Source organism: Pituophis catenifer, unplaced genomic scaffold (genome assembly GCF_029215685.1).
Source record: "Pituophis catenifer annectens isolate HBS135680 unplaced genomic scaffold, rPitCat1.0.hap2 SCAF_2, whole genome shotgun sequence".
NCBI lineage: Eukaryota > Metazoa > Chordata > Lepidosauria > Squamata > Colubridae > Pituophis > Pituophis catenifer.
The window spans coordinates 39,302,449-39,374,537 of record NW_027256882.1 but is presented as its reverse complement, the minus strand read 5'-3'; the positions used below and the strand labels follow the sequence as shown (position 1 = coordinate 39,374,537).

At 41.6% G+C, this 72,089-nt stretch overlaps 2 protein-coding genes across 2 annotated transcripts in view; both read right to left on the bottom strand.

Moving 5' to 3' along the window:
* Positions 1-10,426, bottom strand: part of LOC139309384 (C-type lectin domain family 2 member D-like) — a 21,153-nt gene extending 10,727 nt beyond the window's left edge. Inside the window, exons 1-5 of the mRNA XM_070933447.1 lie at positions 10,316-10,426; positions 4,864-4,907; positions 1,132-1,185; positions 880-995; positions 74-163 (exon numbers count right to left, since the gene is read on the bottom strand). Coding sequence (XP_070789548.1) covers positions 74-163; positions 880-913 — 124 coding nt within the window. The 5' untranslated portion in view covers positions 914-995; positions 1,132-1,185; positions 4,864-4,907; positions 10,316-10,426. The remainder of the gene's footprint in view (positions 1-73; positions 164-879; positions 996-1,131; positions 1,186-4,863; positions 4,908-10,315) is intronic.
* Positions 10,427-48,949: 38,523 nt separating this feature from the next.
* On the bottom strand, positions 48,950-64,880 carry LOC139309383 (C-type lectin domain family 2 member D-like). Its single transcript, XM_070933446.1, has 7 exons — positions 64,830-64,880; positions 63,430-63,546; positions 61,976-62,071; positions 59,943-60,029; positions 57,543-57,733; positions 53,193-53,296; positions 48,950-49,406 (listed from the first exon to the last, which is right to left on the bottom strand). Exons 1-7 carry the CDS (start codon positions 64,858-64,860, stop codon positions 49,283-49,285), a joined length of 750 nt encoding a protein of 249 aa, XP_070789547.1. The 5' UTR covers positions 64,861-64,880; the 3' UTR covers positions 48,950-49,282.
* Positions 64,881-72,089: the final 7,209 nt, after the last annotated feature.

The window sequence follows — 72,089 nt, the reverse complement described above, 5'->3', positions numbered from 1 at the left end:
CCAGCTCCACCCACTTTGTTTCATTACTTCCCCTCCCCTCAAAGATTACAAAGGACGTCAGGCAGGTACCCACCTTTGCATTTACCATCATTTCTTGCCCTCTTTGCATCAGTCGTCCTTTCAGGAGTGAAAGGATCATAAATTCCAGAATCGTCTTCTATGTCTAAAGGAAAGCAGAAGACATCAAGTATGACAATACACAGAGACATGATCTACTCTCACTATTAGGAAGGTGCTGCCCCCAATTCCCAACCAGGGCTCCCTCTTTCATACTCATAACAATATAAAGAAATATTTTAAGTAGCTGAAACCCAGTGGTGGGTTGCCCCCGGTTCGGACCGGTTTGCAAGAATCAGTAGTAAAACTGACTGGAGGCCCCGCCCACCACCCCGAATGTCGTCATCAGAAATCTGCGCATGCGCAGAAGCAAGATGAGCATGTGAGCGAAGTGAACCGTTATGAACCGGTGGTAAAGGTAAGTAGAACCCACCCCTGGCTGAAACCTCACAAGATTCCCAAGTCTCGCACTGTTGAATGTTCACAGGCAGAACTCAAAATGTCTACGAAAAACCTCATGATAGTTGACCATCTTGCAAGATTTTGGGTGATTATATTAGGGGGTGGTGCCCATGCTACAGGACAAAACTGGGCCTACATCTCGGGTATTTCCATAGTCTTGGTGATGCATATTGTTTTTCTGCAAGCATGTAACTGATAAAACAGAATCCCAGAATTCTAAAGTTTAGAAAATTATCTGGAAGAGTCCTCTCAGATGCTCTTCCTGGTTGGTCAGAGTTAGAGTGTTTGCTCCCAGTACAGCTCTTATCAGAATTACCACAGATAATTGAAGACCAGCCTACCGGTAGCCAGTTCTCTTACCAGTTGTCCTTAATTTTCCCTTGGGTCCAGTCATCTTCCAAATGTTGCAGATCAAAACTTTTGTCAGTCCAAGTTTGCTTATTCAACTTACGCCTGCTTTATTTGTTGTGATTCCTCTGCTTAGAATAGAAACCACTAGTTTTAGTCATAGACTCAATTAAACGTTTTTCTCCAACTTCATTAGTACTCTAGAGTTTTTCTCCCACTTTCTGTTGTTCTCAATTAGATGAAAGAAAGATCTGACTACCTCACCTGTAATTTTTCCTCGTATTTTTTTCCTGGTGACAAAAAATATCAGGATTCAGACTGTATGGAAAGAAAAAAAATTGGTATTACTCATTCCTGCACAGGAGTATATCATTAATGTATTATTGTAGAGAAGATACTTTCTTAAACTAAACTTCTTCAATATCTCCCCTCCACTGAATCTTGAACACTGACAGGAACAGCCAGAGGTTATGAGACTTGAAGTTTGAAACCAAGATAGATACATTTTTGAAATGCCTTCAAGGATTGTTACTTGAAGAACTTCAATATTCAAATCAGGCATATTTTCCCAATGCCAATAAAAATTAGGAACAATTTTATCTTGTGCAAATGAAGTTTCCACTTACTTTTCCTCATCTAGTCCTTTGCAATGCAGAGACATGGACAGACTCTGGAGAGAACCAATGCTGAGCTTAATGGGAAGAAGTGTTCTGCTAAATATCACACTACGTTACAATTATTTCCACTTTTCCAACAGTTTCATAGAAACACTCTGTAATATGAAACATCAGCTTGGCAGGACCACCCTTAGAAGTCTCCGAACACCACTATCTCACCCCCAGAAATAGAACTGGAGCTACCATAGGAGTATCACTCAGACGGCATATAAAAAACTATTGTAATAGTATGTGGGAATGACCTTAAGTGATGGGGAAAGATGCTGCCTAGGGAATGATCAGATAAAAGAGAGAGGAGCCCACAGCTACTTAACAGCCAGAGAAAGAAAGTTAGGAAAGGTCCACCCTAAATTGATCAAGCTGTAAAAGGAGGCAGTGGGAGATTTGTACTTTCGGACTTGCAAGATTCTTGTTCATATAGCCCGAAAACAAAGTAATGTGCACATCTGGTTAGGTTTCCTATCTAGTTTACCTAGAAGGGCTGAGAGTTATTTGCTACCAGAGGGTCATTTATGTGTTTATCTTGGATTTATTTTATTCGGTTTAATTATAAAATTCATTATATTAATTATACCGTTTCTCCTATAATAAGACATCCCCTGATAAAAAGCCCAATTGGGCTTTTGAGCACATGGCAATAAGGCCAAGCACTTATTTCAGGGTTAAAAAATATATATAAGACAGGGTCTTATTTTTCGGGGAAACACAGTATCTTTTAGTTGCATGCTCCACCTTTTCTTCAAGAATTCATATACTGGGGACTTCCGATTTGAGGTCATGGCGAGACAGTTGGGGAAATAGCGGGCTCTGACGAGCCCCGCGGAAACCCCGACTGCCGAACCGCCGCCGATGGGTCTTCGGACCAGAACCATCCTGCAGGGACAGGAATGGAAGAGAGGCGCCTCGTACAACCAAGAGGAACAGGCAAGTTCCTCAGAGGTTGGAGGGAACTCTCTGCAAGTCGGCGGTGGGGGGCGGCAGCCATGGCGGCTGCCACGAAGCTGGAACAAACCGGGCAAGTGATGTGCAGGAGGAAAGTGGAAAAGAATGATGCCTTTTGAAGCCGGGTGAGTGACAACCAACCCAGGCTCGAAACAACATTTGGAATGATAGCTTTTTTTATTTGTAAGACCCCTAGCCTTAAAAAAATGGCTGAGGAGCTATGGGGCATAGAAGATTTTAAGATGAAATTTTTAAACGAAAAGAAAAAGACCCGACTGAAAATTGATATTTGAATAGACTAAATTGAAAAAATAAACATTGAGACTTAGTTCAAAATTGAACAACTTTAAACTTGAATTGAATTTTTAAAGAAAAGAAGATAAAGAAGAATTATCTTTAAAATATAGAAGGAGGAGAGAATTAAGCTGGAATGTTATATAATTGAAACAAAATGGTGATTTGCATGACTAAAGGAAATTGTGGATTGTAGAGGGACACCTTCTGGTTAAAAAGAAACATTGTAACTTGCTCCTTGTTTGGGAACATTGTGAATATTACAGATAACAACTGTGGGATTTTGGTGGTAGAGCTGTTTTTTGTCTGCAGGCGATTTGACTTTGGTGAGGGGAAAAAAGGGGGAAAGTATGATGGAACTCTTATAATTGGACTAATTGGTGCAGGAACAAAAGAAGTCAAATGGCACAGGAACAAAAGAAAATTGATATGATCTGCTTGAAATAGAAGTAAGAAAAAGAACTAAATTGATATATAGAGAATTAAATTGTGAACATTGAAATTGAAATGAAATATATGCTAACAGACAAGGAAATGAGGAACGATATACACACGGCTGGAAAAAAAAAGATAGAAACAATGTGATTAAAAATAAAGCAATGCATAGATGGACAGTAATAATAAAAAGGGGGTTTCTTTAGATGAATGAAAATGAATATGAATATAAGAAGAATTTGATATAATTCAAGGTTCAAGGTAGAATCAAGGTCCATTGAGCCTTGGTGGCACAGCAGACTAAAGTGCTGTTAAGTAGCACCAGCTGCCTGCAATTATTGTAAGTCCAAATCTCACCAGGCTCAAGGTTGACTCATCCTTCCATCCTTTCGAGGTAGGTAAAATGAGGACCCGGATTGTGAGGGCAATAAGCTGACTTTGTATAAAAAAAGAACACTGCTTAGGGGGGGCCAAAAACCCTACTAAGCAGGTATATACAAAAGTATGAAGACTATTGCTTAACGCATTGTAAGCCGTCCTGAGTCTCTGGAGAAGGGCGGCATATAAATCCAACCAATAAATAAATAAATATATAATATATAAAAAATTGAAATAAAGAAGAAAGTTAGAATATGAGAGGAATAGAATATATTAACAGAAATTTATTAATTTACACAAGGATGTGTTTGGAGTAAGAACTAAGCCTCAATGTTAAATTGTTATAAAGATGATAATGACAATGTGATTGAACATTAATAAGTAATGTATAGATGGATGGTAAAAAAAAAAGGGTGATTATGCTGGGATAAGCAGCAAACTAAGGTGATTATGCTGGGATAGACAGCAAAACATAGATGATTATACTGGATATAACAGTAAAAATAAAGACAATTATGCTGGGTTTGATAGCAAAATAAGATGATTATACTGGGTATAACAGTAAAAATAAAAATAATTATGCTGGGATTGACAGTAAAAATGATGATTATACTGGGCGTAACAGTAAAACTTAAGAAGATTATGCTGTGATTAACAGCCAAAAGAGGATGATTAAGATGAAGATTATATACTGGGATAAACCTTTAGAAATAAGGTTTATCCCAGTATAATAATTAATACTAACAATGAAATGATTATGTTGTGATTAAAAGGGTTAAGATGAGATAAATAGTAAAATGAAGATGATAAATGCTAATAGTTAAAATACTGTGTAAATACTTTGATGATTTATACTTTTAAGATATACCCATCCATATTAAAAGGAAAAGAAATTGAAATGATATTAAATTAAGGATTTTAAGATCAGTGTAATGGGTTTTAAGAATTTTTTCTTTTATCAGATAGAATTTATGGCAACAATGTTAGAGAATATTAAGTTGTGTTATTGGAAAACTAAGATTTGTGGTGAAATAATAGAAGGCAATTGATTTGTGTAAAATGATATATGTTAGATAATTTTTTTTTTTTTGCTTTTCTTTTAAAAAAAGATGGTAATTAGTGGGGATTTGGGAAAAGTTTTTGTTAAAGAGGAATTAGTAATTGTACCTACTTATGACCGGATCAATGACTCGTTCTGAAAAGATTTTTGTATGCTTATGTGTTTTAAAAAAATAAAAAAAATGTTAAAAAAAAAAAAGAATTCATATACCTGATATTCTCTTTCCAGTTTCCTCCTTCTGATGATCCTCTGAGCTGAAATGGAAATGAAAATTGTGGATGAACAAAGATTTGAATGTCAGTTCTACATCACACCAATCTTCTCCTGATTGTTTCATTAAGAACCATACTTTCTGGAAATTAATAAATCAGCACTATATATCCCAAAGAACAGAATATTCAATGGTAGAAAATCCACACAAACACAAAAGGGGAAGACCTGATTTGATGCCTAGACTAGAGGAATTCGGCTTGCGATTATTTTCCCCGTAATCTTTAACAATTCACCCATTCTGATTCCTCCCCATGTGAGTCAATAGGTAGGAAAACCAGCTGTGATGGGTAGCTTCTGACTTTTATGATCAAGGTACAACCATTAATAATAAAGGAACAAATTTTCAAAAAATGAGCCACAGACCAGCACCTGGTAGAGCAGCCATGAAGGCCTCTGGATACTTATAGAGCCTTCTCAGGACCTGAGGCCTTCACAGCTGTCTCTCTTAGCAACGGAGATTTGAGGCTTAATGGTGGACATAAGTCAAGGGGTACCCTTACCCTTCCCTTATGAGTGTGTCAGTCATCGGTAATCCAGCAGGCTTTTGCTCTCAAATTCTCAATCTGGTCCACAGTGATTGATGTTCACTGTTGGGAGGACGTATTGAGTAAAATGCGGCAAAACTCACTTAACAACACTCTTGCTTAGCAACCAAAATTTTGGGCTCAGTTGTGGTCATAAGTCAAGGACCATCTCTGTCTTTCTCTGCATGGCAGCCTTGTTCTAGTAAACGCCTTCCCCTTTCTGGAAATTTTCCTGTTAGAGGCACCAAAATAACCCAGATAATATACTGCTCAAAAAAATAAAGGGAACACAAGCAGAAGACATCCGAGATCTGAATGAATGAAATAGCCTTATTAAATACTTTGTTCTTTACATACAGAAGTTTATACACTGCTCAAACAACTAAAGGGAACACAAAACTACTGTATGTAACGAACAAAGTATTTAATAAGGCTATTTCATTCATTCAGATCTCGGATGTCTTCTGCTTGTGTTCCCTTTATTTTTTTGAGCAGTGTATAAGGTCCTACTTGAGCAGGGGGTTGGACTAGATGACCTCTGAGGTAACTTCCAGTGCTGGATTGCTGTGCTGTTTCAAAGCTTACATATTATGTATTTTTCTGTGTGTAAGATGCTACTTTTTTAAAAAAAATATTTACTTGGAAATGAAGGGGCATCTTATATACAGGAAGCAGAGAAAGCCACACATGCCATTAACTATTGTAGTTGTTTCCTGTATCACATTGCCACTCTACATTTCATCTCTATTGTTCCTGCATTTCCTGTCTTTGCACTTTCCTCTTTTAGTGTCTATTCTTATATTTTCAACTGTGGAGTTCAACAACATAATTAACAAATGTTTTAAGAACAATTTTTCCTCCATAGCCCAACAACACAAAGTGCTGGTGCTCTGCTTCTTCATGCCATTCACAGTGTGAAAGTTATCACAAGACTAGAAAACACACGTACACAAAATGCAATAAAGTGGTCCTCCTAATCATCGCATTACACCTGTCCTTAACAGCACTAGCAGCACCCCGCTTGCAAAATACAACCCCCAAACGCATCCTGAAGGAAATCAACAACTGGCAGATGACCTGAATGTGTTTTACTGTAGGTTTGAGAGGAATCTACTGCCATCTATCTCTACAATCCCCATCTCAGACATACCAACAACAACCAAACCTCCTACAACTGACTCCATCCCATTGGGCCCATCGCCTCTGGTGATCACAGAAAATGAGGTGCAAGGTCTATTTCACAGACAAAAGCCAAGAAAAGCTCCAGGCCCAGACAAGATAACTCCTTCTTGCTTAAAAGCTTGTGCTGACCAACTGGCCCCCATCTTCACCCACATCTTTAATAAATGACTAGAGATGTGCTATGTTCCTTCTTGCTTCAAACGCTGTACTATCTTCCCAGTGCCGAAGAAACCCTCCATCAAGGAACTGAATGACTTCAGACTAGTTGCTCTAACATCTGTAGTTATGAAAACCTTTGAAATGCAAGTTACGAAGCCACTGTTAGACCCCTTGCAATTTGCCTACCAAGCAAATAGATCGACAGATGATGCTGTTAATATGGCTCTACACAAATCCTACAACATCTTGAATCTCCAAAGACCTATGCAAAGATCCTCTTTGTAGACTTCAGCCTGGCATTCAATACCATCATTCCAGGTATCTTTCTAACTACACTAAATCAGCTAGCAGTACTTGACCATACTTGTAAGTGGATCATAAGCTTTGTAACAGAGGACACAGAAGGTGAAGTTAGGCAAAATCACATCAGATACCTGTACAATTAGCACAGCCTCCCCCCAGGGCTATGTGCTCTCTCCTCTTCTCTCCAATGACTGCATCTCAAAGGATCCCTCTGTTAAAGTACTGAAGTTTGCAGATAATACAACAGTGATTGGTATCATTCAAGACAATGACGAATCTGCATACAGACAGGAGGTTGAACAACTAGCTTTGTGGTGCGACCAGAACAATCTTGAATTAAACACACTCAAAACTGTAGAAATGGTGGTATATTTTAGGAGAAACTCTCCTATACTACCACCTCTTACAATACTAGACAACACAGTATCAACAGTAGAGACCTTCAAGTTTCTAGGTTTTATAATATCTCAAGACTTAAAAGGGACGCCTAACATCAAAAACATCATCAGAAAAGCACAACAAAGAATGTTTTTTCTGTGTCAACTCAGAAAGCTCAAACTGCCCAAGAAGCTGCTGATTCAGTTCTACAGAGGAATTATATCATCCTTTCTATTACCTATCTCCCCACTTATGACTACAACCTTATTGCTTATAACTTTACGATTTATATTGTTTCCTAGTATGATTTGATTGGTTATTTAGTATCCTATGACTATGTGTTGTATTTTATGACTCTTGATGAATGTATTTTTAATGTATTTGATGAATGTATTTTTATTGTTATTGTTATTATTATTTACACTGAGAGCATATGCACCAAAGACAAATTTCTTTTATGTCCAATCACACTTGGCCAATGAAGGGGAAAAAAAGAATTCTCTATATCCTATCCTAATCCCTATCCTAATCCCAATCCCATTCCTATCCTACATGAATTTTAGTTTCTCCACCGCAAAGTTGTTGTTGGAAAGCAATTAACCCTCAGACAGAGGCAGAAACGCTTCTAGACAACTCTCACTGGAATGTTTTTGAAAGTATCTCTGCAGACTTAGAACTCACAGATGCTGTGACATCATATGTCAGCTTCTGTGAAGACCTATGTGTACCGACCAGGAACTTGCGAATATCGAGTAACAATAAACCTTGGTTCACAGCTAAACTTAAGCAGCTACGTTGTTCCAAAGAGGAAGCCTACAGAAAAGGTGATAAAATGCTGTACAATCAGGCCAGAAATGTATTAACAAGGGAGATCAGAGCAGCAAAAAGAAGCTACTCTGAAAAACTAAAGAATCAGTTCTCAACAAATGAACCAGCAAACATGTGGAAAACTCTTAAAAATATCACCGGTTATGGCAAACCTCCTTCCCAGGCTGAAGGAAATCAACAACTGGCAGATGACCTGAATGTGTTTTACTGCAGGTTTGAAAGGAAATTACAGCCACCTATCTCTAAAACCCCCATCTCAGACACACCAACAACAGCCAAACCTCCTACAACTGACCCCATCCCATTGGGTTCACAACCCCATGTGATCACAGAAAAGGAAGTGCAAGACCTATTTCACAGACAAAAGCCGGGAAAAGCTCCAGGCCCAGACAAGATAACTCCATCTTGCTTAAAAGTCTGTGCTGACCAATTGGCCCCAATCTTCACCCGAATCTTCAATAAATCGCTAGAGATCTGCTATGTTCCTTCTTGCTTCAAACACTCTACTATCATCCCAACTCTGCGCCAACTCAGAAAGCTCAAACTGCCCAAGGAGCTGCTGATTCAGTTCTACAGAGGAATTATTGAGTCTGTCATCTGCACCTCTATAACTGTCTGGTTTGGTTCTGCAACCCAACAAGACAGACACAGACTTCAGAAGATAATTAGAACTGCAGAAAAAACAACTGCTACCAACCTGCCTTCCACTGAGGGCCTGTATACTGCACGAGTCAAAAAGAGGGATGTGAAAGTATTTACACACCCCTCACATCCTGGACATAAACTGTTTCAATTCCTACCCTCAAAACGATGCTATAGAGCACTGCATACCAGAACAACTAGACACAAGAACAGTTTTTTCCCAAACACCATCACTCTGCTAACCAAATAATTCCCTCAACACTGTCAAACTATTTACTAAGTCTGCACTACTATTATTCTTCTCATGCTTCCTATCACCCATCTCCTCCCACTAATGACTGTATGACTGTAACCTTGTTGCTGGTATCCTTAAGATTTATATTGACTGTTTCCTAATATGATTTGATTGCTTATTTGTACCCTATGACTATCATTAAGTGTTGTACCTTATGATTCTTGACAAATGTATTTTTTCTTTTATGTACACTGAGAGCTTATGCACCAAAGACAAATTCCTTGTGTATCCATTCACACTTGGCCAATAAAAAATTCTATTCTATTCTAGTCTAAAATGTTCGTCTTCTAGGCCACCGCCCCACGCAATCAAATCGCCGCGGGGCAAGAAGGGGTCCTGCGATTCTGTGATTCCGGAAGTTAAGAGCACTGTTTGGAAAATAAAGCCCCCAAACCTAGAAAAAGTTATTAAATCACCTCCGGTGATTTAAACCTCATGCTAAAGGACGGGCAGGCTTTTTTTTTTTTTTGCCGCTGCGAGTTAGCCCGCGAGGCCCAACTATTATCCAGACCGCCCTTCCCATCCTGTTAAACCTCAAGATCGGGGTTCTCCAATCTTGGCAACTTTTAAGACTTGTGGACTTCAACTCCCAGAATTCCTCAGCCAGCAAAGCTGGCTGAGGAATTCTGGGAGTTGAAGTCCACAAGTCTTAAAAGTTGCCAAGATTGGAGAAGACCCCTGCTCAAAATCTTCGGATTAAAAAGGTAACCCACCCCTCCTTTTCTACCAACTGCGCTTCGGCCAACACCTCTCCTGCCCACCCCAAAGACCGACCGCATGCACGATGGTTAACGCGGGTGGCAAGAAAATAATTGCTCGGTGAGGAACTTTGTAAAACTTCTTCGCCTCTCCCTTGTCCCTCCTCCCTCTCGATTTGCCCGTTAAAAAAACGCCCGGCCGCATAATGGAGCGCAGCATTAAAAACGCGGGGAACCACCACCACCACCACCACCACTCGCGGCCAGGCAGCCGCTCCCTCCGGCGCCAAGAGCGGGAGGGGCTTTCCGAGGACCGCGAGTGGAGCTTCCCCATTCCCGGCAAACCCAGAACCCCCCTTCCCCACCTGAGCGCCCAGTACCTGAGGGCTCCTTTTCTCTCCTCGCGTTTTGCGCCGTTGATCCTAAAGCAGGGATCTGAAATCTTCAACACCCAAAGAGCCGTATAGAACCGTTCCCCACGGAAAACAAGATGCCGGCACCTACAAGACATGGGTGGACTTGACCAACTTAACGTCACTCCTACACAATCACATACCACACACCCCCAGCTCCGCCTACCCAAGTTTTGTAGCGGGAAATGGGTGCCGCTCCATCCCTCCCGTTTCTGTTTTTCTCTCTTTTTCCTAGCTTTTTCTTTCTTTCTTTCTTTCTTTCTTTCTTTCTTTCTTTCTTTCTTTCTTTCTTTCTTTCTTTCTTTCTTTCTTTCTTTCTTTCTTTCTTTCTTTCTTTCTTTCTTTCTTTCCTTCTTTCCTTCCTTCCTTCCCTTCTTTCTTCCCTCAACACTGTCAAACTATTTACTAAATCTGCATTACTATTAATCTTCTCATCGTTCCCACCACCCATCTCCTTCCACTTATGACTGTATTATTGTAATTTTGTTACTTGTATCTGTAGGAGACTAGCACACACTCCTTCCCTGGAAGAGTTTCTGTGATTCTGCGATTCTGTGATTCCGGCACTTAAGAGCACTGCTTGGAAGATAAAGCCCCCAAACCTAGAAAAAGTAATTGCTGGGGGTGGGGGAGAAACCCTCCGGGGATTTAAACCTCATGTTAAAGGATGGGTAGGCTTTTTTTTTTTTTTTTTTTTTTTTGCCGCTGCGAGTTTGCCCGCGAGGCCCAACTACTATCCAGACAGCCCTTCCAATCCTGTTAAACCTCAAGATCGGGGGTCTCCAATCCTGGCAACTTCAATTCTGGGAGTTGAAGTCCATAAGTCTTAAAAGTTGCCAAGATTGGAGAACCCCTGCTCAAAATCTTCAGATTAAAAAGGTAACCCACCCGTCCTTTTCTACCAATTGCGCTTCGGCCAACACCTCTCCCGCCCACCCCAAAGACCGACCGCACGATGGTTAACGCGGGTGGCAGGAAAATAATTGCTCGGTGAGGAACTTTATAAAACTTCTTCGCCTCCCCCTTGTCCCTCCTCCCTCTCGATTTGGCCGTAAAAAAAGGCCCGGCCTTTTCTTTCTTTCTTTCTTTCTTTCTTTCTTTCTTTCTTTCTTTCTTTCTTTCTTTCTTTCTTTCTTTCTTTCTTTCTTTCCTTCCTTCCTTCCTTCCTTCCTTCCTTCCTTCCTTCCTTCCTTCCTTCCCTTCTTTCTTTCCTCAACACTGTCAAACTATTTACTAAGTCTGCATTACTATTAATCTTCTCATCGTTCCTACCACCCATCTCCTTCCACTTATGACTATATTACTGTAATTTTGTTACTTGTATCCTTACGATTTATATTGATATTGTTTCCTGATTGCTTATTTGTACCTTATGACTATCATTAAGTGTTGTACCTTATGATTCTTGACGAACGTATCTTTTCTTTTATGTACACTGAGAGCGTATGCACCAAGACAAATTCCTTGTCCAATCACACTTGACCAATAAAAAATTCTATTCTATTCTATTCTATTCTATTCTATTCTATTCTATTCTATTCTATTCTATTCTATTCTATTCTATTCTATTCTTTCCTTCCTTCTTTTCTTCCTCCCTCTCTTTTTTTCTTTCTTCCTTTCTCTGTTTCTTTCTTTCTCCCCTTCTTTCATTTGTTTCCCTCTCTTTTCCCTCTCTCATCCTCCCTCATCATTTTCTCATTCCTCTCTTTTTCTCTCCTTTTCTCCCTCTCCCTCTCCCTCCCTGTCTCTCTTTTCTCTTTCTCTCCATCTCCTTGTGACTCTTTACTACTCCTTTTCTTTCTTCTTGGCAATTTTTTGGAAATCTGGGCTGGCTGAGAAGTGAACACAAGCCGTGGTGTCAGCTTCACCGAAAACAACACTCCTCCTCCTCCTCACACAGCCCCCTGGCTGGCTGTTGTGGGGCCTGCACGCACGAGCGGAGATAGCCTTCTCGAGTAGTGTGGTGCCACCTGTGGCGCTGATTGAAAAGCATCCTCTGGGCAGCTTTAAACCTTGCACTGGGGACTTTCACTGCCCAAAGGACGCTTTTCTATCAAAGCTGTCGCCGGCACCTCTCAGCTGCAGGAGTAAAGAAGCTCAGGGCAGTGGGAAAAGGGGGCTGGCTCTGCAGAACCTCACACACTCAACCCAGGGATCAGGTTCTGAGAAAGTCTGAGTATCCTCGCCAAAGATGCATGCCCATCAGCTGGTAAATCCACCTGCTCCACGGGCCTTCGCTGAGCTTTGGTCGAGCATGGCCGCTCGGTTGAGGAGAATAACCCTGCTTGTGCGCACACTCTTCCAGCTACACAACAGCCAGCCAGGGGATCATGTGAGGAGGAGGGTTGTCTTCGGGGAAGCTGCTGCTGTGGCTCATGTTCACTCCTCAGCTGTGGGCCTGCCTCCTTTCCCACCATACCATCCTCCTGTATCCCTTTTGCACCCCATCCCACCTCTTTCTTGGAGCCTAGGGAGGGCAAAAATGGCCTTCCCTGTCCCCTGGAGGCCCTCCAGAGACTGGAAACAGCCCATTTCCTGACTTCTGGTGGGCCCAGAAGGCCTGTTTTTCAATCTCCCCAGGCTCTAGAAGCTTTCTTGGAGCCTGAGGAGGGCAAAAAACGGCCTTCCCCACCCCCGGAGGCCCTCCAGAGGCCAGAAATGGCCCATTTCCAGACTTCAGGTGGGACCAGAAAGCCCATTTTTCGCTCTCCCCAGGCTCTAGAGGCTTTCTTGGAGCATGGGGAGGGTGAAAACGGCCTTCCCCACCCCTCCAGAGGCCCTCTGGAGTCCAGAAACAGCCCATTTCTGGACTTCCGGAAGGCCCAAAACACAGCTGGCTGGCGCATGCATGCATGCTGGGGCTGAGCTAGGGCAACGTTGCATGCCCACAGATATGGCTCTGCATGCCACCTGTGGCACACGTAGGTTCGCCATCACGGATATATACTGTATGTGTATGTACACACACACACACAGCTATTCTAAAACCAAACACATTCAACCTCATTTACTGCATTTGGAAAAACATACCCAGAGTCCACTTTTTGCCACACATTTAACTATAACTTCAGTACATTAGAACATTACACGCCTTCAGATGTTCTTCCCTAGCTTGCACATGGCAGAGCCAAGAGATGTCATGGATTGAGTAAATTGTGGTGAAAGTCACCTAACAATACTGTTGCTTTGCAACCAAAATTTTGGACTCAATTGTGGTCATAAATCAAGGACTATCTCTGCCTTCCTCTGCATGGCAGCCTTGTCCTTGTAAACTCCTTCTCCTTTCTGGCAATTTTCCGCTCTGTTAGAGGAACCAAACTAATCCAGACAATATAAGGATTCCTGTTGGAGCAGGGGGTTGGACTAGATGACCTCCCAAGATCCCTTCCAACTCCATTTATCTATCTAATGAGGATCCCAATAGTTGTTTTTCTGATGAGCAATCCAAGATGCCAGTCTCTTTCTTATACATCTGATAGTCAAAATAATATATGTGTTAGGTCTTCTATTGCTGGAGCTCTACAAGGACATTTGTTATAAGGAACTTCATTAAATCATCCGTATTTAATCGTTTTATCTAGCTGCTGAAATCTTTTTTTTTTTTTTATTGAAAAAGTTTTAAAAACAAACATATTTTCCCCACAACCCCCCCCAACCCCCCTCCCCCTCCCCGACTTCCCAGAGCAGAACACAAGGTATTTCTATTGATCTTTAACAATAATCTAAATTGCATAACCAATCATTAAACTAACATCCCTATAAAAAAAATTCTTAACCCCCCATATATAAAATCCTATTTCTTAAACATAATACTTCTAATGTCACTTATATAACGCTTATACAAATAAAAGAAATCATTCATAAGCTATTTGATATTTTTTGGTCTGATACTTATTTTGTATATAATCAATCCATCTTCTCCAGTCCTGTATGTACCTTTCTTGTGTGTGATCCTTCAGATATGCTGAAATTTTAGCCATTTCAGCTAAATTAGTTACTTTCAATATCCAGTCATCAATAGTAGGCAAAAAGTCCTTCTTCCAGTATTGTGCTACCAACAATCTTGCTGCTGTTATCAAGTTCAAAATCAATTTAGTCTCTGCAACTGTACAGTCCGTAGTTATACCCAGTAAAAACAACTGTGGAGTAAATTTCAGTCTCTTTTTGAGAATATTCTGCATCACCCACCAAATCTTTATCCAAAATGCTTTGATTTTTCTACAAGTCCACCATATATGATAATAAGTTGCATCATCACAGTCACATCTCCAACATTTAGCTTGCACATTAGAATACATACATGATAATTTTTTAGGATCTAAATGCCATCTATAAAACATTTTATAAAAATTTTCTCTTAAATTTTGTGCTTGTGTAAATTTCACATTTCTAATCCAAATCTTTTCCCAAGTTTCCATCATTACTGGCTCTTGAAAATTTTGTGCCCATTTAATCATACAGTCTTTAACCAATTCCGTCTCAGAATCTATTTCCAATAAAGCATTATACAACCTTTTAATATGCATTTGTTTTTGATCTCTAATTTGTTTTACCAGATTCTCCTCATTTTGCACAAAGCCAATTTTTTGATCTTCCTTCCATCTAGCTTGAAGTTGACCATACTGAAACCATGTATAAGTTATACCTTCTTCTCTCAGTATATCTAAAGATTTCAAATACATTACCCCCCTTTCCATAATAAGAAGCTCTTTATAGGTAATCACCTCCTGTTTTTGTTCTATACTTATATTTTCTATTGCATGTCTAGGATTTGCCCATAAAGGTATCTTATAATTTAACTTATATTGATATTTTTTCCAAACCCTTAACAAAGCATTTCTTAATATATGAACCTTAAATACTTTATCCACTTTTTTGTCATATAACAAATAGGCATGCCATCCATATAACAAATCATAACCTTCTAAATTCAAAATTCTCCCCTCAGTTAAATTAAACCAATCACTGATTTGTGATAAAACCGCTGCTTCATAATATAATCTTAAATTAGGCATTTTAAGACCCCCTCTTTCACGTGTATCTTGTATAATTTTCATTTTTATTCTGGGTTTTTTCCCAGCCCAGATAAAAGTATTAACACCTTTCTGCCATTCTCTCAGATTTTCATCTTTCTTAAGCACAGGTATCATTTGGAACAGAAATAAAAATCTAGGTAAAACATTCATTTTAATTGCTGCAATTTTTCCCAATAAAGACAACTGTAATTTTTTCCAATTTACCATATCCTTCTGTACCTTCTGCCAAAGTACCTCATAATTGTTTTTGTATAATTTTGTATTTGAAGCTGCTATGTATACCCCTAGATATTTAACTTTTTTAACTATTTCAAAATCTGTTAATCTTGCTAATTTGTCTCTTTCAAATGTAGTCATATTTTTAACTATCATCTTTGTCTTATGTGAATTAACTTTAAATCCTGATACTTTCCCATATTGATTAATTATATCCAATATGTATGGAGCCGACTCTATAGGTTGAGATAAGGTAATAACCAAATCATCTGCAAAGGCTCTTAATCTGTAATCTTGTTGTCTAATTACAATACCCTTCAATTTTTGTGAATCACGTATCTTATTCAGTAATACCTCCAAAGTCAAAATAAATAATAGTGGGGACAGAGGACACCCCTGTCTTGTTCCTTTCTCAATTTTAAAAGCCTCTGTTAAACCTCCATTAACTATGATTTGTGCTGATTGCTGTTGGTATATCGCTCTAATTGATTGTGTAAAATATTCCCCAAAGTGCATTTTCTCTATTATTTTAAACAAAAATTGCCAGTTCAAACGATCAAATGCCTTCTCTGCATCCAAGAATATAAACGCTGCAGGGACTTGATTATGTTTTTCCAAATATTCCAATAAGTTTACAATTTGTCTAACATTATATCTCATTTGTCTACCTTTTATAAACCCAGATTGATCATTGTGAATTATTTGTTGCATAACTGGCATTAGTCTATTAGCTAATATTTTAGCAAAAATCTTATAGTCAGTATTCAGAAGTGAAATTGGCCTATAATTCTCCGGCTTAATGGAATTTCGGTCCTCCTTTGGAATTAGTGAAACAAAGGCTGTTTTCCAAGAAGGTGGTACTCCTCCTCCTAATTGTATTTTATTAAATAAAATTTTTAATGGTTCTAACATTTCGGATTGTAAATGTTTATAATAAACAGCTGTTAGTCCATCTGTTCCCGGAGCCTTACCTATTTTTAATTGTTTAATTGCTCCAACAATTTCCTCAGAAGTTATAGGTTGATTCAATCTATCTCTCTGTTCCAACGTTAATTCAGGAATCTCCATCTTTAGATATCTATCAATATCAACATCTTGAATTGCTTCTTTAGCATATAATTTTGTATAAAACTCCAAAAAAGCCTTTTTTATTAAATTCTGTTGATAAATCTCTTTACCTCTAAATTCTATTTTGTCTATAATACGTGATTTCTGTTTTTTCCTCATCGTGTAAGCCAACCATCTCCCAGGTTTATTAGCATTACAAAATGTATTATGTCTGGCATATTGTATGCTAGTTGCGACTTGCCCCGCCATTAACATATTAAATTGCTCTCTTAAAATATTAATCATATCTTTTGCCTTTTTATCTCCCGGATTAATTATAAGCAATTGTTCCTTCTTTTTAATTTCCTCCTCTATCTCTTTCCGTCTATTTGTTGTTTTAATCTATATTTATTATTCAAAAAAATTAATGTTCCTCTCATATAAGCCTTACACGCATCCCATACCATCTCCATCGAAGTTCCTTTGTTCATATTATTAATAAAAAATTCTTTCATTTGTTTTTTAAGCTCACACAAATTGTCTTCATATCTGAATAAATTCTCATTTAGCCTCCAAGACCTCCTTTCCCCTCTCTCCTGCTCTAGTTCCACCCAAACCGGAGCTCTACAAGGACATTTGTTATAAGGAACTTCATTAAATCATCCGTATTTAATCGTTTTATCTAGCTGCTGAAATCTTGTGTGTGTAAATATCTCCCTAAGATCTTTTGGCATTTCTGTTTTTAGATATTTGGCAATTCGGAAGGTGCCATTTATAACACTCATCCATTTCAGGGAGCAGATCTTGTTGAGGTTGGCTATGTGTATTGGTAGGCAGTAATGGGAATGGGGAACCAGCATATCCAGCATATAGGATGGGGAATGAATAGAATAATAACACCTAACAGTTGTTTACTTTTAAAAACTGACACACAATTGTGCTAAGATTTGACAACTGAATAACCCAATCAGCCACCTTTAATAGCTATGAACTGTTTTTGCAGTTCGTTATTCACAGTGGCAATCTTTGCTGCTAGATGTCAAAATGAATATTCCAATTACTGTACATAAAAATCTTAGGCATAAGGGTATATCTTCCAAACTAGGCCTCTTTACCAGAATACCCTGTTTCCCCGAAAATAAGACATCCCCTGATAATAAGCCCAATCGGGCTTTTGAGCTCATATGCTAAAATAAGCCCCCTCCCGAAAATAAGCCCTTCCCAAAAATATTTAACCGCATGTGCAGCCTGTCCCCGCCATTTCCTCTGGTTAGGGTTAGGAAGACAGAGCTGGAAATCTGATAAGACAGCAAGAGGAGCCCCATCTTGCTCCACGCGCCCCAAAATAATAAGACCTCCCCAGAAATAAGACCAAGCACTTATTTTGGGGTTCAAAAAATATAAGACAGGATCTTATTTTGGGGAAAACGTATTATTAGTCCACCTTGAATTTTTACCCTTTGGCTCTTTTTCCAGATGATCTAGTGTAATGTTTCTTAAAATACAGTCCTAGTACCTTTGAGAGTTCTCCAAGATCTTTTCAGGGGTCTTTGAAATCAAAATTATTTGCCAACTTATGTTGAAAAATAATACAATATTAAAACCCCATCCAACACTCTTGAGGAGCAGTGGCAGCAGCAAATAGATCTGTTTTTAATATGGTAAACATTGTATAACCCATTCAATCAAAATATATTTTTGGGGTCCTCAGTAACTTTTAAAAGTGGGAAGGGACTTTGAGAGAAAAAAGTTTACTAAGCTAGTGGGTGGAAAGAGAAATTCCGATTTGCTTGCAACTGTTCAGATATGCTGTTTTGTCACTTAGGTTAAAAGTTCAAGCTATTTTCTTCAGAAAACCAATAAATAACCACAGCAAAACATGCTTTAGAACTGCTTTTAATTGAGTAGATTTTTTTTATAAATGAACAGAATAAAAAGGCCAGTATAAATTGAGAAGGGAGAGAGGAAGGAGAAAAGAGAATGAAATCACAACAACAAAAAATCTTTATTTAGCACTGACTTCCCTAAAGGGGAAAGGGAAAACACTCTGCATTTGCTCGGAGACACCCAATCCAAGACAACGCTCATGTTTGAAACTACTGCCCATTAAGCAAATCAAACTCTGCAATCCAAATCAACTGAACATATAAAGCATGTGGCGAATCCAAAGAAGAAGATATACTGTCTCCCTGAAGTAATAATGCAAAGAATGAGCAGCAGCTTTGAGGAGAAGAGATCAAGCCATCTTTTTTGTGTCTTCTTTGACAGGACTCCCATATGGAGAATACATTTCATCTGAAGGGAGCCCAGCTTGGCTTCTAGAAGCAACGATTCACCAAAGATCAGCTTTTTAAAAAAAAAAAAAAATTTCTTTAATCCATTGGCCCTGCCCGCTGAGAGAAGCGCATTGCTCCTGTTAAGTGCAAGTGTAGCAATTCTTCTGCTTACAAACTGGGGTTAAAAATGACTGCTTCCCCTCGTCCTCCCCCCATGTTGAAACTGTAATCTGCCTCGCTATGCCGACTCCGAGTGGCCAGAAGAAGCCAGAGCCAGGTATCCCTGTGAAATTGTAAACAGGCTGCCTTTTGCATTTGCACGGTGGGAAATCCGGCGGTGCAAAGGGAACTGGGCTCCTTCGCCTTGGCAGATTATTCCGTATCCTCAGGAGAAACCGAGAAATGTTCCCGGGACTCGCTTCTGTGCCAATTGGGGCTTTGGAGGAACTCATGCGCGGCCAGGGACCGGAGTGAACTGAGGATCGCAATCACTCGGGGCAAGCGGCACGCGCAAGTTGCTGTGCTTGTTTCTTCTGCTTGGGTGTGCAATAAAATCACCATGCTGGTTGACGGGGAAAGGCGCCGGATGCTGCCTTTTTTGGATCTGGGATTGCAAACCTGGGGGGGAAGGAGGGGTGTTAGGAAAAAAATAAAAGAATGTCGGCCTGCTTAGATTGGATCTCACCCACCCCCGCTGGATCCTGAGCATGAGGCGTGTGGAACCGTGAATCCGGAACCTTCCTTCTACTGGCTGCTTTTCACTGCTGCTAGCCCATCAGGCACCAGGGAGTTTACGATGCCGGTGGCTGTAGCCGCATTCTGGAGAACAGCCGCTGAAGTGCCAACCAGCTGTGTGGCAGGGAGGTGGCCAGTGCGAGGCATTCAGAGAACACCTGACAATCTGCTATAGCAGTGATGGCTAACCTTTTTGCTGTCGCATGCCAAAAGCAGAGGGAGTGTGGAGGGGTCGCGCACACGTGTGCCCACACCCATAATTCAAGAGGCTTTCTTGGAGCCAGGGGAGGGTGAAAATGGCGGAGGCCCTCCAGAGGCCAGAAACGGCCAGTTTCCCAACTTCCGGTGGGCCCGGAAGGCCCGAAAATCAGCTGGCTGGAGCACGCATGTGTGCTAGAGCTGAACTAGGGCAACGCTCGCGTGCCCACAGATATGGCTCTAAATGCCACCTGTGGCACGCGTGCCATAGGTTCACCATCACGGCACTATGGGAAGGGTGAAGGCTTCAATCAGCTGTGAAGCCTCGCGGAGCCGGGCAAGGCCTGCACCAGTGGAGAGTGTGGCTTGCCTGGGAGGCGGATGCTGGAACTCGGACCTCTTGAGATGTGGAGGCCTCTAACTTGAGGCCCCGGCGATCGGATGGGGGCAGCCGGCAGCCAGGCGGATACAGGTTGACCGCCCACCCTTCCCAACCCCGCTTCCCTGCAGGGGGACCCGGCTTACCTGTTGCTGCTAGAGTGGTCGGGAGGAGGCCAAGTCAGAAGAGCGGGAGGCCACAGCAAAGGCAGGCAGATAGGCTAGGCTGCGTGGCCATGTGGTCAAGCCAGGCAAGGAGCAAAGAGCAGCTATACCGCAGTGTAGCTCTAAGGCACCAGCCAAGGCATGCGAGGCCAATAAATAGTGGTGGGGCGGGCTGTGGCCAGCCACAATTTTTACTACAGATTGGCCCGAATCGAGCATTCGTCTGAATCCCACCACTGAAAGGCATCTATTACTACTGGTACTATCTTTGCTTTCTTTTGCCACATTCACTCTATTTGTATTTGCAGGTCTTTGTATTTTATTATCTTCTCCAGTTCTTTGTTATTTTATTAATTATGAACTAATAATAAATTATGTGTTAAAATAATAAATGATGTTAAAATTAAATAATAATGAAATGACAAATAAGATAAAATAGTTACTTGTGCATTTATTTCATCAGGGTACAACAATGAACCAGAGGGAGCATAGATGTCGGTTTTCAGTTAATTTTCTTCTTTATTTGTGGCATTTCTTTCAGTGAAAGACCTTACATTAAATCTATTGATACTTACCGTAGCACAGATCTTTCACTAAAATTTATGCCAACATTCAGCAGCTTATTTATGAATCTTGGCAATGTGAAGTGGATGATTTTTTGTGGTTCGAGGGAGTTTGCTCAGTACTTAGGGACATTGTTTTCACTGTACATATTATTCCAATACTGTTGATTACGGTTAGTCCTGATTTTGTGGCCACAATTGGGACTGGCAACTCAGTCATTAAGTGAAGTGGTCGCTAAGTGAAACAGCAATTGTGCTTATGATCTTTCTTCAGCTTTCCTTTGCTTTACAGACCTCAAAGGTTGTAAATGTATTGGTCACCAAGTTACTTTTTCATCATTGTCATAATGGCGAATATTTGCAAAATGAGACAGTCATTAAATAAGGTTTACCTGTATAATCTTCTTTTTGAGTGGAAACCTAAGGCAGTATTTTACTTCTTTCTCATTTGATCTCATTCTTGAGTTATTTTCTAAGGAGGCACCGGCATAGTGGAGTGGTTTTGACTACCATTTTTTCTATTCATCACAGGTGAAATTTACCACATGCTGGAGAACTAGGGAGAGGGTATCTTTCACTAACTTTTCCTTTTTGCTCACCTCATTCTTGCAAGGGAGGTTTATACACATTTCTCAACAGCTATTTCCACATTTGGGAATCAAAGTTTGTCTGCATTTCTTTCCCTTCCTCCTCCTCTCCATCCTTCTTTTGTTACTTCTCCATCACACTATTTCCATTCCCTGGTTTTTCCAAAGCAGTTGGAAAGGGACTGCTAATCATGTCTGCAGACTTTGTTATTGATAACACCATGAAATGATCCATATTCTTGATTCACCCAGAACAGCCTATCCTACTCAAACTTATTGTCTCTCTCCCTCTCCCTCCCTCCCTCCCCCTCTCTCCCCCTTCCTTTCTCTCTTTCTCTCTCTCCCTCCCTCCCTCCCTCTCCCCCTTCCTCTCCCTCCCTCCCTCTCCCTCCCTCTCTCTCTCTCTCTCTCTCTCTCTCTCTCTCTCTCTCTCTCTCTCTCTCTCTCTTACACACACACACACACCGGGGTGAAATCCAGCAGGTTCTGACAGGTTCTGGAGAACCGGTAGCGGAAATTTTGAGCAGTTCGGAGAACTGGCAAATACTACCTCTGGCTGGCCCCAGAGTGGGGTGGGAATGGAGATTTTGCAATATCCTTCTCCCAGGAATGGGGAGGGAATGGAGATTTTGCAGTATCCTTCCTCTGCCACACCCACCAAGCCACGCCCACAGAATCGGTAGTAAAAAAAATTGGATTTTACCACTGACACACACACACACACACACACACACACAAATCCTTGATGCCTCACCCAAGCTACTGCCAATTCTGCAGCTCTTCATGTCAAAATTTGTGCAATCAATTGTTAGCACTCAATTTAACCCATCTGTTCAGTTTATCTCCCTTTACAGATTACAACAGAGATAATACCTAGAATTCTTCTCAATGTTTGTTTGTTTGTTTATTTGTTTGTGGTTTTGTGGAGCCTCCTTAAAATGGAGTCCCCTATAGGTTCAGGAGAGAAGTAATTGCTTGCCAAAAAGCGGGAGGTTGCTATGAGGCAGCCACTTTAGAAAAGTGGCACATTCCCACCACTCTCCAATTGACCCATTAACTGACTGTCTGGCACAGGGTGCTTCAGGGCCCAGAGGCAGCCCTGAAAGGCCTAGCACAAGTCCTGCCCTGGGCCTCCTCAACTCCCTGAGGCAGTCCATGCTCTGCTTCCCATGACTCAAGGTCCCCACAGGCCTTGGACCTGCTTCCCACCCCCACTGGGTCCCACACATTCCTCCCCACCACCACTACCGCATTACTGATCAGGCACTTATCTTCATAAATCTGTTTCTTAAAGCTCTGGAGATCTCATTGGGGAGATCTCCATAGTTATCTGCATTGCTTCAGAGATTAATTGGAGCAGAAGAACAAGTCGCTCCTTCCCTAGGCTATGGAAGTGAGTGCCATTTGCAAACCGCCCACAATGAACTGTGATTGTTCAAAATGGCCCTCACTTCCAGAAGCAGGCCATGTGGCTTAGGGACTAAGTCCATCCATCCATCCATCCATTCATCCATCCATCCATCCATCCATCCATCCATCCATCCATTCAATTTCTATGGCTGCTCATCTCAGTCAAAGACTCTGGACAATTTAAGAGCCGGGGTGGTACAGTGGTTAGAATGCAGTACTGCAGGCTACTTCTACTGACTACTTCAGGCTACTTCAGTCCGCCTGCCTGAAATTTAGCAGATCGAATCTCACCAGGCTCCAGGTTGACTCAGCCTGTAAAGCACAGTGAAGCGGTATATAAGTCTAAGTGCTATTGCAATGCTATTATTCTGTGATTCTGAAATAAGAATATCAGGGAAAACATTCATCTTAATTGCAAAAATTATGCCCAACAAAGATAATTGTAATATTTTTTTCACCTCGGTAAGCCCTTTTTAATATCATTCCAAACAGTCACATAATTTAAAACAGTCCCTTTTAATAATTTAAACAATACAGTCAAAAGACGAACAGAGGTAGATGCAAGCATTTCATATTGACTCATCAGTACCTATATTACAATAACACTGTTAAAATCAGCCTCAAATATAAGATCTAGCGAGAGCATTAATTAATTAAGCCTATAACGCAGGGGTGAAATGCTACCGGTTCGCACCAGTTCAAGTGAACTGGTAGCGGCGGCAGTGCGAGGCTCCGCCTACCCACCCGGACGTCTTTACTTCCTGGTTTTAACCAGGAAGTAACCTGTTTTTTACCCTCTGCACATGCGCAGAAGGCTTTGTGCATGCGCAGAGGGTCCAAAATTGCATGTGATGTGTGCCCATGGCGCACACACTTCCAAATCGGTAGGAAAGGTAAGTAGATTTCACCCCTGCTATATGCAGGAAAGCAGCAAATGACAAGCCTTACGCCCAACAAAGGCATAGATTGACATAAAGCCATTTCTGCATGCACAAGGGGGGCTTCAAATGGTTAATGGCAACTTGCCTCAGCAAACTGCAGGAAATGAGAATTCCGATGGCATAGTAGAACTTTAAAGGATAAATATAGTCACATAATTATTCTGAAATAAATTAGAATTTATATTAGTCAGTGTAACCCCAAGGTAGTTAGGCTTTTCCTCCAGTTTAAAACCTGATATTCTCATCAAAATTTACAGATCGTGTACAGTCATATACTTAGCCAACATTTTTGTTTTTTTTTTAAAGCTGGCTAAAGCACCAAAGTCATTCGGGTGTCTTCATTAAATATCGTATTTCACTTTTTAGAACTTGTAGAATCAAAACAAAATCATCAGCAACAGTTCTCTATTTTTACACTCCTTTTTAAATTTCCAAACATAGTATTTTCTCATCCTGCCTGATATCTATAGTCAAGACTTCCAAAATTAAAGTTAAAAAAGGAGATAAGGGACATTCTTGCCTTGTATTCTTTTTGATCTCATATGGCTCAGTTAAATCTCCATTAAGAATAATACAAGCTTGTAGAGCTGTATATATATATATATATATATCTTCTTAATCCCTTGAATAAATTTCTCCCTAAAGGTTATATTTAGGAGCTCCCCACTTTTGATGAGGTTGTCTTATCCAGTATTGCTACAACTTTGTTACAACTGCATAAAAAACCTTTCTCCACGGAGCACTGTGTACTACTGGCCCCTTCTGCATTTATATATGCACAGAAGCCTTCTCCATGAATTGGAAACCTGCAAAAAGGACAAGGAGTTACTATCAGCATGACAGAGATAACCGAGGACAGAAATTAGCATTATAGGAGGGATCCTTCCAAGAAGATACCCTATTTTATTTAATTTTTTATATGTTTTTTTCAAACAAAAAACAACATAAAAGCATCATTCGTTCAAACAATTACAGACAGTGTTTTGGTCGGTTAAAATCTTTTTGTGCTCACAAACTTTTCAAGATATCAATATATGACACATATTTCTTTTCCAATAGAAGATACCCTATTTTAGAGCATAGCGAATTTCAGTCAATACTGTGTCTCCAGGATCAGTGGTGTATTAACCATTAAGCAGACTAAGCATATGCTTAGGGCACCAGGCTCAAAGGGGGCACCACAAAATTGAGAAAGAAAAAAAATGGTTTCATTTCTACAGTATGTACAAAGGAGGGGGGCACCAAGATTTGTCAATGCTTAGGGCACTGGTGAGCCTTAATCCGCCACTGTCCAGGATGCATTGGCTCAATGTTGGAAAATAGCTAGGCTTGAGGGAGGGGTCAAGCGGGGCCCAAGCTTGGAGTCCTTATGCTGCCATAAACAGCATAAGCATCACCCAGAATTCATGAAACCTTATCTAGTCATTCCCAGGGGAAGGCAAACACTCTGGGACAGGGGTCCTCAAACATTTTAAACAGGGGGCCAATTCACAGTCCCTCACACTGTTCGGGGACTGGACCAGCTGGGTAGGCGTGTCTAGGTTGTCATGTGACTGGGTGGGCATGTCTAGGTGGTCATGTGACTGGGTGGGCATAGCCAATTTAACAGGCCAAACAATACACACAAATTAAAGTTTAATTTGTTATGCTCTTGAGGGTGGAAGGCAGGTTAGTGAAGGGATGTGACAGCCTTGGAGTGTGTATGAGGGACTTCTGCTTGTGTGTGTGTGTGTTGGTGTCTCTCTCCCCCTCTCTCTGGAGGCCAGGGAGACAAATAACTGGCCCATTTTTAGCCTTCAGAAGACTCCGGATATCACGTTTTTGGCCTCCCTGGTCTCCAGAAGATGGGTGGGGGCCAGCGGTTAGGTGGGACGATGTGTGCGGGACAATTTCATGGTCATGTGCAGGCCAGATTAATGGCTTCGGCGGGCTATATCCGGCCCCTGGGCCATAGTTTGAGGAGCCCTGGGAGATTCTTTCAACATAGTTCCAGGATGGCAAACCTATGGCATGCGTGCCAGAGGTGGCACGCAGAGCCCTCTATGTGGGCACATGCGCCGTTGCCAGCTGCTCTTCCGGGTTCCATCACGCGCATGCATGCTGGCTAGCTGCTCTCTTCTGGGTTCTGTCACACACATGCGTGCTGGTCAGCTGCTCTCTTCTGGGTTCCGGCGCGCACTTGTGCACCGGCCAGCTGGTCTTCGTGTGAAGACTAGCTGGCCAGCATGCATGTGTGTGCCAGAACCCCGAAGAGAGCAGCTGGCCGACATGTGCATGCACACCAGCCAGATGCTCTCTTCCAGGTTCCGGCGCTCCGGCGTGCGCACACGCTCCAGTTTCAGCACTCGGTGCCGAAAAGGTTAACCATCACTGACATAGGCGATAAACAATAAAGTTCAGCTTGAGGCTATTCACAATTTTACAACCTTGGCAAATTTCAGAAGTGTGGACTTCAGCTACCAGAATGCACCAGGCAGTCATGCTAGCTGGGAATTCTGGGAGATGAAGGCCTTGTATCTTAAAGTTGTCAGGTTGAGAAACCCTGCCTTATGAAATGTGTCTTTTGGGGAGGACCAAACTGCAATGTTATGATAAACTGGGCTGCTCTTTCTTGCTTATAAAAGTATCAAAATTGGCAGCAGACCCATCTCCTCTTGAATTTGTATGTCATCTCGGCTATCCTGAACATCTCAGTCCATCGCAGTTGGTCAGCAGTGCATGGACCACCAGAGGTTACATGCTGTTGCCTGAGCAATTCTCTCTCCCCCCCACACACACTTTTATGTTTCTTAAATTTTGAGGATAGAAGCTTTGCTAAAAATTATCTTGATTCTTATTATCCTTTCATCCATTCAAGCTGAAGTGTTATGTATATAAATGCTTCAAATAAGAAAATAGCTCTGTAGGTCTATAAACCAAATTTATAAAAACATACTTACCAGAGGTGGTATTCAGCAGGTTCTGACCAGTTCTGGAGAACCGGTAGCAGAAATTTTGAGTAGTTCGGAGAACCGGTAAATACCACCTCTGACTGGCCCTGCCCCCATCTATTCTCTGCCTCCCGAGTCCCAGCTGTTCGGGAGGAAATGTGGATTTTGCAGTAACTTTCCCCTGGAGTGGGGTGGGAATGGAGATTTTATAGTATCCTTCCCCTGTCACGCCATCAAGCCACGCCCACCAAGCCATGCCACACTCACCAAGCCACGCCCACAGTAGTAAAAATTTTTGAATCCCACCACTGGTACTTACTGATTTTTAAATTCTGTGCCATTGGACCATTTCCAGACCTTGTTAGTTTCTCTTGAAAGGCCAAGCCAGTAATCAAACGGACCTAAAAAATGAACCCAAAAATCCTAGAAGGAAAATAATGTATAATGAAATTCCCCATTTAGCAGACAAATTGGAGATAGAAAGAGTTTGTTATTTTTGACCATTGAATACCAATATACATCATTTGTGTCAAATTGTTTCATTAGTAGAAGATCCTAAAATTAAGTTAACATTAATGAATTAATGAAAGCAATGTCTGTGTAACTGCCTTGTCCGAACTATTTCAGAGTCAGTGGGCTTGTCCATTCTTTTGGGGAGAGATGTACACAGAAATTGCATTCAAATCCACTAGTGGATTTGGATTTTGCATCCAAATCCACTAAAAGGAGGTCTGCGATGATATATACTTATCTCTATTTAAATTTAAGGTGCATTGCACAGGATGAAGAAGGAATATATTAGTTTCTCTTACTCATAATGATACCTATGCTTAAATATTTCTTAACATTAATATCTCATCAAGATAACAAAAAGCTTTATGCAGATAATAGCAATAGCAATAGCACTTAGACTTATATACCGCTTCACAGTGCTTTACAGCCCTCTCTAAGCGGTTTACATAGTCAGCATTTTGCCCCCAAACAATCTGTGTCCTCATTTTACCGACCTCAGAAGGATGGAAGACTGAGTCAACCTTGAGCTTGGTGAGCTTCAAACTGTCAAATTGCAGGCAGCCGGCAGGCAGCAGAAGTAGCCTGCAGTACTGCACTCTAACCACTGCGTCACCGTGGCTCATATAATCTTTATTTGTTTATCTGCATTCAGCCTGATGTTGACTCTTACTGTTCACATAGATTTCACCTTCTCTCAGGGGACCTGTCCCCAGCCTGATCATTCAGGTCTTTCAACGGTGAACCAGTTGCTGCTGTACTTAATTATATGTTTTACTGCTGGTTATCCTCTTTTTCTCTCCCCTTTGACCTTTCCCAGGGTTATAGACTTTAAGAGAACAGAGTCTTTTAAGATAGTCCTCAACATACAATCATCATGTAAATCTCCCATTATGGTTGTATGTCTTGACATTTGTAAAATGGGTTAGTTAGGTGCCTCATCCAATTTTACGTTTTTGCAGCAGTCGGTAAGTGAATCATGGCAGTCACTAAAGGAGACCAATGATTTGCTATGGGCATGGTTTTGTCAAAAACTGGAAGTGCCAGATTTTAACAAAGCCATCATAAAACACGATCATGGGACCGAAGGACATTGCGAACGGCTTACAAATGGAACATTAAAAATGAAACTGAAATCTTGATTTGGTTGCTCAAAAAGAAGCTATTCAAACTTACTCGATTGAAGTCAGAATTTTAAAAATTATCAAATGATTCAAAGTGCAGATTGTGGAAAGAAGCAGATGAATCAGTAGTTTATATATTCAACTTGCTCAAGAAGATTACACGATTATAAACAATTAGATTATAAACAACCTAACACAGTCAAGATATGATATAGTGGAACATGTGTAAAATTAACATTTGCCAATAGTGAAAAATTGGTAGGAATATGTAGTTGGAAAAGTAATAAAAAATGAGCAGGTTAAAATATTGTGGGATTTCCAAACACAGATCGATAGCTTGGTAAAATTTCAATTCCAGAGGAGCTGGGTTTTTTATGCATTATTTAATTTAGGAGATTTAGGTATCTATATTCAACAACTGTGATGTAATACATTATTTGGGCTAATCTGGGGGTACAAACAGGCAAACAGATAAACATAATGGGAGTTTTACTAGTATACAGGTAATAAAAAATGTAAAAGGACTGCTTTTTATATTTGTAAGTGTCAGGACAATTATGCAATTAATCATGATGTCTCCTTATTTCTTACCAATTCCTGCTGAGTATCAATCACTGCCAAGGACGCATTAAATAAGGAACAGGTCTTTAAACTCATAAACCAATTCTTTTCTTCTTTTGATATATAGAAATATTTTCCCTTGTATGTAATCCAGGAATCCGTGCAGGATACATTTTGGCTTGCAAAGGAAGGAGAAGGCGGAGATAGTTTTTTAACTGGAAGTAAAACAAAATAGACAAAAATAGAACTCACAATTAAATCCAGTTCTGACAACAAAGTTTGAATAATTAATATTCAGCTACTTCACTTACATGGAATTCCAGAATATTTTAAGGAACCAAGTGAGTTAACCTATAAATACAGTTAATCCTCACTTCCAACTGCAATTGACCCTGACAATTCTATCACTAAGAAACACAGCTGGAAAGTGAAAAATCATGGATCCAATTTGGGTCGGTTACCCAGACCAGAGGTTTTGTCTTCCGAGCTTTCACACGCGTATTGGAGTCCATCTTCAGGGAACTTCTCTCTTGCAGAGTGTGTGCTATACTGTGTGTGGTATTTATAGTGCCTGTTGTAAGTGGCTTTTTAGATGTTGATTTGGGTGTGTTGATGGCTGGCTTTTAAATCACTAGCTGTCTGTTTGCTTGTGCTGCCCAGCCCTCGCCTTCTAAGTACCATATTTTTCGGAGTATAAGATGCACCTTTTTCCCCCCTAAAAGGGGGTGAAAATTTAGGTGCATTTTATACACCAAATGTAGCCCTGCCCACCCACTGGCCCCCATCCTTTGGCCTCTGCCTCCCAGCAATTTGCCTCCTTGCAGCAAGCAGCAAGAAGAAACAGCTCATTTCAGCTTCAGCACAGCCAAATTAGCACAAGTTGATTGTCCGTTGGATCGGCCTCCCCACTCTCAGTTGTTTTGCGTGGGCCTCTGTTGCTTCCTGCAAAGAGGGAATCTGCTGGGAGCAGATTTTTTTTTTTCTTGTGCTAATCAAGCTATGCTGAAAACGAAAATGAAAGTAAAGCAGGCTATTTGCTGTTTGCTGCAACGAGGCAAAATTGCTGGGAGGCAGAGGCAGATTTCTTTTTCTTTTTCCTCACCAAGAAAGGAAGGCGTGTCTTATAGTCTGGAGCGTCTTATACTCTGAAAAATACGGTACTTGATAGACTGGTGGTAATTCAGCATTCCTATTGACTGACGGGGTGGGGGGCTATTTCCCAGGCTTCAATCACTTCCCTGGCTGTTTTTGTGCTTGCTCGTCCAACAATCTTGGCAGCTGCAAAATTGAATGTGTCCCTGTTCATTAGTGTGAGGCTACCCATGTAAGAAAATTCGATAAAGCTGAGTTCATGAATAGGAATGAATGAATGAAAGAACTAAAAATGGATTCTCCATCAGAGTGAATGGAACTGAAAATAAAACTGATTAAATGACTTGGAATAAAATTGAAGAGAGAGAATATCAGAAAGAGATATGGGGGTTTCCTATGAAAATGATATTATATTGAAAACTGGGATTGAAATGAATCCGACAAATGTAAGACCCATGAAAAATCATGAATAAGAACTAAATGCTGTGACAATATTGAGAAATGTAAGGCTTCCTTACATCTGGAGAAGTGTAGAATATGGACATAGTTTGCTTATACAGTGGTAGTCAGGGGTGAAATGTAAAATGTGTTACTACCAGTTCTGTGGGCGTGGCTTGGTGGTGGTGGGGTAATGTGACTGGATGGGCGTGGCCAACTTTTTTTAAAAAACTTTTCAAAGCATTTTTTCTAATGCTTTGAAAAGCCTCTGACGATCCCAGCTGAGCCGCACGATCATCAGAGGCTTTTTTTTCTTACTTTTAAAAGCATTTTTTCGTCGGAAGAGGTTGTAGAAAAAATGCTTTTAAAAGTAAAAAAAAAAAAACTCTGATGATCGTGCGGCTCAGCTGGGCATGGGGTGGGGGGGCGCAGGGATTTTTGCTACCGGTTCTCTGAACCACCCGCCTCCATCGCTACCGGATCAGGCGATCCGGTCCGAACCGGGAGCATTTAACCCCTGGTGGTAGTGTATCTTGTTTAATGATTATGTATGTGAAGACTGATAACTGAAAAAAATGCCAATTCGGGTAGTCCTCATTTAGTGACTGTCTCAGTGTCTGTTCGGTTATAACATTGTTTAAAAAAATAACTTTATGATCAAGAAGCACCCTTATGACCTTTGCATTGTCTCTCCCTTTCAATCACATGTTTGCCATTAAGATAGTATGTATTGTCCTGTGCCTCACCCATTTTGTTTTCTCTTTTTTCCTCTTCACAAAGCAGAGAGATCACCTAAACGAGCAACCTCTTCTTGAGCTGTTTTTCTCCACAGCACAACACTTCCCTTAAAAAGGCTAACCACGAGTTAACAGGTTCAAGCCTGCGACCTTAATCATTTCATTGGAACCCTCCATGGCTTCCTTAAATTGATAAGACCCTAATCAGTTTCACACTAAAGGTTTTTATTTATTTATTTATTCAACTTATATACCGCCCTTCTCCACAGGGGGACTCAGGGCGGTGGACAGCCAAACTTAAAACACATATAGTACAAAAGTTAAGAAAAAACTAAAATAAATTAAATCATCGGCATTTCCAATTTAAAATCCCAGATCTGCAAAATTGAAAAGTTCCCAATTTAAAACCCAGAATCAATACAATCGAAAATTAAAAAACCCCATTAAAACCATTTAAACTAGGCCAGCTTGTTGGAATAAATAAATCTTCAGGGCCTTTCGGAAAGCGCGGAGGTCCGGGATCAGTCGTATTCCAGGAGGTAGCTCATTCCACAGGTTGGGTGCCCCCACAGAGAAGGCTCTCATCTGACTATCTGAGGTACAATGACCTCCCTTGGATCGAGACTTTCCTTTTATTTTCCCCCTAAGAGACTTTCCTTTTATTTTCCCCCTAAGTGGCTGTAGCTAGCATGCCAGGAAAAAAGCCAGCTCTAGAGCAGCGGTCTCCAACCTTGGCAACTTTACGCCTTGTGGACTTCAACTCCCAGAATTCCTCAGCCAGCGCTGGCTGAGGAATACTGGGAGTTGAAGTCCACAAGTCGTAAAGTTGCCAAGGTTGGAGACTCCTGCTCTACAGCATTCCGTGTGATGGCTATTCCCCAGTTAATGTCTGCTTACCCTCTCGTAATCACTTCCTTTCCAATTAATGTAAATACAAATATTAATTTTCTTCTTGCTGAAGAAAATTGCAGCACTGCGGCGAACATTCCAATGGGTGGGGAAATGGAGAAAAGCAGGCTGTAAAATTTACCCAGCTTACCCAGCTTGAATCAAGTTCCAAAACCCTTCCCTGCCGTTTGGGCTCACCCAATTGTTCGGAGCCATATCCTTCTGAGGCTGTAAAACAATGGAAAACTGAAGAAAAATCTACACAGTTGCAGTCACATGACTTTCCAGATAACATCGGAGTCTCTGGAATTAATTGCTGTCACTAAATGAGGAGTATTGTTCTCCTATATAAGGGGAGAGCTAGTGTACCAGGAAGTTAGTTTGATAAGTGAGTCTGGGAAAGTGTCTGGCAGACTTGTGGTCAAAATGGTATGAAAAGTGTCAATGCAATCAATTTGAGAAGTGCAGGATGGTTTTATGCTAGGCAGGAGACAAATAGACAAATAGCAAATCATTTAGATAAATATAAATATGTACAAGGGATGCGGTGGCTCAGTGGCTAAGACGCTGAGCTTGTCAATCGAAAGTTCGGCAGCTCAGCGGTTCAGATCCCTAGTGCCGCATAACGGGGTGAGCTCCCGTTACTTGTCCCAGCTTCTGCCAACCTAGCAGTTTGAAAGCATGTAAAAAATGCAAGTAGAAAAATAGGGACCATCTTTGGTGGGAAGGTAACAGCGTTCCGTGCGCCTTTGGCGTTTAGTCATGCCGGCCACATGACCACGGAGACGTCTTCAGACATCGCTGGCTCTTTGGCTTTGAAACGGAGATGAGCACCGCCCCCTAGAGTCAGGAATGACTAGCACATATGTGCGAGGGGAACCTTTCCCTTTCCCTAAATATGTAAAAAGCAAGTTCACTGCACATTTGTCAATTTAGAGAAAATACATGATAAAATGATTTATGGAATATTTTGGATGAATATGGAAGATGGTTACGAATAAGAATTTAATATGATGGAAGTGAAACATTTATAACAATAAACAGACATTTTTGTGAATGGTTCAACATTGAGTAGGGAATAACATAAAGATGTGTGCTAAGTGTATTACAGATAAATGTAAAAGAAATTTTGTGAGGATTTTAGAGTAAGTGTGCCCAGATAAATGCCACGGAATTGGCTCAGAATCTGAATAATTGGCAGCAAATGTTACATGGAAAGTATGATGCAACAAAGAGTATGGCTCTAAAAATTAAAATACTTGATATATTTTTCCCCACAGGGAAAATGGAGTGAATGACTGCAAGTTATACATTCAATGGCCAAAAACTAGAGCAGGTAGCTGACATTGATAGATAACGGATATAATTTTTTTTTAAATTAAAAATGGATAATGGAGAAAGTTTAAGACTGCAAAGCTGATAAAAAGGAGGGTGAGGATATTTGGTCTGTTTCAAGGAATAAATGTCAAGAAAAGTGAAAATGGCTTGTGTGTAAGAATGTAGTTCTGTTTATCTTTGAAACTGAGTCATCTGATGGGACTCTGGAGATGTGCCTTTTCTATTATGATGCCTGCTCTGTGGAATTAGGTCCCCGACCCCCATCCTGAGATTTGACTGGCCCAGTAGTGGAATTCAAATCTCGATGCTACCGGTTCGCTATCGGTAGCGTGCAGCGCTTCTGCACATGCGCAGAAGCTTCTGCACATGCTCAGAGCGTTATTGATGACGTCTGGGCGGGTGGGCGGAGCCTCCCGCCACCGCTACCAATTCATCTGAACTGGGGCGAAGCGGTAGAAACCCACCACTGGACTGGCTCCAAATTTGTTAGCTTTTAGGGAAGCTCAAAAGACCTGGCTGTTATCTTGAGCTCCGGGACCAGGATGCATCTCCTGGGAGGTGTATTAGATGTTGTGCCTCAGTTGTGTATTTTGTTATCATTTTTAGATTTTTAACTGGCTATATTGTAATTCTATTTTGATGGCTGTACGATGCATGGAGTCACACTTTTTGCAAGCTCAAGGGCTACTTAAATATCCTTTAAATCAGTGCTTCTCGAAGATTTTCCTTCATTAGGCAAAACTGCTTATCAGAAAGTCCTTTTCATCCAATGTTGGTAAAATACTTTAAGTCAATGTAAATGTTTCAGTAGGGATTCAGTAATGGGTGGTTCTTTACCCACCTTCAGTCAATTTTGGGTAATTGGCCCTCTGTTTGAGAAGCTCTAAATGAATTAAATAACTAAATATGGAAGTGAGAGTTGAGTTTGTTAGGAGAAATGTAACAGTAGACTAGCTACTACTGCAAGAAAAGATCCTGCTTGGTTTAGTGGTTAAGGCATCAAGCTAGAAACCAGGAGACTGGGAGCTCTAGTCTTTGACTTAGACGCAAAGCAGAGGTGGGTTTCAGCAGCTTCTGACCAGTTCTGGAGAACTGGTAGCGGAAATTTTGAATAGTTCGGAGAACCGGTAAATACCACCTGACTGGCCCCGCCCCCATCTATTCTCTGCCTCCTGAGTCCCAGCTGTTCGGGAGGAAATGAGGATTTTCAAGTAACCTTACCCTGGAGTGGGGAGGGAATGGAGATTTTTCAGTATCCTTCTTCTGCCACACCCACCAAACCACACCCACCAAGCCACACCCACAGAACCAGTAGTAAAAAAAAATTGAATCCCACCACTGACGCAAAGCCTAAGACTGCGAATTCAAGTCTTGACTTAGCCAAGAGAGCCGGCTAGGTGACCTTGGGCCAGCCCTTCTACCTCTGCCTTAGAAAAGAGGCAACGGCAAACTACTTCCAAAATCTTGAAATAGGAATGCCTCATTACTTACCAGCCAATACAATTATAGTAATGATCAAAACTGTGATTAGAACAACAGCTGCTATAATGAATTTGTTGTGTGCAATGCACCTACGTACGCGAGCTGCAAAACAGAAAACAGGAAAATATTAAGAGATGAAGTTCATGGTTTTATTGTGATTGTTTAGGATTGCAGTCACACAATATCTTACTACATCAGACAGGCAGGCAGGCAGAAAAGGAAAAGAATTAACCACTACTAATGCCAGTATTTGCCCTTTATGGAAAGAGCCTGTACATTTACCCCAAATGACTTGCTATAATTTGTATGATGTTTTTGTGTTCTGTATCTTAGAACTGCCTCCTTCCGGCTTTGTATGCTCCAGCTGGCATATATTGATTGATTGATTGATTGATTGATTGATTGATTGATTGATTGATTGATTTGATTTATATACCGCCCTTCTCCAGAGACTCAGGGCAGCTTACAATGCGATAAGCAATAGCCTTCATACTTTTGTATATACCTGCTTAGTAGGGCTTTCGGGCCCCCCAAGCGTTGTTCTTTTTATACAAAGTCAGCTTATTGCCCCCACAATCCGGATCCTCATTTTACCTACCTCGAAAGGATGGAAGGCTGAGTTAACCTTGAGCCTGGTGAGATTTGAACTTGCAGTAATTGCAGGCAGCTGGTGCTACTTAACAGCACTTTAGTCTGCTGCGCCACAGTGGAATTAGGAAAGGAATCCCAAAACATCTGGAGAGCTTTTGTTTGGAGAAGACAGATGTGTTTGCACTTGTTGACAGTTCATGTTTGTGGTTTAACTTGCACCTGTTGAGCCAACCACAGATAAACCTGGCCGTCTCTCATCTCCCTCCCCTTCCCTCCACAAGGAACAACAGAAAAGGGAGTCAAGAGTGCCTCTGAGGAGGACAGAAGCCCAGCTCTGGTGTCTGATGTGTGTGGCCTTCAGGTTTCTTTCCCCACAGAAGAAATCAAATGGATCTGGAGTGGCTAATAACCTGCATCCTTCTCTTGTGGGAGACACAAAGTCAATCTCAGTCCCATTGCTCTTAAATGCCCAACAGCCCTGCCAGCTGGTAACTCCTGTGAGAGTGTCAGGTCTGAAGACTGAAAATTTAATATCATGTATTAGTATACTGAGTAGTATAACTCAGTATTAAGAATTATAATACTGTAAAATAACTCAACTTCCTCATCTGCTGCTGCAGCACTACAAGCAATTAATCAGATCGTGTTCTTTGTGACAAAGGTATCACCATCAATTCCTTTCCCCTCAGATGGGCAATCAGAACTTCCCTCTCTACCTGCAACTACCAAAGTAGAAGGGGCAGTGTTTTTGCCCTGAAAAATGAGAAATTACCAAGGTGACATGGGAATCACACCAAAGCTTCAATGTTGGCGTAAAGTCGCCTTTATGTGAGAGTTTTATTTTCAAAAAGAAAAAAACAGCCTCAACTTCCTCTCATCAAAACCTGGGGGAGGGGGAGAGAATCTTGGTTTTTACATACAATAGGTTTAGCGGAGCTTTACTCACTTTGTCTTATTACACTCCCATCCCTCTCCAGGGATTACAAAGAGCCCCAGGTAGGTGTTATCTGCTACAATGTCCTACCTGTCAATGAATACTTCAGCTTCAACCACAACAATACACAAACACATAATAGATACAAACTTATGATAAACCACGCCAAACTTGATTGCATAAAATACGACTTCAGTAACAGTTGTTAATGCCTGGAATGCACTACCTGACTCTGTGATTTCTTCCCCAAACCCCCAAAACTTTAAATTTAGACTGTCTACTGTAGACCTCACCCCATTCCTAAGAGGTCTTTAAGGAGCGTGCATAATAATAGTGGGTTGCTCCCAGTTCGCACCGGTTCACAAGAACCGGTAGTAAAAATTTGTAGTAGTTCGGAGAACCGGTAATAACATTGGCTGGCCACGCTCCTGAACCAGTCCCCGGCCCAGTCACTGCTCGCTTACTCCACCCACCTCACAGAGGCTTTTTTTTTTTTTTTTTTTACTTTTAAAAGCATTTTTTCTATAACCTCTTCGGCTGAAAAAATGCTTTTAAAAGTAAAAAAAAAAAAAAGCCTTTGCTGATCAGGCAACTTAGCTGGGATCGTCAGAGGCTTCTAAAAGCATTTTTTCCTGCAATCTCTTCAGCCAAAGAGGTTGTAGGGGGGAAAAATGCCTTTAAAAGTCTCTGGCAATCCCAGCTGAGTTGCCTGATTGTCAGAGGCTTCTAAAAGCATTTTTTTTTTTTTTGCAACCTCTTAAGGTTGTAGAAAAAATGCTTTTAAAAGTAAAAAAAAAAAACTTGGCCATGCCTACCCAGTCACATTACCCCCCCACCAAGCCACGCCCACAGAACCAGTAGTAAAAAAATTTAGAACCCACCCCTGGTGCATAAGTGCACCAGCGTGCCTACCGTCCCTGTCCAAATGTTCCCTCTTATTTGTATCCATTTCATGTATTCATAATTATATTTATACTTATATCTGTTATCTAATACATGCTTGGAGAAAATAAATAAATAAATAAATAAAAATTTCTTATACCTATTGTATCAGGGCGTCCAGAAGAAGATGCAGTGGTCACCTCAGAAGTCAAAGGATCACGACATCCAGACTCTCCTTCTGCTCCTTCTTCCCCTAAAGGAAGACAAAAGACAATACAGATACTTCTATCCGGTTTTGCTATTAGGAAGACACTGACTGCCGCCAATGCTCAAGAAGGGCTCCCTATCTCATGAGAGCCGATAATCTTGCAAGAGTTCAAGTGATTATATTGGGCAATGGTGCCCATGTCATATGACAATACAGTATTTCCATTGTTTGTTCGTTTTTTGGTGCATATTGGATCTCCTTGCGTTTGTACAAGCAGATATATGTAATATACATTATTTATTTATATCTCGCTGTTATTACTTTTACAAATAACTCAAGGTGGTGAACATACACAATGTTCCTTATTCATCCTACAACAACAACCGTGTGAGTTGAGTTGGACTGAGGTAGAGTGACTGTCCCAAGGTCACCCAGCTGGCTTTCATGGCTAAGGCAGAACTTCAACTCACAGTCTCTTGCATTCCACATAGAATCTCAGGTCTGATAGTCTCTGACTTACTCAATGAGCCTCTCTCCAGATTAGAGGATCATCTGGAAGAATCTTTCAGATCAGGGGTGAAATCCAGCAGGTTCTGACAGGTTCTGGAGAACCAGTAGTGAAAATTTTGAGTAGTTCGGAGAACCGGCAAATACCACCTCTGGCTGGTCCCCAGAGTGGGTGGGAATGGAGACTTTGCATTATCCTTCCCCCAGGAATGGAGAGGGAATGGGGATTTTGCAGTATCCTTCCCCTGCCATGCCCACCAAGCCACACCCACAGAACCAGTAGTAAAAAAATTTGAATTTCACCACTGTTTCAGATGCTTTTCCTGGTCTATCATATTTAGAACACTTGATTGTGGTTCTTACCGTAAGAACCAAGGATGACCAAAGAAAACAATTCTACCTCTCAGCTCTTCCTAATTCTAGCTTGAGTCCAGCCATTTCCAAATATTTCAGATCAAAACTTTTGCCCATCCAAGTTTGCTTTTTCAACTTGTTCCTGCCTTAGGCAGTGTTTCCCAAACTTGACTATTTTAAGATGCATGGACTTCAATTCTAAATATTCTAAATCAAATAAATTTCTAAATCAAATATTCTAAATATTCTAAATCAAATAAATCAAATTTAAAAAAAAATTCCCAGAATTCCCCAACCAGTATGTCTGGTTGAGGAATTCTGGGAGTTGAAGTCCATACATCTTCAAAGGGTCAAGTTTGGGAAACACTGCCTTAGTGTGATTTCACGGCTTAGAACAGAAACCAATGGTTTTAGTTATAGTATCAGTAAGTTTTCTCTGTCTTCATCAGTTGGGTAAAGAAAGATTTGAATGTCTCACCTGTAATTTCTTCTTGCATCTTCCAAACTGTCTGTGTTACAAAAAAAACAAGCAGGATTCAGATAATATAGAAATATAAGAAATTGGTATCACTCGTTCCTGCACACAATATTGTTGGCACCTTATTGTAGAGAAGATACTTCCTTAAACTACTTAACCTCTTCCATATGCTGCCCTCCACTTGAATCTTTCTGACTGGAATGGCCAGAAATTAGGCAATGCAATACCCAATATATCTTTTGAGTACCAGATTGAGGAAGGCAGCTTTATATAAGAAAAATTCACATCTTGTTGTCTGGAATGTATTTTGACCATATCCATCCAGCATTGGTTGGAGGCAGTGGTGGGATTCAGCCAGTTTGCACCGGTTTAGGAAAACCGTTTGTTAACTTTCTGAGTAGTTCAGCAAACCGGTTGTTGGAAGAAATCTCTTTTTCTCACTTTACAGTGCTAATCCTGTCAGGAAGGCGTGCCTCTGTGCTGTTTCTAGCCTAATCCTTATCTTTATTGCCCTGCTTAAGTATTTTCAGAAACTGCCTCTCCTATCTTGTAACAGTTAATGGTTCTTGGCAGTACGCCCAGATTAGCTGGAGCCTCCAGAGCTTCTCTGCAGCTTCCCTGAAGTTTTTTGGTTTGTTTGTTTGTTTGTTTGCTGGTACTTTGTTTGACTTTTTAAAAAGCTTTTTACATAACTTGGGGGGGTACTTTTGGGGTGTACTTCCAAGAGTCAGGATGCAAGCTTGGCACTCTGTCTGATTTTTTTACTGCCTTTCTGGGGGCATGTGAACTTTTCTTAAAGCTGGATGATTTCCTTAGGATATTTTGTGAGGTGAGTGAGATCTGCAAAAATACCAAATTCTGTATTTTTGTACAGGTAATTCTTGACTTACAACAGTTCATTTAGTGACCATTTAAAGTTACAATAGCACTGAAAAAAGTGACTTATGACCATTTTTCACACTTAACAACCATTGCAGCATCCCCACAGTCACGAGAGGACGGGCAAGGTGAAGCGCCCCTCGGTGTGAGTGATGTCGGGTTGGCCATGAGCACCCAGTCACATGACCACCCAATCATGCATACCCAGTTGGTCATTAGGGCAGAGAACTGGTTGTTAAATTATTTGAATCCCATCACTGGTTGGAGGACATCTCTTGGTTAAGAGAAAAATAGGAAGGTTTTTTGAAAATGAATAATCTTACTATCAAGTGCAAAGTCAGGTAAAGTGGCCATCAGAGGGAAGCCTAGATTTCACTACAGAAAAGAAAGAAAGAAAGAAAGAAAGAAAGAAAGAAAGAAAGAAAGAAAGAAAGAAAGAAAGAAAGAAAGAAGAAACCCAAACCAAAAGCCAAACAAATAGGAAAATGGTTGGGACATAAGTATGCAGAAATGTTTTCTAACTCTCTCGAGACATTCACAATTACAAAAATTATGTAAGATCATGGTTAACCTAAAAATTAAAGCAAAAGCTCCTGTATTGTCTGATAGTAGTAGAGACAATTGGCTCCCTCCCTATTATGTATCAGGAACCAGGAACCAACAGGAATCCTAACCTCTTCCAAATGTCTACCAGGATACTCTGTGATTTGAGAGAAGCAAAGAAAGCTTATAATTTGAAGAAAATTCCTGGAAAAACACTTATTTAATGCCTTTGACACAGGTAGAAATGACAGACCAGTTAAGAGGGTCAACCACCAATGCTTTTAGTGTATACTCCCTTCTCAACATCAGACCTGTGTATCTGGAATAAATAATGCACCCTTGAGAAGATCCAGAGAGAATCCATGGATTGTTCTCATCCATTTCTAGAAGACCTAATCCTTCATGGCAGACAATTAAATGCTTCTCAATATTTTATGAACACCAGAAGAAGAAACATTTGGTTATAGGGGAAGGCAGGAGAAGTTGGCAGACAGCCCATGATTCGGGACAAGGACAAGATCCCAATTTAATTTTTTTCCCTTGAAAAGAATTTGATTGGGCGATCCTCAAGTTCAGGCTCATTGGATATGTTTCCAGAATTATTGGACTAACATTCTAGACAGCCTGAAAAGGGTGTCCAAGGCTAAGAATTTAGCTACATTTAAAGGTTTTTAAATCCTACCCAGATTTCCATCCAAACCAGGATTGAAATCTACTTACCTTCCCTACCAGTTCGGAAGTGCACGCTCCGACTTCACATCCTATTTTTGACCCTCTGTGCATTCGCAGAAGGCTTTGCACATGGGCAGAGGGTTAAAAACCAGGAAGTAACGACGTCTGGGCGGGTGGGCGGAGCCTTGCACTGCCACCGCTAGCAGTTCACTGAACCGCGCACCTCTGCCGCTACCAGCAGGCTACTAGCAGGCTCAGCACACACAAGCCAGACCGAACCGGCAGGATTTCACCACTGATCCAAACACATCCAAAAATCAGAGAATGTTAAACATTTCTATAAGTCAAAATTTACTTATTTATTCATTTCAAATGCTGCTCATCTCGCTAATTAAAGTGACTCTGAGCAGCTTACAATACAATAAAAGCAGAAATATTAAAATATTAAAAACATTAAAATTATCAGGAATTAGATAAAACTAGGATCCAAGTACATGAGCAGTACCAAGGTGGGATCTTCTCACTAACTCCACCAGCCACTTCCAACGTGAAGCGCCTCCATTCAGAGCCTCAAGCCAATCAGCAGAGCCAGGTTTTGTGGCCCTTCCAAAAGGCCAAAAGGGTAGAGGTGGATCTCAACTCCAGAGCCAAGAGGTTCCAAAGGTTATGAAGACAATACTAAGAGAAAGCTGGGGAAAACTGAGGGAGTGGCAGCAATGCCAACATCTCAGCTGTTGAAAATTGCTGATAAAGTTTTTGTAAACAGAGATAAGGGAAAAGAAAGAAGAAAGGGATAATAAGAAAGAATGCAGTCTTATGGCATGCTTTCTTATGGGACGGACCGGACAAACGACATATGTATTTCCAACGACATATAATTCGAGCTTCACTACTCAAGATTTGGCAGGGAATTAAGAAAAATCACTACACCAGAATACCAAAATGGTGGTCCCCGATGGAGGCATTGATACATCCAAATACTCTCGAGATAGGAAAGATGATGCGGTATCAAGACCTATTAAACCAGGAAGGTGAACTTATTCCAAGACAGCAACTTCAAAATTGTGGCATAAATATTGAATGGTGGCCCTATACCCAAATATACTCAAGATACACAGCAGACAAAAAACAATATGGAATCTCGAACAACCTGAATGAATTGGACAAGATTTTACAAGGTGCAGAACAAAAGATGATAACCAAAATATACAACTATCTTCTTAGATACAAATTATTAGAAGAAACAGTAAAAGAAAACATGATAAGATGGGCTAGGGACATAGGGCATAACATTCAATTGGCAAATTGGGAGAAATTGTGGAAACAAAACATTAAAAAGGGCCACATCTTATAAAGAGAATCTTATCAAAATGTTCTACAGATGGCACCTACCACCGGCTCGATTAGCCAAAATATACCTGAACGCCTCCTCACTCTGTTGGAAGTATAAAACAAAAAAGGGGACATATTACCATGCTTGGTGGAAATGTACGAAGGCCCAACAATATTGGCAAGACATAAAGAAAATCATTGAGGAAATAACGAACCTACAAGTAGAAGATAGCCCAGAATTTTTTTTATTCGGCATGATAGCAGCACAATACACCAAAGAGACGAAATATCTTATTATACATATTTTGACAGCAGCACGATTACTGTTCGCTCAAAATTGGAAATTAGACCAACTCCCAACCAAATATAAAATTATCTCAAAGATAACAGAATGTGCCAAAATGGATAGATTGACGCTGGAACTCCAGGATAAGGAAGAAAGTGACTACTATCTTGTGTGGCACCAATGGTACCAATGGCTGGAAAGGAAAATCAGTACAACTGTAGAGGAAAGAAAATAAGGTGAAAGATTAATAGTAGGAGATGAATACAGAGAAAATGCAGATTATTCTTAGTCTAAACCATTTGAATTAAGAGTTTAATACTATTTTCGTATTAATACGTAAAGAAATATATTATATATTCTGTTGATGACCAAAAGCATATATGTAGAATGTTGTGTGGGTTTGTAGGTGGTGGGGTTTTGTTTGTCTTTGCCTTTGTATTGTCTTTATATTTTTGTTTATATTTTAATAATAAAAACATTTATAAAAAAAAGAAAGAAAGAATGCAGTCTCATTGACACAGGACTCCAAAGAGGAAAATTGACAAGAGGATGAGAGAGGTCTGGGTGGACAAGGAAGATTGAAAAGGAAAATGAAGTTACAGCTGATTTTGCTTGTATTGGCAATAAGAGGTAATTAAAAAGTGCTGACCGAACAAGAAAGAGAAAAGTGGAGTGAAGGAGAGGAAGCGAAAGCATATTGAAGGAAAGGGAGAAAAAAAATCCTCCTTTGAGTATTTGAGGCAAAGAATGGAAATGATTCAGAAAGGGAAGCTGGGAGAAATTGCAACAAATTCTATTTCCCCCACAGAATAAAACCATTTGCTGCAGCCAACTCACCCCAGCCAACTCACTGCAGGACAACTCACCAACTTGCTGCGAGACAATTTAACAATTCAACTTAATTATTTAAAACAATTAAAACATTATTCTATCATCCTCTTGTCAATTTTCCTCTCTCAAAAATTGTGTTCCCTCCTTTTGCATCTTTCTTTGATGATTTTGTTCCATAATTTCTTTGATATTAGTATAACTCTTGTCCAGTCCCATGGCAAGTTGACCATGGCAAGTTGTCTCGCGGCGAGTTGGCTGCGGCAAGTTGGCTGTGGCGAGTTGGCCGCGGCAAGTTGGCTGAGGTGAGTTGGCCATGGAAAATTGGCCATGGAAAGTTGGCCATGGAAAGTAGGCCATGGCAAATTGTCATAGACCAGGAGTGTCAAACTCGATTTCATTGAGGGCCGCATCAGGGTTGTGTTTGACCTCGGGGGGGGGGGGGGGCAGGGTAGACATGACCAGCTCGATGTCGGGGGCACCTGTGATGGCCCAAGTGCTCTGCCAGCAAAAATGGGTTCCCAAGTTCCGTTTCCAGCTACAACAGCCTCCTGCAACCCTCTGCCAGTAAAAATGGACTGGAAACTTTTGGAAAAAGTTCAGAGAAGAGCAATTAAGATGATCAAAGGCCTGGAGACTAAAACACATGAAGAATGGTTGCAGGATTTGGGTCTGGCTAGTCTAAAGAAAAGAAGAATTAGGGGTGACATGATAGCAGTATTCCAGTATTTGAGGGGCTGCCACAAAGAAGAGGGGGTCAAATTATTCTCCAAAGCACCAAAGTGGAGGACAAGAAATAATGGTTGGAAACCAAGCAGAGAGAAAACAACCTGGAATTAAGGAGAAACTTCCTGACGATGAGGACAATTAGCCAGTAGAACAGCTTGCCAACAGGAATCGTGGGCATTCTGTCACTGGACGTTTTTAAGAAGAGACTACACAGTCACTTATCTGAAATGGTATAGATTCTCCTACTTGAGCAGGGGGCTGGACTAGAAGACCTCCAAGGTCCCTTCCAGCTCACTTTATTCTAATATCTATTATAACCTGGGGAAATAAAATTGGTCAAGATCTTTCTTTCTATGGCCTCTCCACTCCCTTATATCATTTAGCCCTGATAGAGTTCTTCAAGTTTTACTTATTTATTTCTCTACAAGATTTATATGACCCCACCCCTCCCTGAACTAAAACAGGGTGGCTCTGGGTTACATACAACAAAATAATCAAACATTTGCACCATCACCCCGTGAAACAATGAGTATTTAAACAAAGAATCCTAGATTGACAGTCTCAGAATGATAAGAGCCCGAATTCCCCTTGCTTACCTTGCTTTGAGGATCCTTTTAACAGACCCTTCTCGGTCCCCACAGTACCTACATGAGATCACTTCTGTCACAGGCCCCAAAGCGTTCATGCCCACAAAGGTAAATTCTTCGCCATAGATACCAACAAAGGGAAGGTCTTCTTTAAATCCCCTATTCAGAGAACTTGCATTTCTTCCAAGACGTCTGCTGCTTTTTCTTCTGAATTTTGGCAGGCTGCCCTGTTGTACCTGCTACTTATCAGCTGTGCTGGGGGCGGAGAGGAGAATCCTCTACTTCCTACTTTCATTTTTTTTCGTTGGAAGTTTGCCAAAATATTTCTAGGTACGGTTGCCAGGAGATGGGGGGGGTGGGCTAGGTTTTTCTTTGGAGGGTTTAACTATGCTAGATCATTTTTTCCAACTTTTCTTTGTTGTATTTTTTTTGTTTCATTCTTCATGACAATGTTTTATCTGATAATATTATTTTTTTCTGATTTATTTATTTGGTCTTTTCTTTGGCTGTAAGTCAATCAAGTAGATAAGGCTCAACATTCCCAGATCCTCCAATCGCTCTTCCTAGCATTTAGTTTCTAATCTTCTTTTGAATCTATACCCTCCACTTGCTGCCATGGGCTCAGTGGTCTTATCAGTCCAGTTCCTCAAATGGGGCACAGCCTCGGACACATGGACTGATGCCAAATGGAGAGGACTTATCATTATTCCCATGATGTGGAATGCACTGTTTGCTGAAGCCTATAATACCATTTATCTGTAGAGATTCTCAGTCATTCAGGTCACGGTTGTCTCAAAGGTGGTTTTTCAAAATTGGACTGTTTTTTTTTTTCCCTTGAGAAAGAAGAAGATGTTTTGCTTCTCATCCAAGAAGCTTCATCGGTTCTGGCATGTTGGTGGGGGCTATGGAGTTCTGACAGGATGTTGGTGGGTGGGGTTGGAAGGATCATATTTCTTTGCAGCCTTCTGGTCTTAGCTCTCTCCCTGAGAACACTTGAGGCCACTTGGGAGTTTATCTATGCCCTCCAGGCAGTGGTGGGTTTCAAATAATTCCACCACCGGTTCACCAAAAATATGAGCACGCACATGCGCAGGAGGACTGGGTTCTACTTTCCTTTACTACCGGTTTGCAGTGGGGCTGCGCGCTGTTCTGTGCAAGCGCAGAAGTGTTTTGATGATGTCAGGGTTGGTGGGCGTGGCCTCCCACCAGTTTTACTACCAGTTCTATAGAACCAGTGCGAACCGGGAGCAACCCACCACTGATGCGTGTATGGCTTCCACGCATGCGAGCGCGCACAGCTTCTGTGCATGCATGGCTTCTGCCACACAGCAAGGCTTGACCGAGCAGCCTTTCGGGGCCTGCTCCCCTCCATCTCTGCTCTCCGGGGTAGCGGCTGCTTCTCTCTACACTGCTGGGAGAGTATTTTGTGCAATTTAGCAGCTGTGAGCCACCACTTTCCTCTAAGCCCCATCCGGAAAGCGCTGCGGCACAGAGAAGCAGCCATGTTGAACACGCCCCCCCCCCCCGCATGCACCCCACCCTCCCTGCACATGTGAGCACGGCCCCACACACACGCCCCATCCTTGTGCATGCACATGTGGCCCCCCATGTCCCGCCCCGCACATGCACGCACACGCCCTCTGCATGCGCCCTACCCTCCATATATGTGCGGCAGAGACCTGACGACCAGCTGCCCATCTGGAGGTGCGCACGCATGCGCGGTGGAGCTGAACTGGGGCGACAGCTCACGTGCCCTCAGAGTGGGTGCTGCGTGCCACCATGGCTGTATACTTTCTCTAGGCATTGTATATAATACCTAGGCATTATGCAGAATGATAAGAATTATTTAGGCAAAATATGAAAAGAGGCATAAAAAGAGTCATGAAAAGGGTTAGACTTGGGGTTAGGGTTAACCCGTCTTTATTAAAAAAGATGTATATGAAAATAGAAAAAAAAAAAGCAAAATAAAGTACAGAGCTTTCTTACTGAAAACAAACAAGAGAAAAAGACCAGTATTGACTAAAAGTCTGAAGAGATTCTCTGTCATCCAGGTCATGGTTTGTTTGTTTGTTTGTTTGTTTGTTTGTTAAATTTATATACCGCCCTATTCCCGAAGGACTGGTTGTCCCAAAGGTGCTTTTTCAGGAGGCAATTGGACTTCCTTGATTTTCTTTGAAGACGTTTCACTTCTCATCCAAGAAGCTTCTTCAGCTCTGACAGGACAGTGGGGAATGGAAGGATTTATATTCCTTGCGGACAGCTGGTAATTTGCATCCTTTTAGAGGGTCCTTGAAGCACTTGGAGGTTTATCTGTGTCCTCAGAGTCACCTGAGTAGTGCTCCTGATTCCTGTAGTCTGCAATTTTTTCTCCGGAAATCCATTCCTACTCCCACACCATTCAAAGGGCGTTCATCCCAAATTGGATAACTACACAAATTAGATAGATAAACAAATAAATAAATGGCACAATCTTGCAACAAAAAGAATTTTCCATGTCTGGCTGGAGAATTCTGGAAGTTGAATTCTGCCCATCTTAAACTAGCCAAAATCAGAAAATGCTGCTCTGGATGGTTTAAATAGGCTCTTTCTCGTCTACCATGAAAATGGAGCTTCCTTGAAGCATCCTGAGAAAGAAACAATTGACTAGTCTTTTTATGTGCTCCATTTATTATCCATCCAGAGCAGTGTTTTCCAATTTTGGCAAATTAAAGATGGGCAGAATTCAACTTCCAGAATTCTCCAGCCAGACATGGAAAATTCTTTTTGTTGCAAGATTGCGCCATTATCATTAATATAACTGCCCATCTCATTTAAGCAACTCTCGGTGGTTTATCAGATTAAAAACAAACAACCCTCCCAAACATAACAATCTACTTGTGTCCAAGGATAAACTAAGGATTAATTGAGTAGTAACAATAGTAGCAGAGCTCATCTCTCCCCTCCCCACCCATCCCGAATGCTTGGGGAACAGCGAGGATTTCAATACTTTGACAAAGGCCAACAAGGCACATCTTATGATGTTTTTTTAAAAAATATTTTTATTAAACAGTTTTTTTAAAAAAAACAAAAAGCAATATTAACACTTTCTTCTTTTCAACAGTTTCGTGTCAGTAATCCATATTTATACATTTTCTCTCTCTTATCCTAGTATATCTTTTATACAAATACTTCTAATATATCATATATATACAGGGGTGGGTTCTAACCGGCTTTACTACCGGTTCTCTTTGTGTGCACGCTTTGCACACAATCGCCGCGCACATGCTCGGTTCACTAACAGGCATACCAAACTTGCGCTTCGCACAAGCGCATTGTGAATCTGCCCAGCTGAGGTGTGGTAATCCGCTCTGCCGCACCTCTCAGCTGGGCGAAAAAAGCAGACATATAAGGTCAGTATAACGCAGGGGCGGGTGGGAGGGCCCAGCTCCCGAAGACAGAGAACCGGTTCGGTGATGTCATATCGTCACCGCTACCGGCTCTCACGAACCGGGCCGAACCGAGAGGAACCCACCACTGTATATATACCACTATAATGTATTATATTATTCTAATTGTTTTATTTACATTAGACATAAATGTACACCCAATTTCCTTTCCACAATTTTTGTTTCTTCCTATTTGTTCTTATATTTCTACTTATAATTCAACCGTTATTTAATCTTTCCTTATCCTTTTTTCCCTTTTCCTCCAACCATTTATTACCATCTCTCCCAGACTAGGTAGTATTCTGTTTCCTCTTTTTCTTGTATCTCCTTCGTAAGCTTATCCATTTCCGCACACTCCATGATTTTTCTAATCACATTGTCTTCTGATGGTATATTGTTATTTTTCCAGTTCTGAGTGTCAACTATTCATGCTGCTGTAATTATGTGAATGATTAAATACCATATTTCTTTTTCATATGACCCTGAAATTATTCCCAGTAAGAAAGTTTCTGGCCTCATTTCTATGTGTTGATTTATAATTTCTTCTATTTGTGTTTTAATTTTTTGCCAGTATTGTTTAGCTTTATGACAGGACCACCACATGTGATAATATGTTCCCTTTTGGTGTTTACATTTCCAACATAGTGGCTATTTAATTAGAAAGATAACAGTGGGATCCTTGGTGCTCTCTGAACTTGTGTCACGGTTGTCTTGATTTCTTGCATACATTTCATTATTCAATCAGCTGTCTGTCTTGGCGTACTGTAATTCTCACCTTCTTAGAAGATGATGACAAGAGAGATGAACTTATTACACATATAGAAACATAACACAGTGATGTATCATGGATGTTACATGGAAATGTGAAATTCCCCAGAAGGTCCAGAATTGCTTTGTTAAGATAGGATCTGAAGATGGAACCTCAGGATTACAACTAAAGACTATATGGCCAGTAACCAATTTGGATGTGCCAGGAGAGACTACAAACAGGTGCTTCTGCAATGAATACTAGTCAAGCCAAGAGTTCCTTCTCTGGATGAGGTTGTGTTATCCAGTTATCCTACAACTTTCTGGCCGGCTGCAGAGAAAAAGTTTCTCCAGGGAACACACGGTGCTATCCGCCCCTTTTCCATTTATATATGCACAGAAGCCTTCTCCTCTCACTAGAAACCTGCAAAAAGAACAAGGAGTTACTATTTGCTGGACAGTGGCAACTGAGGGGAGAAATTAGCATTGCAGGAATGATCTTTACACGATGATACCCAGATTTAGAACATAGAGAACATCAGCCAACATTGTGCCTCCAGGGTGCACTGGATCAAATTGATTATGGAGTCTGGAGTTAGTTTTGTCTGACAAATATGTCTGGAGGAAACATGACTGGAGGGCAAATAAATACACCATGCACACACACAAAGCAGAAAGCATCCATTTGGAGGCATATCTCATTCTTGGAAGGAGATAGGTGGACTTCAACTCCCAGAATCCCCTAACCAGCATGGTTCGCTGGAGAATTTTTATTTATTTTATTTTATTTATTTTATTTTGAATTTGTATACCGCCCTTCTCCCTGAGGACTCAGGGCGGTGAACAGCCAAGTAAAAACATCAAGTACAAATATTAAAATACAGTTAAAATATACATATATAAATTTGGCCCCATTAATTAAAAACAATAAACAAAACACTTAAAAACACTTAAAAAATTAGGCCAGCCCGGCTTGCTGGAAAAGGAAGGTTTTAAGGGCACGGCGGAAGGCACCGAGGTCTTGGATTCTCCTTATCTCTGGAGGCAATTGATTCCAGAGGGTAGGTGCCCCCACAGAGAAGGCCCTCCCCCTGGGGGTCACCAGCCTGCACTGTTTGGCTGATGGCACCCCGAGGAGGCCCTCTCTGTGGGAGCGCACGGGTCGATGGGAGATTGTCGGTGGCAGCAGGCGGTCTCGAAGATAGCTAGGCCCTATGCCATGGAGCGCTTTAAAGGTGATAACCAACACCTTGAAGCGCACCCGGAAGACCACTGGGAGCCAGTGCAGCTCGCGCAGGAGCGGTGTTACATGGGAGCGCCAGGCTGCTCCCGTCACTACCCGCGCGGCTGCATTCTGGACCAGTTGGAGCCTCCGGGTGCTCCTCAAGGGGAGCCCCATGTAGAGAGCGTTACAGTAGTCAAGGCGAGAGGTGACGAGGGCATGAGTGACTGTGCACAGGGAATCCTGATCAAGAAAGGGCCGCAACTGGCGGATCAGGCGAACCTGACAAAAGGTCCCCCTGGTTACAGCCGTCAGATGTTCCTCCAAGGACAGCTGCCTATCCAGGAGGACTCCCAGATTGCGAGCCCTCTCTGTGGGGGCCAACGACTCGCCCCCAATAGTCAGTGATGGAGTCAACTGACTATATCGGGATGCCGGGAGCCACAGCCACTCAGTCTTGGAAGGGTTGAGCCTGAGCCTGTTCCTCCCCATCCAGATCCGCACAGCCTCCAGGCACTGGGACATCACTTCAAGGGCATCGTTGGGGTGGCCTGGGGTGGAGATGTACAGCTGGGTGTCATCAGCGTACTGGTGGTATCTCACCCCAAAGCCACGGATGATCTCGCCCAGCGGCTTCACATAAATGTTGAACAGGAGGGGCGAGAGGACCGACCCCTGAGGCACTCCACATATAAGAGGCCTTGAGGTCAACCTCTGCCCACCTGCCAACACGAACTGCGACCGGTCGGAGAGAAAGGAGGAGAACCACCGTAATACGGTGCCCCCCATCCCCAACTCTTCCAGCCGGTGCAGCATGATACCATGGTCGATGGTATCAAAAGCCGCTGAGAGGTCTAACAGGACCAGAACAGAGGAACAACCCCTGTCCCGAGCCCTCCAGAGATCATCAACCAACGCGACCAATGCCGTTTCCGTGCTGTGTCCAGGCCTGAAACCCGACTGGAACGGATCTAGATAGGATGTTTCCTCCAAGAATTGTGGAAACTGTTGTGCGACCACACTCTCAACAACCTTCGCCAGGAAGCGAAGGTTGGAGACAGGACGATAGTTGGCCAATATTGCCAGATCCAGGGACGGCTTCTTGAGGAGAGGCCTCACCACCGCTTCTTTCAAGGCGGCGGGGAAGTGACCCTCACTCAACGAAGCGTTGATAACACCCTGGAGCCAGCCTCGTGTAACCTCCCGGGAGGCCAGTACCAACCAGGAGGGACACGGGTCCAGTAAACATGTGGCCGCACTAAGTCTCCCCAAAATCCTGTCCACATCATCCGGAGTCACAGCATCAAACTCCTCCCAGGTAACATTCTCAAGACTATTCCTCATCACCCTGCCCTGATCTACCCAGTCAGAGTCCAAATCCCCCCGGATCTGAGCGATTTTGTCATACAGGTATTGTCCGAAATCCTCCGCCCTGCCTTCCAAGGGATTCTCCTGCGCTCCCGGATGGAGCAGGGAGCGGGTTACCCTGAACAGGGCGGCCGGACGATTCCCTGATGACGCAATAGAGGCGGAAAAGTAGTTAAACTTTGCCGTCTTTATCGCCACTAGGTAGGTCTTAATATGCGACCTTACCAGTGTTCGGTCAGATTCAGCGAGACTGGCCCTCCAACCGCTCTCTAGGCGTCTTTTCCGGCGTTTCATCTCCCTCAGCTCCTCGGTGAACCAAGGAGCCGCGAGGGATCGACACCGGATCAGAGGCCGCAAAGGCACGACTCGATCCAAGGCCCCACCAGCCGCCCGACCCCAGGCAGCTACCAGGTCCTCGGCCGAGTCATGTGCCAGATCTTCAGGAATTGGCCCAAGCTCCGTCTGGAACCTATCAGGATCCATCAGGCGCCTGGGGCGGATCCATCTAATTGGGTCCGCCTCCCTGCGGCGGGGTGTAGCGGTTTGAAGGTCCAGACGAAGGAGTGAGTGATCTGACCATGACAAGGGTTTCATGTCTATATCCCCTATAATAAGACCACTCAACCACTGGCCAGAGACAAAAATCAGGTCCAGCGTGTGTCCCCCCCTGTGAGTGGGGCCATGAACTAACTGGGTCAGGTCCATGGCCGTCATGGAAGCCATGAACTCCCGAGCCATCTCTGACGTTTCACCAACGGACGGCAGATTGAAATCACCCATGACCATAAGCCTGGGTGTATCAACTGCCACCGTGGCTATCACGTCGAGTAGCTCGGGCAGGGCCGTTGCCACGCGGCAGGGAGCCAGGTACATAAGCAGCAAGCCCATCTGAACCCCATGACCCCATCTCACAAAGAGGGACTCACACCCGGCAATCTGTGGCACAGTGGTCTCCCTCGGACCCAGACCTTCATTAATAATAACCGCCACCCCCCCCGCCCCTCCCCTGGGCCCTCGGCTGATGGAATGCTCTGAAGCCTGGTGGACACATCTCAACCAGAGGGACCCCTCCCTCCGGGCCCAACCAGGTCTCCGTAATACCCACCAGGTCCGCTCCCCCCTCTTGAATAAGATCGTAAATGAGGGGGGCCTTATTTACCACGGACCTGGCGTTGCACAGCATCAGCCAGAGGCCCAGGCCCAGAATCCTTGAAGAGTTCTTAAAGTTGCCAAGTTTGAGAAACAATGCCTTTTTGGAAATAAAACTGCAATTTTATGACCATCTGGGCTGCTTACAAAAATATCAAAATTGGCAGTAGAAACATCTGCTCTTGGAGGTGGTGTATCATCTCAGCCATCTGAACTTCTCAGTCCATTACAGCTGGCCAACAGTGCAGGCACCACCAGATGTTAGATACTATTGCCTGATTAATTCTCTTCTTCCCCCCACCCTCTGCTTCCCTTTCTGTGTCTTATATTTTGGGGGAAGAAGAGTAGCCAGAAATTATCTTGTTTATTATTATTCTTTCAGCCACTCAAGGTGAAATGTGATGCATATAAATGCTTGAATAGGTAAACAGCTCTATAAGTCCCATAAACAAATAAATAAAACATACTTACTGATTTTTAAACTCAGTGCCATTGGACCACTTCCAGGTCTGGTTGACCTCTCTTGAGAGACCAAACCAGTAATGAAACGGACGGAAAATTTCTACCCAAAAATCCTAGGAGAAAGGAAATAATATATAATAAAATCTTCATTTAACATTGGGGAAAGAAAGTTTCCATTATTTTTGCCTGACTATTGAATGCCAAAATACATCATTTTTGTTAAATTGTTTTATTTGTACAAGATTATGAAATTAAAATTAATGTATTAATTAAACTAATGTACATACACCTGTCTTTTCAGAACTATTTTAGAGACAGTGGGCTTGTCCAGCGGTGAAATCCACTTACCTTCGCTGCCAGTTTGGGCACGCTCCTGCACAATGATTAAAAACCAGGACGTAATGACATCCCGGCGAGTGGGTGGAGCCTCCCGCTGCCAGCACTACCGGTTCGGCGAGCCAGATAAAACCGGGGGGGATTTCACCACTGGGCTTCTCCATTATTTTGTGGAGATATGTACACAAAAATTGGGTCTTTGTATCCAAAATCCACTAAAAGGAGATCTATTAAATTAAGCTTTTTACTGCAATGATGTACACATATCTCTGTTTAAATTTAAAGTGCACTGCACAGCATTCAGCAGGAATATATGAGTTTGTCTTGCTCATAACGACATCCCTCCTTAAATATTTATTAATATTAATAACATCAAGATAACAAAAATGTTCATGGCAGTTTTTATGCAGATAATAAATGTACTGGATTATGTGCCACCAAGTTAATGTTGACTCTTACTGATCACATAAATTTCACCTTCTCCAGGAGGTCTTTTAGGTATTTCAATGGGGTACCAGTTGCTGCTGTAATTGATTATACATCTTGCTGGTAGTCATCCTCTTTTTCTCTTTCCTTTCACCTTCCCCAGAGTTAGAGTTAAGAGAAAGTCTTTAAGGTAACCCTCAACATATGATTGTAATCAAGCCTGCCCATTACCAGTGTATATCATAATGGTAATAAAATGGATGGGTCATGTGACTGACCCAATTTTATGACCCTTCTTGCAGTGGTCTTTAAGCAAATCTAATGCCCTGGCTGTTATGTCAATTAATGATTCGCTATGAGTTGTGGTGGTGCAGTAGTTAGAATGCAGTACTGCAGGCTACTTCTGCTGACTGCGATTTGGCAGTTCAAATCTCACCAGGTTCAAAGTTGATTCAGCCTTCCATCCTTCCGAGGTAGGTAAAATGAGGACCCAGATTGTTGGGGGCAATAGGCTGACTCTGTAAACCACTTAGAGAGGGCTGGAAAGCACTGTGAACAGGTATATAAGTCTAAGTGCTATTGCTATTGGTGTGGTTTTGCCAAAAACTGGAAGTAAGTGCCATGTTTTTGCAAAATTGTCATAAAACACCTTCATGTGACCACAGGACTTTGCAAAATTGTGTTGCCAAGTGTCCTGTAGTACCTCAAAATATGAATCCTTGTAATCTTTTTCTGGTTTGGTCATAACTTCATAAATTGAAGATTACTATACATTTATGCCTGGTCACAAGGGAAAATGAATTGAAGAAGATGAGTGTGGGTTAACAATCGGAGGAAGATATAGCAATAACTTTTACACTGATAGCCAAAAATGTAAAGGATATGCATGCTTTAATAATAAAAGTCAGTAATAAAAGTTAAGGAGTAAAGTGAAATAATTGAACTAAAATTATCAAACTAATGATAACAGACAGGACAACCAGCTGTAGAACCGACAATGAAGATACTGAAATGGTGAATAGCTTTTGCCTTTTTTTTTTTTTTAAATTTGATTTATATGCCGCCCTCCTCCGGAGACTCAGGGCGGCTTACAATGTGCTCAGCAATAGCCTTCATCCTTTTGTATATTTATACAAAGTCAGCTTATTACCCCCACAAACTGGGTCCTCAATTTACCTCCCTTAGAAAGGATGGAAGGCTGAGTCAACCTTGAGCCTTGGCGAGATTCGAACCTGCAGTAATTGCAGGCAGCTGGTCTTAATAACCAGCTTAATAACAGGGTGCCTTAGACCACTGTACTACCAAGGCTCTTAATATGAAAAACCAAGCCTTTTAAGGATCTACTTTCAACAAAGGAAGTACAGATCAAGAAATGCACTGAAGACTAGAAATGGGTAGGGCAACCATGAAAGATCTGGAAGAAAATGCACATCAAGGCCAGAATTTTTTTAAAAAATCATCAAATGATTCAAAGTGCAGGTTGTGCAAAGAGGCAGAAGAAGCAGTAGATCATCTAGTCAGCCATTTTTGTTTGATAATGCAATTTATACTTGTGACTCTGAGGTGCTTGTTCTGGGAGAATAAAATGTTCTGATTTTGATTGAGCTCGATTGGCTAAGATACATCTTCAGACCTGCAAAATGTGTTATTTTAAAACAGTGTTTCTCAACTTTGGTAGCTTGAAGATGGGTGGACTTCAACTCCCAGAATCCCCCAGCTAGCACTGCTGGCTGAGTCCTTCAGGAGTAGGGCGGTATAGAAATCAAATCAAATAAATAAATAAATAAATAAATAAATATACTATACTGATACTTTACAACACCCTAGGTTCTTAGGAAGAACTCAATGCATATTAGGGGACTCGAGGCTAAAACACACGAAGAACGGTTGCAGGAACTGGGTATGTCTAGTTGAATGAAAAGAAGAACTAGGAGAGACATAATAACAGTGTTCCAATATCTCAGGGGTTGCCACAAAGAAGAGGAAGTCAAGCTATTCTCCAAGCACCTGAGGGTAGGACAAAGAAGCAATAGGTGGAAACTAATCAAGGAGAGAAGCAACTTAGAACTAAGGAGAAATTTCCTGACAGTTAGAACAATTAATCAGTGGAACAACTTGCCTGCAGAAGTTGTGAATGCTCCAACACTGGAAGTTTTTAAGAAGATGTTGGATAACCATTTGTCTGAAGTTGTGTAGGGTTTCCTGCCTAAGCAGGGGGTTGGACTAGAAGACCTCCAAGGTCCCTTCCAACTCTGTTATTCTATTCTATTCTATTCTATTCTATTCTATTCTATTCTATCCTATCCTATCCTATCCTATCCTATCCTATCCTATCCTATCCTATCCTATCCTATCCTATTCATATGATGGCCAATACCAGCAAAAGAACTGTGCCTCCACATTGTTGTGAACAGGGAATAATAATAAAAATAACTAGACAACCCTGTGACTTCTTGGGTCATCCTTTGAGAGAAAAATAGTGCAGTCTGATATGACAAAAATGAATATTAAATTTTAGGTTGACCAATTTTTTATTCCCATAATTGTTAGGTGGTCCCTTCATCATCTAAGCCAGGGGTGTCAAATTCAATTTCATTGAGGAGTGCATCAGGACTGTGGTTGACCTCAAGGGGCCGGGTGGGTGTGCCTGACTGGGTGGGTGTGGCCAACTGGGTGGGCGTGGCCAGTTTGACACCACTACTCCAACTGCTGGCATTGGGTAGACCGGGCCAAAGCTACGTTGGCCTGATCGCATTGGGTAGACCAGGACGGCCCCATGGGCCAGAACTGACCACATTGCGGGCCAGATCTAGCCCGTGGGCTTTGAGTTTGATACCCCTGATCTAAGCTGAGTATATATCATAAATAGAAAAATAATTGTAGTGGCAAATGAACTTCAATAGAGTAGAATAGAGTAGAATAGGAATAGGAATAGGAATAGGAATAGGAATAGGAATAGGAATAGGAATAGGAATAGGAATAGGAATAGGAATAGGAATAGGAATAGGAATAGGAATAGGAATAGGAATAGGAATAGGAATAGAGTAGAGTAGAATAGGAATAGAGTAGAGTAGAGTAGAGTAGAGTAGAGTAGAGTAGAGTAGAGTAGAGTAGAGTAGAGTAGAACAGAACAGAACAGAACAGAACAGAACAGAACAGAACAGAACAGAACAGAACAGAATTCTTTATTGGCCAAGTTCTTCCTTATTGGACACATAAGGAATTTGTCTTTGGTGCATATACTCTCAGTGTACATAAAAGAAAAAAATACATTCATCAAGAATTATACGATACAGCACTTAGTGATAATCATAGGTTACTAATAAGCAATCAAATCGTACTAGGAAACAAATAAAACAATATAAATCGTAAAGATACAACAACATGATTATAGTCATAAGTGGGAGGAGATAGGTAATAGGAAGGATGAGAAGAATAATAGTAATACTGTCCTAATAAATAAATAAATAAATAAAATAAAGTAAGTAAGTAAGTAAATATTGTAGTTAATAATAGTAAATGTAATAGGACTGCTTTTTACATTTGTAAATGCCAGGACAACTCTGCAATTATTTATGATGTCTCCTTATTCCTTACCAATTCCTTCTGTGTATCAATCACAGCCAAGGAGGCATTAAATGAAGAACAGGTCTTTAAACTGAGAGACCAATTCCTTTCTTCATTTGACGTATAGAAACATTTTCCTCTGTATCCAATCCAGGAATCTGGGCAGGCAACATTTTGGCTTTCAAGGAGAGGACAAGGCAGATATGTTTCTGTTTTTTTACCTGGAACTAAAACAAAAACAATTCAAACAATTAATTACAATACTGAAAAAAGTCTGAATAGTTAATATTAAGCTAACTCACTTAAACTGAAATTACAGAGTTTTTTTTTAAAGGCAACCGAATGAATTCATCTGTAAATAGAGGTAATCCTCACTTACCAACCGCAACCACACCTGGAACTGGCAATTGCATTGCTACAACACTGTTGCAAAGTGGGGACAAAAAATCACGTGACCCTGCCCAACTTATGACGGCAATTATTTTGTCAATTTCAGCTGCACTTGTTAAGCAAATCATGATCAGTTCTTAAGTGCAACCTTACATGACTGCGACTTGCGACTTCCGGCTCACTTCCCAATGATGTTGCTAATTAGAAGCTGGCTATCTTCTTCTTCTTCTTTCCTAGTGTATTCCCGCTTTTATGACTCTCATCCCATAACTAATTTGGGGTAGTGTTGCGGTGACTGGATGGAGCTGAGCATTTACTGGCCGGATGCCCTTTCTGACGCCATGTGGAGTTCACAGCAATTTTTTTTTTCTTTGCGCCCGGGGAGAGAAATATCTGCTGCTACCTAGGATTGAACTCACAACCTTCAGAACGGGAGGCGATTAGCTTCACCACTAGGCCACCACGACGCTCAATCGGGCTATGACGGTCACAAAAGGCAATCAGGTGACTGTGGAATGCTATACCTGTTGTAAATGTATGCTAGTTGCCAAGCAACAAATTGTAATCACATCAATGTGGAGCTGCTGCAATGGCTACAACCTCAAGGACTGATCATAAGTCTCCTTATTCAGAGCTGCCTTAACTGGGAACAACGGCTGAACAAGTGGTCACTAACTGAGCACTACCCATATACGCAAACATGTATATAACTTTATAGATTTGTATCCTGAATATGTAAAAGCAAGTTCATTGCACATTTGTCAATATAGAGAAAATGCATGATAAAGTGTATTATGGAGACCTAGCAAGGGTCCTAGAAAGAGTGCAGAGTGTAACGGGGAGTTAATTTGTTAAGTGAGACTAGAAAAGTATCTGGCAGATTTCTAATTAAAATGGTATGAAAGGTGCTAATGCAATCAATTTGAGAAGTTCATTGTGGTTTTATGCTGTACATGAAAAAAAATAGCAGCTTTCATTCTTCAGTAAACCAATTTACATAAATATTAATATGTAAAAGCAAGTTCACTGCACATTTGTCAATATAGAGAAAATGTATGATAAAGTATAGAGTATTTTACATGAATATGTAAGATGATTCCTGAATGTAGGGCGGCTCACAATGCATTTAAAACCATTATAAAAAACATTTAAAAATTAAAAACATTAAAAATATTAAAACTCATTCACACCATTCATGGCCGGATCTCGCCGGATTGCAAGAGTGAGATCAACGGCCCCAGGCCTGCCGGAAAAGCCAGGTCTTCACCGCTTTTCGGAAGGCCAATAGGGTGGGGATGGTCCGGACCTCAGGAGGTAACTGGTTCCAGAGAGCTGGGGCAGCCACAGAGAAGGCCCTCCCCCACGGGCCTGCCAGCCGGCATTGTTTAGCTGACGGGACCCGGAGGAGACCAACTCTGTGGGATCTTACCGGTCATTGGGAGTTACCCACTTTTACTCAAGTTTTGGTAATTTATCCATGTTTGGGAAGCAGTAAATGAATTAAATAACTAAATATGGAAGTGAGAGTTGAGTTTGTTAGGAGAAACATAAAAGTAGACTAGCTACTGCAAGAAGCTGGCTACTGCTGCTTGGTGTAGTGGTTAAGGCATCAAGCTAGAAACCAGGAGACTGTAGTCTTGTCTTAGGCACAAAGCAGGGGTGAAATCCAGCAGGTTCTGGAGAACTGGTAGCGGAAATTTTAAGCAGTTCGGAGAACCAGCAAATATCACTTCTGGCTGGCCCCAGAGTGGAATGGGATTGGAGATTTTGCAGTATCCTTTCCCCAGGAGTGGGGAGGGAATGGGGATTTTGCAGTATCCTTCCCCTGCCAGACCCACCAAACCACGCCCACCAAGCCACGCCCACAGAACCGGTAGTAAAAAAAATTGGACTTCACCACTGGCACAAAGCCTAAAGCTAAGTTCAAATTCAGCCGTGAAAGTTGGCTGTTCTTGTGCCGGTCCCTCTCCCTCTGCCCCAGAAAAGAGGTGAGACCAAACTACTTCCAAAACCATGAAATAGGAATGCCTCATTACTTACCAGCCAATGAAATTATAATAATGATGAAAACGACCACAACAGCTGCCGCTATAACGAATTTCTTGTCTGCAATGCGCTTACATAGAACTGAAAAACAGAAAACAGGAAAATATTAAGAGATGAAGTTCATGATTTTGTTATAATTGTTTAGGATTATAGTCACACAATGTCAGAATATTCATGACTGGAAAGACATGGTAACAAGGTCAGCCAATTGGGAGCTGGGACAGACTGGAGCCAGGGCGTGTCTTAGACTGCAGCTTCTGATTCTGTGCAGAGAATTGAAACTGAAACTATTCAGAGTGAGTGTGTGTTAAGCTCTCTACTGTATTCTGTGTGTGTCAACATGTCTGCTGATCTGAGCTGAAGAATCAACTGTTGGTATTGTAAATATACTTTATGTGTTATTATGAATATAAAGAAGTTAATGAATCCAGCTGATTCAGTTATCTGTGTGTGCTTCTGGATTTGATTTTTGCAAGAAACTCTTGATACACAATGTCATACTACATCAGACAGGCAGGCAGGCAGGTAGATGAAGAAAAAATTCATCCACTACTAATGCCAATATTTGCCCTTTATGGCAAGAGACTACATTTACCCCAAATGACTGGCTATAATTTGTATGATGTTTTTGTGTTCTGTATCTTAGAACTGCCTCCTTCCGGCTTTTAAATAAATAAATAAATACATAAATAACTTCATTGTCATTGTACGTGTATACACAGTTTACCCATACAACGAAATTCACTGAACACCCAAAGACCAGGTCCAACACACATAGCAATGCCCACACACACTCCCACCCACCACAATTCTCTACCCCTAAACCACCCAAACATCCATACAACAGACCAAGTAATACTGTCCCACAGCTCACTGATGGTGGCCCTTTAGTTCATTGTTGAGTGCAATTATAGCTCTGGGATAAAAACTATTCAGAAAACGTGTGGTCCGAGTTTTAATTGTTCTTTATCTTCTGCCAAAAGGCAGCAGTCCAAAAAGACTGAATGCTTCAGCTGGCATATAAAACTGTAAGGCAGTGGAATTAGGAAAGGAATCCCAAGACATCTGGAGAGTTTTGTTTGGAGAAGACAGATAGATGTGTTTTGCGCTTGTTGACCACCATGTTTGTGGTTTGACTTGCACCTGTTGATCCCATCACAGATAAACCCTGAGTGTCTCTCATCTCCCCTCCCCTTTCCCTCCACAAGGAACAACAGAAGAAGGCAGACAAGAGTGCCTCCGAGGAGGACAGAAGCCCAGCTCTGGTGTCTGATGTGTGTGGCCTTCAGGTTTCTTTCCCCACAGAAGAAATCAAGTGGATCTGGAGTGGCCAATAGCCTACACATCCTTCTCACATTTGTGGGAGACACAAACTCAATCTCATTGCTCTTAAATGCCTAACATCCCTGCCAGAAGAAACAGCTGGCAATACTTGTGAGCGTGTCATGTCCAAGTCCAAAAATGTAATATCACAAATAAAGTTATAATCAGTGGTGGGATCCTGCCGGTTTAACAACCGGTTCGGTGATCGCGTGTTTCGGTCCGCGCGGGTGCTCAGTTTTGACAAAACTGAACTTCCGCGTTACTTCTGAGGACTAACACAGCAATCCGCTCTGCCACGCAAATCAGCTGAGAGGATAAAGGTAAGCAAAGCGCGTAGGGGCGGGCAGACGGGCCCACCTGATCATCCGAGCGAACTGGTTGTCTCCCAGCTGATCATCAGTGCTACCATGTCGGCTGAATCCCACCCCTGGTTATAATACTGTAAAATAATACTGCCTTGAAAATGGGAGATACCAAGGTAACATGGCAATCACACCAAAGCTTCAGTGTTGGCCTTTATGAGAGGGTTTTCTTTTCAAAAAGAGAAACAGCCTCAACTTTGATTCATCAAAACCAGGGGGGGGAAAGAATCCTGGTTTTTAAATCCAGTAAATTTAGCACAGCTTCATTCACTTTGTCTTATTACACCCCCCCCCCAAAGCTTTTCAAGCTTTTCAGGGTTCAAGGGAGCTGTCTGTTTTTACCAGCATTTCTTGCATGCTTTGTATCAGAGCTTCTGGAAGAAGATGCAGTTGGCACCTCAGAAGTCAACAAATCAAAATATCCAGAATCTCCTGACCCTAAAGGAAGGCAGAAAACAATACAGATGTGGTCCAGTTTTCTTATTAGGAAGATATTGCCCCAATTACCCAACTAGTAATGTGAATAAAAGAAAGGAATCATACAGAGTCAGATATATGAGCTCTAAAGGACCCTCTCTATTCACATTATTATAAGGGGAAGACGGGCTTAGATACATGAACTCTGAGAGAACCTCTCTATTCTCATTATTATAAGATAGAAAAGTGCTTATTGGAAATTACATTAACAAACAGTTAAACTTCATTAAGTGGTAATATATCTTCTGATGAAACCTAGATGTCACGGAAGGACAGCCATATGGAAAACATCTGAGTGACCTCACTGTGAATGACAGAAAGACCTATATGTTACAAAGAGTTACTTAATCCAATAAATTTACCCAAGGACAGCAGTAACTCTCCCATTAACAACTACAAGTACTTAAGAAAAGTTGTGTAGCTAAGATAATTTTATAAACTAAAATTAATGGTTTAAGTAATTAGATGAACATATTATCCAATGTATGTAACCATATAGGGAAAATCGGATGTATGATCTCATGTTAACCATATATATGGAAAATGCATGATCTCACTGAATCCTTTGTCTTGGAAATGTATAAAAACAGAGATATCACAGTTCAAAGCTTCAGGTACAAAACTGACTCTGAACCTTGCACAATAAAACTGTCTCTGGCTGACCCAGGAATGTTGTTTGGTCTCATCATTCCACAACACTAGGGCTCCCTGATCTGGATTTCCCTTCTCTAACTCCAACTGCCAAAAGTCAGTGGCAGGATTTCTGTCCTGAATATGACATGGGAAATTCACCAAAGGTGCAATGTTGGTTTTGTGTGAGGTTTTTCTTAAGAAAGAAAGAGAAAGAAAGAAAGAAAGAAAGAAAGAAAGAAAGAAAGAAAGAAAGAAAGAAAGAAAGAAAGAAAGAAAGAAAGAAAGAAAGAAGGAAACCTCTCCTCAAAACAAGAGGTGAGGGAAAGAATCCCGTTTTTAGGTGTGGCCCAGCTCCAGCCATTTTGTTTCATTATTTCCCTCTTCAAAATTACAAAGGATCCCAACCAGGGGTAAAATTCTGGGAGAACTGGTAGTGGAAATTTTGAGTAGTTCGGAGAACCGGCAAATACCACCATTGGCTGGCCTCAGAGTGAGGTGGGAATGGAGATTTTGCAATATCCTTCCCCTAGGAGTGGGGAGGGAATGGCGATTTTTCAGTGTCCTTCCCCTGCCACACTCATCAAGCCACACTCATCAAGCCACACCCACCAAGACATACCACGCCCACCAAGACATGCCCACAGAACCGGTAGTAAAAAAAAATAAATTTCACCACTGGTCCCAACCTTTATTTTTATCAGCATTTCTTTCCCTCTTTTTATCAGAGTTTCCAGAAGAAGATGCAGTTGTCACCTTAGAAGTCAACAGATCACAATATCCAGAATCTCCAGAATCTCCTGATCCTAAAGGAAGGCAGAAAACAATACAAAAGAGACATGGTCCAGTTTTCTTGTTAGGGCTACCTGCCTTTCCCGGTCAAAAACAATTTGAACTCATATTTTAAGTAGCTGAAACCTCACAAAATCCCCAAGTCTTGCACTGCTGAATGTTCACAGGCAGAACTCAAGGTGACTGTCAAAAATCTCATGAGTGTTGATCATCTTGCAAGATTTCAGGTGATTATATTAGGGGACGGTGCCCAAGTCATATGACAAAATCGGGCCTACATCTGGGATATTTCCACAGGAGTTTTTTGGTGCACATTGGAAAATCTCCCTGTTTTTGCATAAGCAGCTATATTTGTTACTGAATTCTATCTGAAACTGACATTCCACTATAGAATCCCAAGTGTGAAAGTCTCTTGACTTACTCAATGAGCCTCTTAAAGCTTAGAAGATTATCTGGAAGAGTTTTCTCAGATGCTCTTCCTGCTACTTAAATATTTCAGATTTAAAATATTTGGTTCCAGTACAACCTTGAGAACCAAGGGTGACTGAAGAAAACAATCCTACCTCTCAGTTCTCCCTAATTCTAGCTTGAGTCCAGTCATCTCCAAATTTTGCAGATCAAAACTTTTGCCCACTCAAGTTTGCTATTTCAATTTATGCCTGCCTTACTTATTGTGATTCCTCTGCTTAGAAGAGGAAACCAATGATTTTAGCCAAAAGATTAGTTACCATAGTTTTAGGAGTATAAGACCCTCCAGACTATAAGTCGCACCTACCTTTTTTGGTGAGGAAAACAAGAAAAAGAAATCTGCCTCTGCCTCCCAGCAATTTTGCCTTGTTGCAGCAAACAGCCAACAGCCTGCTTTACTTTCATTTTCAGCATAGCTTGATTAGCACAAGAAAAAAAATCTGCTCCCAGCAATTTACTCCTTGCAGCAAGCAGCAGAGGCCAGCACAGCAATAGGCAATGGCAATCCCTGCAGCCTGAAACTGCTGAGAGTCGGGAGGCAGATCCAACCGACAACTTGTGCTAATTAGGCTTTGCTGAAGCTGAAATGGGCTGTTTCTTCTTGCTGCTCGCTGCAAGGAGGTAAATTGCTGGGAGGCAGAGGCCAAAGGGTGGGGGCCAGTGGGTGGGCAGGGCTACATTCGGTGTATAAGACACACCCAAATTTTCACCCCTTTTAGGGGGAAAAAAGGTGCATCTTATACTCTGAAAAATACGGTAAGTTTTTCTCTAATTTTGTCCTGCTTTCTTTACTTCTCAGCTAGGTGGAAGAAAAACCTGAATGCCTCACCTTTAATTTCTCCTTGCATCTTCCAAGACATAATTGTCTTTGTTACAAAAAGAAAAAATAAATCAAAATTCAGGCTGCCTAGAAAGAAAAGAAATTGGTATTACTCATTGCTGCACAGAATATCACTGACATATTATTGTGGAGAATATACATTCTTCTTCAATGTGCTGTAGGTTCGCCATCATGGTTCTAGAGTCTCAGCAACTTTTTTGTATAGTGGTGACAGAACTGTGGGCAGTATTCCAAGAGTGGCCTCACAAGTGCTATATAAAGCAGTATTATCACCTCTCATGATCTTGATGCTATCCCTCTGTTGACGCAGTCCAGAACTGCATTGCCTTTTTTTTTTGGCAGCTGCAACACATTGTTGGCTCATACAAAAGTGGTGGTCCACCAGAGCACCTAGAGCTCTCTCACAATTACTACTGTCGAGCCAGGTAACACTTATTGTGTACCTATGCATTGGAATTTTCCTGCCTAAATGCAGGACCTTAGTTTTCTCATGGCTGAATTTAATCTAGATATGGCCCAGTACTCAAATCTGTCAAGTTCCTTATGAATCGTGAGTCTATTTTCCAAAAAGTTAGCAATTCCCCCAGCTTGGTGTCATCTTAGTGTCATAAGGAGCCGAGGTGACGCAGTGGTTAGAGTGCAGTACTGCAGCTACTTCAGCTGACTGCTAGTTCAGCAGATCAGCGGATCAAATCTCACCGGCTCAAGGTTGACTCAGCCTTCCATCCTTCTGAGGTGGGTAAAATGAGGACCCAGATTGTTGGGGGCAATATGCTATTTAGTATACTGTCTTTGGTGTAAGCCGCCCAGAGTCCTCAGAGAGTGGGCAGCATAGAAATATGAATAATAAAAATAAAAATAAATAAAAAAATCTGCAAATCTGATGAGTTCCCCTTCTATCCTCTCATCTAAATCATTGATGAAGAGATTGAAGAGTACTGTACCTAAGACCAAATCTTAAGGTACCCAACGGCATGTTTCACTCCATGTAGATCAGGGGTGGGTTCTACTTACCTTTACTACCAGTTCGCAGCGGGGCCGCACGCTCTTCTGTGCATGCGCAGAAGCATTTTGATGTTGTCGGGGTCACTGGGTGGAGCCTCCCGCCGGTTTTACTACCAGTTCTATAGAACCAGTGCAAACCGGGGTCAACCCACCACTGATGTAGGTGTAGTTTCATTAAGGACCACATGTTGGGATAAGTTGTTCAGCTAATTGAAGATCCAAAATGTAGTACCCACATTTTTCTATCTTACCAAGAAGTAGGTTGTTGTATACTTTAATCAATGCCTTTCTGAGGTCCAAATATACTATGTCCACAATATTCCACTAGTCCATTTATTTAGTCACTTTATCAAAGAAGGATACGGGTTTGTCTGGCATGACCTGTTTTTAACAAACCCATTCTGGCTTCTAATAATAACTTTGCTCATTCTTGATTCTCTACTTGATTAACTTGATGACCAACAAAAAAAAAGGGGGGGGGAAGAACTGATAAAGTACACCTACTTACCACACATTTAACGGGAAACTTGTGCCTGTTTCTCTGACATTAATCTTTGCATTCCTGGCTGGAGAGTGCTTACTGACTATCTCTTCTCCCTATCTTTCTCCTTACTGCTTGTCTCACAGAATCCTCTCCTCTTCTCCCTCTCTCTTTTTTTCCCGTTTTCTTTCTCTCCCTTTCCCGCCAAATCCTTCTCCTTTTATATCCTCTCCACTCTACCCCCTCTTCCTCCTTTTCTCTTCAGTTCAGGTTTAGCTCAACTCCTCCCCCAAGGCTGCGCACTTTGTCTCTTTCTCCGCTCCCTTCTCTTTCCCGCCAAAACCTCCTTTTTTTATATCCTCTCCACTCTACCCCCTCTTCCTCCTTTTCTCTTCAGTTCAGGTTTAGCTCAACTCCTCCCCCAAGGCTGCGCACTTTGTTTCTTTCTCCGCTCCCTTTTCTTTCCCTCCAAAACCTCCTCCTTTTATATACTGTCCTCTCCCCCCTCTTCCTCCTTTTCTCTTTGGTGCATTCCCATTCTGTCTGGTTGCTGCCAACACCTGGGAGGGTGCAGCCTTTAAGTACCACACCTGCCAAGAAACAATACCAAATGTGTACTAAGGGATTAGAAACACTGAAACAATATTTGGACTCTAATTTGTAAAAGGGGGTCATACGACTCTCCCAGTCTCCTGCCTTGGCTCCCATCTTCTTCATACTCAAGAAGCAAGATCTCAGTGGGCCTAATAATAGTGGGGACCCCTGCTGAGAGTGGTCTATAATTACAAAGCTTTGAACTCAGTGACCGTAAACAACCACTATACACTGCTGTTAATTGCAGGCCTCTTAGATAGACTGTAGAAAGGAAGCATTTTTATGAGACTGGATGTCGGCAATGCTTAGAACCTCATTAGGATCAAAGAGGGCCATGAATATTTAACCAGATAAGGCAAATTTGAATACACAGTTGTCACCTACAGGCTCATTAACACAGGGGCCATATTTTCCAGCTTTATGAACCAAGTACCATGTTTTCCTGAAAATATGACCCACCCCAAAAATAAGCCCTAGCCCGATTTTCACACCTGTGCTGAATATAAGCCCTACCCCTAAAGTAAGCCTAATTTAAGAGCCTGTGCAGCCACCCGGCAACCCATTCTGTTTGGTTGCTGCTGACACAAGGGGAGGGTGTGCTGCAGCCACTAAGTGAAGTGGGGGTGGGGTAGAACATGAAACGAGGTGGGGGGGGGTGGAGGATGAAGCTTCTTGTCCTTGCTCACTGCTGCAACGAAGCAGGAGGCTGAGCAATGCACCGGTGCCACAGCCACTAAACAAAGTGTGGCGGAGGGAGAACAAAGTCCCAACAATATCCTTGGCTGCCTGGCCTACAGAGCCGTGATGCTAGCAGAGTGAGATGGCGGCAGCTGGAGCAGCCCCTTCCCTGTGTCACCCAGCACTTGCATTCCACCACCCATTCTTATCAGAATGATAAGAGCCCAAATTCTCCCTTACCTTGCTTTGAAGATCTTTTTTACGGTCCTTCTGAGTCCCCTCAGTACCTCCACGAGATCACACACCCAAGAACATTCACGCTAGGAAGGGCAAATTCCTTGTCATCGGTGCCAACAGAGGGAAGGTGTCTTTCATTAAACCTTCATTTGGACAGCTTGCCTTTCTTCCAAGTCAGCTACTATTGCTCTGTGACAATTGTCAGGCTCTCAGAGAATCAAAGGACCAGGCTGCCGCTCAGAATGGCAGCTCAAGCCTGCCTATACAAAAGAACCTAACGTTCAGTATGAAATTGGCGCAAACAAATTGGCGCCAAGAGGAGTTGGACTTTAGACCCTTTATGGAAATATGCCAACTCTCGGCTGATGAAATAGCTTCACCCACAGCTGTCCCTGCTCTTCTCCTGCTACGATGGGGAATTTCCTACTTTGTATTTTCAGATTTTTCACTGAAAGTTTCCAAAATATTCCTAGGAGATCTTCTCTTGCTGGGAGATAGTTTGGGGGCTTATCTTTTATTTTGGAGGATCACAACAATTCTAGATCCATTCTTCCAATCTTACGTTGCAATTACTTCTTTTAGTCTTCATGCATCTGTTTTTATGCAACTGATTTCTCCGATCTCAACAACACTGAACAAATCAGAGCATGGGTATGTAACGTTACAAACATTTGCTGGACTGTCCTTCCTCTTCCACATTGCAGCTATCTACTATCCACTAATTTTTTTCACAACAGCAGTGAGGGCACTGTTGCCATACGTTTCATTTAAATGAAGAACTTTGCAGCCTGTTTTCCTTGCTTTTCTTTTCCGTTTTATTTCTGTTTGCCATCCCCCCTTTATGTTGGCTCATTGCAAATCTAGTAAGAATTCCCAGCAGCAGGTCCTCAAATTGTTTAGCATGAAGATCGAAGAGGCCGTTTCCTGAAAAGTTTGGAGTCTTTCAGGGATGTCTGAAACCTGTAATGAAAGAAAATAAGCAGGATGATTGTGCCAGTGGGATTGGCCACCCCTTGCCCTTTTTTGACCTTGCCCGCAGCTACTCCAAGAGTCTTCAGTTTAGTGCAGCCTTAAGATGGACACATGGAAGATACCACTAGCCAGGCCTTGCATGACATTCAGGGAGAATGAAAATGATTGCTCCCACTCAGTGGTGAAATCCAAATATTTTTACTACCAGTTCTGTGGGTGTGGCTTGGTGGGCATGGTGTGGTTTGGTGGGCGTGGCAGAGGAAGGATACTGCAAAATCCCCATTCCCACCCCACTCCTGGGGGAAGGATATTGCAAAATCTCCATTCCCACCCCACTCTGGGGCCAGCCAGTGGTGGTATTTGCCAGTTCTCTGAACTGCTCAAAATTTCCGCTACCAGTTCTCCGGAATCTGTCAGAACCTGCTGGATTTCACCCCTGCTCCCACTCAAATGAAATGGTATTGCTCGTAAAAAAAATGCAAGGAAAATATTAACTGCCATTTCCTGACTTGCCTTGAAGACAGAGGTGGTTAAGAGATAAAAGACACCGGCAGTTGGTTATATTGCTTGCTTTACCTTTGCACATTCATTCTGGTAAGAGGCAAATGCATGCAAGATGCCAGATGTCCAAATATGAAAAATAGGTCAATATTGGAGACTAGTGATATATAGTCAATCACAGAATCACAGAGTGGGAAGGGTCCTTGAAGGTTTTCTAATCCAATCTTCTGCCCAAGGCAGGAGTCCAATCTAGAATAAATAGTTGTCCGGTTTTTTTTAAAACTCGCCAGTAATAGAGTACACACAACTCAAATAATCAAATACTAAGCAGCTGACTTATTATGGGGAAAATATAATGCTGATGTGCAATGCAATTAAAGAAGAAGTAGTAACGTTTTACAGGATTTTAACACATTGTTCAGTTTAATAATAGGGGTTTGGTTTTACAAGGGCGTTGTTGGAAAGAAATGTTCTGGAAAGTCAGAGTGTTCAGCTATATATATAGGAAAGCAGATTCCTATGATAGGAAGCCCAAGAAAAAAAGGTGAGTGCTGGTGAAAGGAAACTCATTTCACAGGGGAACAGAATCAGCCATCTTGTAGACCAGACATTCAATCTAGGAAGGTATGTTGTCTCCCTGGAACAAAAATCAAAGATATGGCTGAGAATCTAACCAAAATAATCAAGCTCACAGATTACTATCCCTTTTTTCTCCTTTATGTGGGAATGAACATGACAAAGAACCTGAAAACAATATCAAGAGACTATGAGCAATTTGGCAAGAAAGTTAAGGGGCAGAGAACAGAGAAGAAATAATGGAGATGGTTGAAGCTGCAGGAACTTTGGAGGAGAGTGACCATGACATACTGGAATTCAATATAATGTCGACACAAGCAATAGAACATAGTCAAACCAATATCTTAGACTTTAAAAGAGCTGATTTCAACAAACTTAGAGAGAGCTTGGGAAGGAGTCCATGAATGAAAATCTTAAATGGGAAAATAACCCAATAAGCTTGGGAAACTCTACAAAAACATTATTATAAAAACCCAGTCCAGCACAATAGCACTGAAAAAGAAAAATGAGAAATCCAAGAAGAAACCAGCATGGCTGTACAAAGAACTCTCTGATAAACTGAAAGACAAAAAAGGATAAGTATAAAAAATGGAATACCAGCATACAGCCCAAATCTGCAAAGATGAAATTAGGAAAGCTAAGGCTCAGAATGAACTAAGATTTGCAACAAATGTCAAAAATAATTTTAAAAGTTTCTTTCAACATATTTAAAAAAAGACAAAAGTAAAGGAAACAATTGGTGCACTAATGGAAGATGATGACAAGGAAGTGACAGGCAGCAGGAAGAAAGCAGAGCTGCTTAATTACTTCTTTCTACATCTGTTTTCACGCAAAAAGAAAAATAGCACAGGTCTACCAAAAACAGAAATGTAAAAGACAGATTAGGAACCCAAATTAAAATAGGTAAACACTCGTCCACTCTAGACAACTTCAAATCACCAGCTCCTGATGGATTATATCCCAACGTTCTGTAGGAGCTGGCTGACGTGATCTCAGAACCATTGAACTATATCTTCCAAGGCTCCTGGAGCACCAGGAAACTACCAAGGGACTGGAAAAGAGCTGATGTGGTTCCCATCTTCAAAAAAATGAAACAAATAGATCCAGGAAACCAATCAGCCTGACACCAATACCTGGGAAGATCCTGGAAAAGATAATCAAGCAACTGATTTGCGAACCTAGAAGCAAACAAAGCTGAAACCAAAAGCCAATGTGAGGTTGTCAAAAACAGATCATGCCAAACAAATCTTATTTCATTCTTTGACAAAGTGACTGAATTAGTGGACCAGAGAAATGCTGCAGATATAGTATACTTGGATTTCAGTAAAGCTTTGACAAACTAGACCACAACCTAGTTACCAAACCTTTTTTGGTAAGCTAGAAAAATGTGGGATAGACAGCATTATCACCAGATGGATGTGTAACTGGCTGACAAACAACACTCAATGAGTACTCCTTAATGGAACTACATCTCCATGGATGAAAATAAGCAGGGGTACTGCATGGTTCTGTTTTAGACCCAGTACTCTTCAATATCTTCATAAACAATTTAGATGAGGGAATAGAAGGGGAATTCAAATACCAAGTCGGCAGGAATAGATGGATCTTGATGGACTTGAACACCGAGACCTATCTATCAAAATGCAATTCAATGTAGAGAAAAGTAAAGGCCCACACTTAGGGGAGAAAAACCAGATGTACAGGTACAAATTAGGTAAAGCCTGACTCAATAGCAGTAACTGTGAGAGGGATCTTGGAGTCCTGGTAGACAACCACTTAAATCTGAGCCAACAGTGTGCTGCAGCCACCAAAAAAGGCCAATGGAATCCTAGGCTGCGTTAACAAAGGGATAAAACCAAGATCACGTGAAGTGTTACTACCATTTTATAAGGTCTTGGTAAAGCTACACTTGGAATACTGCACCCAGTTTAGTTACCATATTATAAAAAAGATGTTGAGACTCTGGAAAGTGCAGAGAAGAAAATTAAGATGATTAGGGAGCCAGAGGCTAAAAGGTAGAAGACCGGTTGCAGGAATTGAAAAGAACTCGGCATGACATGATAGCAATGTTTCAATATTTGAGGGGCTGCCACAAAGAAGAGGGGACAACTTATCTTCCAAAGCACCAGGAAGCAAGAAAAGAAGCAATGGATGGAAATTGACCAAGGAGAGAAGCAACCTAAAACTAAGGAGAAATTTCCTGA

Coding starts and splice junctions, on each gene's coding strand:
- LOC139309383 (XM_070933446.1), bottom strand. CDS start 64,860: ATGTCTTGGAAGATGCAAGGAGAAATTAAAG. Junction 62,072..63,429: donor AAATGCTGATAAAAATAAAG/GTTGGGACCAGT, acceptor GCCTTCCTTTAG/GGTCAGGAGATTCTGGATAT. Junction 60,030..61,975: donor AAAGCATGCAAGAAATGCTG/GTAAAAACAGAC, acceptor TCTGTTTTTCAG/TTCTATGTAAGCGCATTGCA.